We start from the raw sequence: 72,089 nt of genomic DNA, 5'->3' as shown, positions 1-72,089 counted from the left end.
GAGTCCATAAATGTTGCTAGATGTTCAACGTCAGAAAAACTAATGGACCTCTCAAAAGTCAAAAAATCAACAAGAGATAGGGGATTAAAGTGCATACTTTTAAATATGAAGGACTAAGTTATAACCATGTTCAAAACTTGGGGACTAAAGAATAATTTACTCAAAATTTTATCATCATATATGATAGGCCCAGGCCTCATAAAATAAAGCTAGATTCATGAAAATCTTCATAGGCCTATTCGGCCAGAACGACGAAAGTGGAAAAGGCCCGATCTTTTACCTGTCCTTGTCAGTTAAAACTTAAAACATACTAATTTTTAAAAATCAGTTACATTTCCCGGGTTCAAGCTCAACGGCACAAAAAACACCAGCCGAAAAACCCTCTCTGAAGCCCTAACAAGAAGTAGAGCTGGAAGAAGAAGGAAACAGAACGACTCGTTTCAAAGGGTCCAAAATGTTCCAACATGCGTATTCTCCAACAAATCCATTCCGCAGTCCTCACGCTGTTCCTCCCCATCCCCAGCATCTCTTCCTTGCTTTCCAAAATGCTTTCCTTTTCAGCTCTTTCTCCTATTGGAAGCATCGATTATGTGCGCAAAGTTTGCGCTCAAATCCCATACCCAAATGTATTTTCTTATAATTTAATTGCAAGGGGCTGCTTGTTGAGTTAAAGCCCGTCAAAGGAACCCTTTAATTAGTTCAAGAAGATGGTCAAAATAGGGTATCCAAGTGCTAATTCGTAGTTTTTGCACTTAAAGCGTGCTCCATTTTAATGGAATTTGAAGAAGTTAAACAGGTGAATGTCAAATCTTAAAATTCTTGCTGCATCCTCTGCATTTGGTAACCATGCAAGACTGAAGCTTTGACATGTATCATAGGAAGGCTGTACTCTGGAAGGACAAGAACAGAGATATATACAATCGAGGAAACCAGAGCTTTTATCCAACAATTCTTTTTACTATTTTTTGTTTGGTACTCCTGATCTTTGAAATTCCTTTGGTATATGGAAAATCAGGCAACCGCTCTGTTCAGGGTGTGAACCACATCAATTACCTTGTCCATATATTTGAGCTCTAAAGAATCCAAGTATGGCCCAGAAAACAAGCACTGTTATAATTATGTGATCTTTATCATTTTTGTTAGTTCATTTTTAATTATATTCAGCACATTGCAAATCTGTAAACATGAATCTGTTCAAGCTTGGAGTTATCTTTCGCTGCTAATCGGCCTTTATCTCCTCTATGAAGCATATGATGTCCTGGGCTTCGGATCTTTGGTGTTTCAGGCAAGCAACTCTATGGATGTGAGTCAAGGGATATATAGTGATTACTAGACTGATGTTCTCTGAAACCTCGCTATTCATAACTGATTCGTATGCGCAGGCAGAAAATAGCATACAGGGAAATCAGTCCAAGCAATGAATCTGTCTGCTCGCATTTGAGATCCTCAGAAGGTGAGATCAAATAACACCAGGAACCTATCTTCCCTTTCTGCTATTGACAATATTATTTTTTTCCTCTATACTGTAAGAAAAGCTACCTAAAACAGCGAGACGCAAAAACGCCATTGGATGGATGTCAAAGCTCTGCTGTTTCAGAGCCCTACCAGTTCTATATTTTATAGCATTGGATTGTTAATTTTCTTAATGCACATTCACGTGGCCTCTGTTCTATCACATTTTTTGAGCAACTAATGGGCCTAGCAGCAATTTAATCTGGCAACTGATATAACAAAAAGGAAGCACAGTAGAATTATAAAAAGAAAGTAACTTTTATTGCTGATAAATGAAATACAACAGCATCGCTGGCCATTGGTTATTCAATGTGAGGGCTCTCTCTCACTTCATGTTATGCAATACAAATCCATCACCTGATACTTGCAGGAAACCCTCCTAACAATGGTGACATTCCACTTGATATTAGTAACATGACATTACTTAAATCTGCCTAAACCTGTATCTCCACAGGCCATCTGTACATTTCCTCTACTGGTACAGGCAGAGTCAGGGTAACTAGCCCAGTGGCAGAGTCATAATTGAAGTCGGTGAAAACATTGCCCACAGTGCATTTCAGAGGTCTTTGGGAAGAGTAAGCACCAAACCTTCCACACCCCCTGACTTTCAGCGCAATGGTTGCAGTTGGAGACCGGCTCTCACTGAGAGAAGTGGTCAGCTCTGAGGAGACTTCACCATCAAAGTGCTCCGGTGACTTGTCAGAAGCCATTTGAATTTCAACCTGCTCCACAGCACCTCCTGTGTTGAACATGTCAAGCAAGCCTATTGGTGCAAATGAAATGTTGGAAGTGATCTCCTGCACATGAATAGTTTGATCATTCAGTGAATCACAGATGTCTCATTAAACACAACAGCAGCAACAAAGAAAGAAACCAGCTTGAGAAAGACTCACATTGATAGGACAGAAATGGAAGAGTTCGTATTCAAGAACTTTCAATGTCACTGGCATTGAAGCACCTTTAGGCAACCGAACCAAATCCCCTGTAATCCAACAAAGATAGGATCATGTTAACATGATATAAATCCAGAAGCTCAAAAGGCATTATTTGCCAACACTGAAGAAAACTTTGCTTTAATCTACCGGAAATTGAAGATATTTAATGCACGACTTGAGAAGTTCACATTAAGGCTCAATTTCCTGCCATATAGAGAGGGCCAGGGCTAGTATATTAATGCACCACTGACATTTAGACTCTCTCTTCCCTTCTCGTCATCTTTTTTTTTTTTTTTCCAGAGCAAATTTAGTATATTCATATTTTACAGGAAGGACTGGAAAGTTAATTACCTGATTTGTAGGCATACACCACGGTCTCCCCATCCCAATTTGCACCAGCAACTTGAGCAATGCAGTCAACGTCGCTGGCACGAACAGAAGCAGTGAGGGTCCCCGGAGTTGTGTCATGAATGCGGGTCTTCTTCTCAATCTTGCACCAACCCGCACCTTGGCAGTTGAAGACGCCAACCACACCAGTGCATTTGTTCACATTCCAGACCTTGAGTAAGCTGCAAAACATGATATTCAGAAAGAGAATTTTAAATGGAGCATGCTTAAAACAGAGAATCAGAGATGACTGGCATGCAAAGAGGGAAAAAGCAACACACCTCATTCCATCTCTTGCTGGATCAACAAAGAGGCTGTCACGTGTTGGCCTGCCTGGAAGTTGAGCACGAAGGACAGATCCATCAGGGAGGACCAGCTTCTTCAATAGATCAAAGTTGTGGTTGCCTGGCTTATCACTGCACAGGATGGAAAGATAGTACATTTAAATGTCAGAAATTTGTGATATGTTTCATACATTCATGTCAAGATTAATAGGATACAGAAATTAGTTTTAAAAAAGAAAAATACCTGACATAGATTGCACATCCACCAATAGCACGAGCTGCCCCATGATAATCTGCAGCCGGGTGTAAACTCTGCAGCCATGGATTACATGTTTTAAATATGAAAACTATGTTGAAACTTTAGTTTCAGCCTCCCTATGGGTTATATATAAACAAACAGGATAAAAAAAATATGGACTAACAGAAGGAGAATTAATTCATTTCCACTTACATGGAACATATCCCAGTCTGGTTGCATAAATTCTCCAAGGAATAGAGTGTTGTAAGCCACAGAGGAGATATGGATGGTGTGGGAAGCAGGATCCCGAGGATAGAAATCATCAGAAGCTCTCACTACAGCTGTCTGCTTGGTGCAATAGATTCCATCAGTGTTATGACACATGCAGGAAATACATCCATTGTCAGGGAAGTTTCGTGCAATTGAAGCCTCAAGTGCTTGTTGATAGCTACGAGTCAGAGAAACTCTTCCACCATGGCCAGCACCAAGGGTTTCAATAATGTTCTGAACATCGACTTTCACTCCATCAACTCCACACGATGCTAAGTAGGCATGGAGCTCATTGTAGAAGTTGAAGACCTTCTTTGGATGCACCAAACCAAGGCCATGAACTGCTAGGCTGTCCATAACAATATCAGGTTGGTTGCCTAACACGCCAGGAGATTGAACTGGATAAGCCAGGGCAGTGTCATAATGCTCCATACCAGCAGCTGCTGGTTTAACTCCACCCCAATAACCAGCCAAAGCATGCCATGCATAAACATACCTGCGATCAAAAAATAAAGCAAAGTGTGAAGAAAAAATACTACACTGTTTGCAGCTAATCCTCTTCCCTTACTTCATCTCACGTATGCATGATGCCAATTTCCCTAACACTAAAAGGAATCATGGACAAACCTTCTGTTTTAAGGTAAATATTTTCATGAAAATGCACCACTAGCACAGCAGCAAATAGTTAACGACGAAATAGAACTAAGATCACTCACTTCACATTGTGTTGTTGCTTGGCATTGTCCACAACAAGCTTCAGTCCTATGGCCTGCTCATTCTTTTTACCATTCTTCTGGAATTTAGAGTTCTCCTTAATTCCAGTAAGCCTACTTGCAAATCTGCAATAAATAAAATTGCAAGCACTCTGTCTTCAGATATTATCAACAAAAGTACAATAAAACGAAAATGGAGAAATATTAATCCAGAAAAGTATCCCAGCTAATGCCCATTATGTCTATGGACACTTGGGCGGTCTCCATGTGTGTGTGTGTGCGCGTGCCTGTGTGAGATAGAGAAAGAGAGTTCATACTGTGCTCCTTCTTGTACAACAGCATTAGCATCCTCCTTTGCTTTATTTTCAATCTGTTGCCAACCATCATCGATGATCAAAAATCGTGGAGGAGTCCCTCCCTCTGACAGACTGCATTTGCAATTGGAACACAATCCAGTCATTCAATCTCAGTATTTGGAGATCAGAGTCTACATTTCATTCACGATAGGATCTAATTGACTCTTCCATATTAATTCTGAATTACCTCTTAAGGCCTTCCTCAACACCCTCAGCGGTGACATCTGTGTAAAAGGCATCCCAAGTACACCAGCCAAACCAGTCAAGAAATGAGGGCATCTGCACAGCATCCAACAGAACACAAAAAAGATTGAAAAGCACTTCAAAATTTTCTGCACTCACGGTCAAATTTCTTGATTAAAAATTGAGGTAACATATGCAAAATGAAAGAAACATGTAACGTACCTTTTTCTTCTCCCGATGAAGAAAGGTTTGCAAATGTTTTTCCACAGCCCTGTTTTCATGAAAGTTGTTAGGAAAATTGTAATTGCAGGCTAAAATTGAAACTCAATGCAAGTGCAGATAAAGATAAAGTCGAGAACTCACTTTACAGCTTGGTTTATGACTTCAAAAGGATTGGTCCCAGCATGCATGTAGACCAGGTGAAGGCCTTGGTTGGTTTCAACAGCACTATCGCCTGCAAAACCAAATCAACCACAAAAAAACGCATCGTTTCGGTTTCTTTCAAACTCGATCCTCTCTATCTATTTCTTCCAAATGAAAGGAACTCCAAAAAAACGATTCATCTGGATGGTGGAGTCATTGATTTGTTCTCCAGCCTGATAGTGTTCACATCAATGACAGCCCCAACCCAGAATTCCAGAATTAAGTCTCCTTCACTAGTGACCGACAGGATGAGACTGAATTAACAGTAGTTTCGACCATATGAAGTAGGGTAACTAATGACAGGTACAGCCCATAAGTCTGTGATGTGGTCTCAATAATGAGAGATTAGGCTCATGGGTGGGTACATATTAGCGTTGCACCGGACACTTTAATTGCCATAATCTACTCACCGCTCTCAAGGCAAATCTCCATCTCATTCCTGTCGTTGCCTTGCAGTACAGCACGGAACTGGCCTTCAAGCAGGGGAAGGAAAACAGTGTAGATTGTCTGTGCATCATCTTGATCAACTTCTTCACCACCACCCTTGCTTTCCACTAGCATGAATTGAGTCTCCAGTGGAATATCTTTCCCACACTTCCCCATTCTCTGGGTCATCCACCATAACTTGAATCGGAAGCAACACATAAATCGAAGATCCCTGCCACAAAAATTGAAAGTGAGCATCTGCAAGAATGAAAAAGAAAGAAAAAAAACGCATGACCTAAGATCATCAGCAATGAAAGGAAAGGCATCAAAATGCTTACTCTAAACCCCCAACAGGAAAAACATGGAGACTTTTGCTATGAGAAGCAGTAGCACCAATAAAAGCACCAGCAACAAGTCCAACACCAGAGCCAGGAGTCAGAACAATGTTATCAGGAACTCCAGTTAAAATTGTCTTCCCATGAACCACAAGGTTCCCATCATTGATTGAAATCTTTGGTGTCACCGTCATTGTTGCTGCCTTGCACTTAGTTACTGCAAACCCAAAAAAAAAAAACACAGAACAAACATAATAAGAAAACAAACCTAGGGTATAAAATGGTTGACTACTAGATATGGACCTAAAGGGTTTGTGTGATTTTTGGATCGGAAGCTAATACGAGGAAAAAGGGTAATTCATGCGGATGCTAGTTTGATGGTTTCTACGACAAATGTTGTAACTTCTCCACTCCCTCCACTTCAACGAACTATTACAAGGTATCCACTTCAGTTGTTGTTGGCCTCTTAAAATCCTCAGCATTTATGTCTTTCTTCCTTTCTCTCACTTAAAAAAAAAAACAAACAAACTAGACACCAATTGTTCTTGCAGCCTTAATTTCCAAGAACTGGTTCAAAAATACAAAGAATAAAATATAATGGACTGTTAAGTATTTCCCAGAAAAATAAATGTTAAAATCAGTATTAGAAAAATGGATGAATGTATATGACACTGAAATAAATCTAAGTTTTTGGAGTTTTGGGTTAGTCAGCGTTTCAAGTTTCGTGTGCCTGTGAAAAAAGAACACTATCACACTCGGATTTTTGTGGGCATCTTGTTTCGGAAATTAGATAGAATTCAAGGAGTTCAGTGAAAACATAAAATAGATTTAAGGACTTGAAAAAAATAAAAAATAAATAGAAGTAGAGAGGGGGGGCTCCAATGTTCTCACACTTTCTGTTTGTTCATTTTTAGCTCTAAAGCAATTTTGTCTGTAGATTCAGAAAGATAAAATCCCACTTCCAAAGACCCAAAACAAAACTACAAAAAGAAAAGTTGATGGTAAAGATTTGAGAGCAAAAGGAGCTAAAAAAAAAAAGAAGCTTCAAACATTAAAAGATCTTATATAGCCGTGAAGCAACCATGTCTCCTCGATATTCTGCGCAAGACAAACTAATTAAACTAGCTAGAATGATCATAGAAACAACCGAGTTTCTCGTTGTTTCTCAATACACAGAAAAAGAACTCACCAAAAAATGTCTTGAGAAGACTTCTAAAAGTGCGTTGAAGAGCTTGGAGACTATGATTAACAAGCAGGGTTTTCCTTGCTTTTGCTTGCGGACTCAATAGAAGTGCATTCCAGGAGGAATGCTTGCTTCGTAGGGGGAGGAGCACCAACTTCTCGTAGCGATGGAGATGCGCTAATAATTATTGCGATATGCAGTGAGGGTAAGAGAGGGAAGGGAAGTGGGTTTTTATACCATGTCAGGTGTTAAAGGTCGAACAAGTTTGGTTTCCTAGATGGTTCAAGATCTTGACACGAGGAAGTTGATTGTCGTGTTTTTTTTTTTTGTCTCTTTAGTATTTTATGGAATTAAAATAATTGGGATATTTTTCTTTCATGCATGATGAACGAAACGAGAGGCCAAGCAGGGAGCCTCGAGTAATTTCCAGGGAAAATCGACAGGGTGGTGTGTTGGAGGTTCCAGCATGTCTTTGAGGGGCCCAATATTAAAATTATGTTTGGAAATGGGGTTGTGGTTATTTTTTAAAATATTTTTTATTTAAAAAAATATATTGATAATATTTTTTTAGTTTTTAAAAATTATTTTTAAGATTAATATATTAAAATGATTTGAAAATATCAAAAATATATAAATTCAACATAAAAAAAATTTAACTTTTTTTAAAATACTTTTAAAAAGCACTCCCAAACAATCATTAACCTTTGCTTAGTTTGTTAGTTAATGTTCTGTAGAATGCTTCAATACTATTTATTTAATACTGTAGTGTAGAATATTTTTAAAAAAATATATTTTTTTTATATTAGTATATTAAAATCATATAAAAACATCTAAAAATCCATTTAATATCTTTTTGAATAAAAAATAATTTAAAAAATAATTTAAAAGGCAAGATATAATGCAAAAATAAATATTCAATAAATCTTTTATTGTTGTTTAATTTATTTTTCAGAGTGTTTTTTTATATTAAAAGAATTAAAATGATGATTTTTAAATTATTTTCAATGATTTTAATATATTAATATAAAAAAATAAAAAAAATCATTTTCAATTAAAAAAACTCATACAAAAACAATCCATCGTTACCAGTACAGATTACATTTGCTGGCTGTCATGAATCAAATAATTAAATATTTGGATCCCACCGTCTTAATAGAAAATTGACAATAAACAGGTAAGCAACTGGAGCATATCGTTGACCCATGTCAAGAATTTTGACGCCGGAATCTGGATTTCTGAACCAGCAGTTGGTGATGATAGACTGGATATTTGGCATGATGTTGAACTTGTCGATAATGTATGTAATGGCATAGCTAAGCTTTTACCAAGGAGACTACCGTTAGCGTGTTTAGTATTGCATTTCGAAAGTGTATTTTTAAAAAGTTAATTTTTTTAAAAATTAATTTTTTTTAATTTTTTTATATTATTTTAATATTCTAATATCAAAATTTATTTTTAAAAAATAAAAAAAAATATTATTTTAAAATATTTTAAAATAAAAAACATTTTAAAAAACAATTACCACACCCGACAGAAAGCTTCTCTCTTTTCTAAAGGGCAAAACATGTATTATGATGTGATGTTTTTTTGCAGCTTTTGCCTTCTGTTGGTCAAAGTTGGTGGGTAGCAGCTCTCCAAGCTGGGAAAGAGCATCAATTTGAAGTAAGAGACGAGATGCATAAATTTGGAAATTTGCATGCTATCACGTTACAAATATGAAAGTGCAGAAAGAATAAATAAAAATATGAAAAGTGCAGAAAGAATAAAAAGACATTATTTGAAGCCAAATTCAATGCATAATATGCAATTCTCACTTCAAGCTCTAATTCTCAGTTACATTTTAAAGAAGTGCAGAAGGAATAAAAACATTTGAAGCCAAATTCAATGCATATGCAATTCTCACTTCAAGCTCTAATTCTTGGTTACCTGTTAAAAAATAATATACATATATATCATATATTATGTTGAAGAATAATATATCAATCTTCAAACTTTACTTAATAATTTAAGTTATTAGATTAAAATAGTGTTTTGATATGGTATTAAAACTTTAATAATTAAGCGATTACAAGTTTGAATCTTATTATTTTTATTTATTTAATAAAAATAAATAATTATAAATTTAAATTTTATTATTTTTATTTAAATTATTGAGTGAAATAATTTTATAACAATTTATCTGCACGCATTCGTAACTGATCGGTACAAACCCAGTCCTTTTGCAGGAGCAGGGCTGTCCAGGTTCGAAACCTAATTAAGGGCTCCTCACTCCTGTCAGCATTGAATTTACCAAGAAACTTTCCATTTTCTTAAAAATTGTTAGCATGAATTTCTCAATGCGTGTTTTATTTTAAGATTCGATAGGCGATTTCAAGCAGCCAGGTGATTAATTTGTTTCCTCCCTCCTCGTTGAATTTAACCTTTTCTCTACTTTTGTTTCTGGCATCAAGCATCTGCAGCTGTCTTCCTGTTTATTGCATTGAGTTGCAGAGTGTGCGATCGATGCAGTTTTTTATTTTCTCCAGCCATTCTCTCTCGATGGCTTCTATCTGTAATATTATTCCCTTTGATTTCTTCTTTTTTAAACATAAAAAATCGAAAAAAGTGGATTTAATCACAATACATGCAAATTATGGAAGACGAGTTCTAAAATGTAAAGATGAACCAGCAAGAATTTTACAGCAATATTATAGGGTTGCTGGAAATATATATATACACACAGAGAGAATCTTCATGAACGTCTACGTACGTACATTAAAGTTACGAGTATATATCTATCTATCTTCAGACATTTTATAGCATTACAAATCCATAATATTCAAAGTAATCACTAAGAATTAATCTTTGAAGTGATTATTTGGATCTTGAACATGAACTGAGAGTTGCACTGAATTCTAACAACTACGATCTTAGCTAGCATGGGATATTGGAATCACCACGTACGCACGCCATCGATCTTCTTCTTGTTGTTGTAATTCAAGTCAAAAATGCAAACTAGCTAGGGTTTATCTTATCGAAAAGTTATATGCCCATTGCTCAAATTCACTCGCTAACACCATCCAATTTGGGTTGTAAAGGAGATTCCCCTTAAATGTGTATGGATCAAAATGAACAGAGCTCTTATCGAGGCCTAGCATGAGATATCAATATCGTACACGAAAAGTGCTGCTAATATATATATGGAATTGTGTACTTGTCTGGAAGACTACTACCATCCATTTGTTTAAACTCAATTAAGCCTCTTTTTTTTTGTTTTAAAGAGTATATATATATTAAAATTTATTTTTAATATTCGTAAATTAAAAAAATCTAAAAAAATAATTTAAAACAAAAAAAATCAAATATCTTAAAAAATACAGTTACAGGGCACTCCTAAACAGACATTAATGGAAGAAGTTGGCTAGTCATTTGAGATCGATCATCACTTCGAATATAATTCGTAAGCAAAAGCAAAGTACTATTTTATGTGCTTAATTAATTAACACATCTCAAATAATGGGGTTTGGATGCTCAAGTCTTTTAACGAGAACATGCCAGCACAAATATTCCCATTAATTTATAAAGATGCACAGGCATGAGGCTTATCCATCTACGAGTAGCCAAAAATATATTAGAAAAAGCTTAAGCCGCTCAATAATTTTTAATTATATAATTATTAATATGATAATTACTAAAAATTTATATAGTTATTAACTTTAAAACTCATGAAATTAGTTGAGATATACACAAAATATTATAAATATTCATGTTAATCTAAAAAAAACAGAATCTTTTGTTTAACATTTGCATGCTTGAAATTATAAAATTCTATATCAAAGCATGTCTTAAATTAAAGGGTTTATCACTGTTATTAATACTGGTGTAAATTTATAAATTTCCAGTAATTTTGTCAACTTAACAATCAACTATACGGGTGAGTATTTGGATAATTTGGACAAAAACTTATCACGGATCTGAAATAATTTCTTGATTCTCGGAATTATAATTTGGGTAATTTTGTGCCCATTAATTACCCCATTCATTTTTCTTTTTACCCAAAATCTCTTTAAAAATATCCAATTAATTAACTCTAAGATTAGTCCACTTTGCAAAATTAGGTATAAGAACATTACAAGTCCATTAATATTTTTAGAAATTTATAAACAAATAAACAAAAGTAATAACATGGGTAATTCAGATAACCTTAATTTTTCTCTGTTTTACCCAAATTCTCGAAATTACCCATTCTCCAAAACATCGGATAACCTTAACTTTCCTCTGTTCAGATAATCCGAGTAATTCAGATTTTTTAAAATAATTTTAATTCACCCACGACCAGTTGCATATAATTATATCTTCAAGGACTTGTCAACGTTAATACCATTTTGCTTTCAAAATAATAACTACAACATGCATTATTAAAAGGCAACGGGAACCATCTAGGTGGTGGCTTAGTGGTAAGAGCTTGAGACTAAGGGGTTTGCTCCCTCTTAGGTCTCAGGTTCAAACCCTATGACTGCTCATATGATGGCCACTGGAGGCTTACATGGTCGTTAACTTCAGGGCCCGTGGGATTAGTCGAGGTGCGCGCAAGCTGGCCCGGACACCCACGATAATCAAAAAAAAAAAAAAAAAAAAAAAAAAAAAAGGCAACGGGCATCTCCATTGGGATAATATTGACCAAGTAGTTGTTTTCATTTGTTTTGAAATTTGAAAACGATATAAGCATCCAAAACTAAATGCTAGAAACATTTATGGAAAACAACTAGGAATATCCCCGCATATAAAATTTCAAGTTGATTTTAAATTAATAAAAGAATTTGTTAATGTTATGAATATATTTTAAAATATTATTTTTTTAATTTAAAAATGCAAATATATTATTTACGTTGCATATAAGATTTTAAGTTAATTTTTAATATAAAAATAAATAGCTACGTTATAAATGAGTTTTCGTGTATCATATTTTTTTAATTGAGAAATGAAAAGACATTGTTTATTCTTTATAAAATAAACTAAGAAATATATGAATTAATAAATAAAAAGGAGTTGTTAATGTTAACTAAATATTAAAGCATAAAGCTAATTTTCATATTAGAAATAAAATATAAATGCACATACAAATATTTTACATTGATTGTCTTTTTTATTTTAAATATTTTCATTCATTTTATCTTAGTGGCTAAATGTTGTTGCTAATAACAAATAATTTCTATTTTTATTAAAAAAATTCATACAAGTACAACTAATTCATGTAAAATATAAGAGGAAAAAAATTGATACAACTAATTCGAATTTCATGCAACTAAAAATATATATATAAAAAATAATCACTAATGTAAAAAAAAAATACTAATTCAACTTGTTTAAGAAATAAAAGAAATGATATAAATCAATATTTCAATAAAAAATTATTATTAAAAAAAAGTTAGGCGTTAATGCACCTCGCTGTCATAAAAAAACTCAAGTGCACCTTGCCAAATTTATTTATTTCATCAGGGAGGTAACATGTCATTTATTTTTTTTAATTTTTCTTTTAAAATCTAGTGGACAATTAGTTGTATTCACCAACATTCAAGGTTTTTGACCAAAGAAACCCAATTTAGAAATTGGTAAATATTGGAAATTGGTAACATTTGTTGTTACCTTTTCAGTTCAACAGAAATATTGTTAATTACAATATTTACAGCCTCTCTTTCATCAATTATTTATTTATTTTAATCAAAAAACATAAAACTAAAGCACCTTTACATGGTCAACAACTCTACCTAGCTTTATAAAGTTATACCTATTTCCCTTCTCCCAAAAAAGGAGTGTTAATTTTGAAGGCACAAGTATTGGAATATCATTATAAATAAATAAATAAATAAGGGTGGAATCATCTGCTTTAAACGTTTTACCGGTGCAAGGCGAGCCAACGGAGGTGGAAGGGTCCTACCTTGCGGCTCTTGATATCGAGACCAGATTTCGAAAGAAGGTTATCTAGGCTTCATCTCACGAAGATGCTACGTTTTTTTAATTTTGCATGATGCATAATTGCCAAATCAAATTTGATTTTTTTTTTTTTTTGTCTGTGGTAAATGTGGTGTCTAGTTTGATGATTAATCCCCTGTTTTCTATGTCTCTCCATACTTCGAATCAATTGGCTGATCATATTTATATTTGTTTGATTCTTTCTGTCGTCATCTTCTTGGGACAGACCAAGATTCTGAAGGAATAAGATGACTTAATCAGCCTAGGTGGGTGATTGGCATTTCCATCAAAACATTCTTTGTTTAAAATTTAAAATTATTTTTTTTGGAATTATTTTTTTTTTGAAGTATTTTAAGAATGTTTTGATATGTTCATATTAAAATATTATTTTAATATATATTTAAATAAAAACTAGTTTAAAAAGTAACTATTATCACAATATTAAATAAACAATAAATATTTGTTTGGAAACATAGTTTCGCGATTGAATGCAGCTTGTGATTTCATTGTGAAAAGCATCATTTTAAATATTAGGTTGTGTTTAAGAATTGTGTTTTTTTGTTTTTTTTTGTTTTTTTTTTTTTATGTTATATATTAGTTTCATAAATTTAGTTTTTTTTTTCGATTTTAACATTCAACACTATATCGTTTCCAATGAAGTTTTATATTTTTTATTTTATTTCTATAAATTTATCTTAATTTCATGATCCATGTTGCGGGTTTAATAGGTTGATCTGGGTGGGGTTTTTTTCCTACTTCTTCTGATTGATTTTTTTATTTCATCCTTTAACATTGAATTAGTTGGAAATCAATCTTTATAAAAAAAAATTTATTTACTTTCTATGAGAGTATCTCAATTTCATGAATTAGGTTACAAGTTTAGCAGGTTGACTTTGTTTATTTTTCTTGAGCCCTTTTTTAATTGAAGATTTTTTTTAATTAGACTTCATATTTATTTTTTAATTTGTTTTCCATGAGGTTATCCCGATCTCATGACTTAAATCATGAGTTTAGCAGATTGACCTGAGTCGACAAGGTTTTTTTTTCGTCTTGTTTTAATTGTATTTTTTTTTTAATTTCACCCTTAAACAACTCAATTTTATATTTTTTTCAATTTCATCTTATTTCAATCTTAAGTTGTTTGGGAATTAGATTTTGTGATTTTTTTTTGTGGAGTTATCCCAATCTCATAGATTTATTTTTTTTCTCGATTCAATGTTCAAAAATCGATATGTTGAAAATGGAGCTTCATATTTTTATTTATTTGATTTTTATAAAGTTATCTCGGTCTCATGTCTCAGTTCACAAGCTTAATAGATTAGCCTAGGTTAATTTGAGTTTTTTTTTATCATTCTTTTAATTGATTTTTTTTATTATGCTTCAACATTTGATTGGTAGAAAATTGGGTTTGAAATGTTATATAACCCGGGCTGACTTGAGTAATTTTTTTATCCTTTTTAATTTAATATTTTATTTCAATTTCATTTTATAATATTGAGTTAATAAAAATTGATATTTATAATTTATTTTGATTTATTTTTTTATAGAGTTATCAAAGTCTCATAACACGAGTTAATCATTACAAGATTTAATAGTTGTACCAACGGAATTTTTCCGTTGGTGTAAGACACATATTCTATCGGTAATTAATTTACCAACAAAATCACTGACAGAAATGCTTCATTAGTGAATCTTTCATCGGTAATTTTTTGTCCATCGGTAAATCCATTGGTAATAAAAAAATATTATTATCGACGGATTAACTGATAGAACAGACCCGTAAAAAAAATTACCCGCTTAATTTCATCGGTATATCCCTCAAAAAATACCATCGGTAATTATTTAAAAACATTTAAAAAATCCATTTTATAAAATTATAAAATAATTAAATTAACATAAATCAACACTCTATAATATATACTCAAAATGCTTGGAAAAAAGAATAAGAAAATCAACTCAAACAAATTTGCAACAAATAAATAAAATGAAAAAAAATAAATTCAACTAAAAAAATTTATATGAAAAAAATGAAGTTGCAATTGCTAAAGATTTAAAAATCATATAAATAAATCAACTAAAAATTGATCTCATATGAAAAACAAATCTCACAACAATATTTATACAATTATTAAGAACAAAAACAATTAAAAATAAAATAAAAAACAAATATAGTGAAAAAAATCATGAAAAAAGAAGAAAAAAGAAAAATATCACTTTAATGTAGTTGCAAAAAAAACTAAGGAGAGAGAAAAAATTTCATAAAACATATTAATAAAAAAAAACTAATATTATAAAAGAAGAAAGAAGAAGAACACATAGCCGAGCATGGAGGAGAAAAGAAGTAGATGATATAGAAGAGAAGAGAAAGAAATAGATATTGATGTTTTTTACATATAATGAAGAAGAAGAAGAAGAAATGAGTTTGTTTCCTGTGAAATAAAGGGATTCAGACTTTTTATTGGGGCGCATTAGCGACGGAATTACCGATGGACAATTAAATATTAATATTTTTTAATATTATTCCGTAGGTAATTCCGTCTGTAATGTTTAATTTAAATTTTTAATTTCATACAAATTTTTTAGAAAACCGCCAACAATCACCAACGATTTTTCAATCCGTCGGTAATATTTAAATGAAAATTTTAAATTAATTAATTTTTTTCAGAAAATTGCCAAATAACATCGATGACTTTTCAATCCATCGGTGATTTTGTCCGTAAAGAACAACAATTAACAATGTAATTGAAAAGTGAACAGTTCTGGAGCTCTCTAGAAAATACCGACGGAAATTCCGTTGGTAAAAATGACACGTCATTATTTTTTTAGTGTTGTTTTAATTTTTTTTCTGCTTTGTTTTAATTATTTTTTCCCACTGTAATTCTCTCGGTATATACCGAGAGAATATTTCCGTTGGTAAAATCCCTTGGAAAGTTACCAATGGAAATATTTTGTCGGTATTTCTGTTTGTATTTATCAATTTTCTGATAATAAATCCAATATATTATAATAAAAAAATTATTTAATATATCATCATATCATTTTTAAAAAAATATATCTAATATGCATTATAATTTGGGTTTATAGTTAAGTTTTTTTATTAAAAAATAATTTAGTTTGGATAATTTTTTATTTTAAAAAGATTTGCGTAGTTCACGCTAATAATCTAAAAAGAAGCTAGACAAACAAGAATCACATGAGCAAAGAAAATTAAACAAATTGCTGGCACATGAATATGACAGGTGGGGCCCATTTACAATCGTGGCCTCCTCATAACCCAATACGTACAAATTCCACGTCAGGAACACGAAGATATCGTTGCCTGGCTGAGTTCGCCACATCAGCTGCGCGTCTGCACATGGAATTGAGGTCCACCAACGTGGTATTGTTTCTTAAGTTAAGTTTTCCTGTCTTGTAGTTGTCGCTAGAGTGGGGCCCATGGCACGTAAGCTTTGAGTGTGCTTGGATTGACGATGGATCTCCTCTGTTGGCATATTCTATCCTCCCCTCCTTGCGTCATTTCCTTAATTTATTTTTATTTCGTCTCTAATTAATTTCCTGACGTTTCTTAAGCTTCTCTATCAACACATTCATATATATATATATATATATATATATATATATATATATATATATAAACATTCATGTTGATATTGAAATTTGAAGGAATTCAACGGTGATTGTAATGTAGGGTATAGAAAAAAAATAGAAAATTAATGAGGATTCTCAAATCCTAGGTTATAACCATAAATTGTATGAATTTTGAATAAAATAATTTTTTTTTATTAAAAATAACACATGAAGTTATTTAAATAGGAACTAATAAAATCGATTTTAGTAATGAAATAATATTCTAAAATTTAAGCAGAAAATTAAAAGAACATTCTCGAACATCTTTTTATCCTAATTTAGATACAAAAATGATCTCAACTAAATATAACGAAATGACATACCCACGCGCTGTCGCGGTCTTATAAAACAAATGTACTTGATGGTATTATAATTCTGAATTACCAGCGCTAGATAAGTAATAGAAATTAAAGGTATGATGGAGCAAATATTTCATAACGGAAAATTAAAAAGTTGTGTTGGTGATCAAAAACTTAGAGACTGAACAAAATGATTTGTAGCTTTTCAGTTAATAAAAAGGAAAAAAAATACAAAGCTAAATTCTCTACCAACTTAATATTAAAAAAAAACCAACAAAGATAATTTTGGAAGAAAAAAAACCCATGAAAAAAAATATTGTAGCAATTGACAATATTTTGTGAGGAAAACTATAGCTTTTTTTCCAATAAAATAAAATAAAAAAGCATTTAGAGAAATATTATAGCAATCCACAGTGTTTTGTGAGAAAAACTACAACGCTTTCCTCATATGATTTAGTTTTATTGTAATTATAATTCTTAACCAACTCAATATTTGAAAACAAATTGACAAAGATAACTTTGAAAAAAATCATAAAAAAATCACATGGAAAAACACTACAACAATTCACAGTGTTTTAAAGAAAAAAAATTACAAAGCTAAATTTTTAATCAGCTCAATATTAAAAAAAAATTGATGGAGACAATTTAAAAAAAAATTAACAAAACAAACACCAAAAAAAGGAAAAAAAAATCATGTTGGAAACACTATAGCAATTCACAGTGTTTTGTGATGAAAACTCCAGTGCTTCCCCACATGATTTAGCCTTATTTGTAATGACTTGTAATTGTAATTCACAAACAACTCAATATTAAAAAATAAAATTAAAAAAGAGAATTTGAAAAAAATTATAACAAAAAAAACCATACGGAGAGACACTGTAGCAATCCACAATGTTTTATGAGCAAATTACAATGCTTTCCCCACATGATTAAGCTTTATTACAAAGTTAAATTCTAACCAACTCAATATTAAAAAAAAATCGATGAAGATAATTTTGAAAAAAAAATCACAAAAAAGAAAACACAAAAGAAACTGGAAAAAAAACCATGTGAGGAAAAACTGTATCAATGCATAGTGTTTTGTGAGGAAAAACTTGTATTTACTTGTAATTGCAATTCTTAACCAGCTTAATATTTAAAAAATAAAATTGACAAAGATAAAGGAAAAACATAACAAAAACAGAAAAAAAACCATGTGGAAAAAAGCACTGTAGCAATCAACAGTAATTTTTGAGGAAAGTTATAATGCTTTCCTCACATATAGTAACTGTAATTTTTAACCAACTCAATATTAAAAAATAAAATAAAATAAGATAATTTCAGAGAAAATTATAAAAAAAACCATGTAGAGAAACACTGTAGCAATCAACAATGTTTTAAAGAAAAAAATTACATAACTAAATTCTCAATCAGCTGAATATTAAAAAAAATCAACAAATATAATTTTGAAAAATAAAGAAATAAAATAGAAAAACTATATGGAAAAACATCGCAACAATCCATAATATTTTAAAGAAAAAAATTACAAAGCAAAAATTTTAACCAGGTCAATATTTAAAAAGTAAAATCAATAAAAATAATTTTGAAAAAAAATAAAAAATAAATGAAAAAAAGGAAAAATAGGAAAGTTGAAAAAAAAAAGTAATTTTGAAAAAAAAAGGGAAAAGGGAAAAGTTAGCAAAAAAAGGGAGGGAGAATCACTGTAAATTACTGTTATAATTCACAGTGATTTAGGTGTGGGGGATCAGTGATTCCCCTACACCATTTAAAGTATTGTATAATGAGTTATTAAATTTTAAGGGAAATTTTGTTTTATTATAACATTTTGAAAAAAAATTAGTTTATTGGACTATAAAATATATGTATTTTTTTTTTAGAAATGTCGTTTGACGTGTTAGACATTTTCTTGCCAATTCTAAATAGTATTAAACATTAAGTCATCTAGAAGATGAATATATATATATATATATATATATATATATATATTGCTAGAAAATAATATAAATCATATCTTGGGACCTTATCTAAACTGTTACATGGACCTGTTGGGCCTAGTTTAGTAGGTCTATTACCCTAATGTTGTATAATTTATTAATCTCTTGGATATAATAACCTAGTCTATTTTTTCTAGTTAAGGTTGGCAGTAACTGGTAGCTTATACCCAGTGCTTTTTAAGTCAAGGTAGTTAGTGGTTGATACCTCCAAAAGATTTATTTTTGTAGATTCGTGAACTCTCATTACTTAAATAAATATAAAATATAATGATATTTTATAAAAATAAACTTTAAAAGTATATATGCTAAAAATATTAAGAACAAATAAATTATCAATATTTTACCTGGATGGTTTGTTTCTAACTTTTTAATCTTGTTTTTTTACTAGAGTGGAAGGGATGAAGAATCATTTTACCTTTATAAATTAATTTTTTATTGTGAGTTGTGTTTAACTTATTTTATTCAGCTAAGAGATAAAGACATAATAAGTCATGAGAGACTTTAATATATCTAATGATATTGGTGGAGTGTATACTTGTTTAATTAAGTTTACTTGTTGAGAAATAATTCATTTAAGATTCATGTAAAAATTTTGTGGACGTGTGACATTTCCACTGGGCATTATGTTTGAATTCATGACTGTAATGGATTCGGACACACGTTAGGCTTCGGAGAACATAGAGTACCTGACCATACTTGGGGTGCGATTGCCAAAAATCCTTTGGTTTGATGCCCTTGAAAGACACGCCTCAAAACAAGCTGTTGGGCCTAACAGCACCTACTAAACTAGGCCCAACAGATCTATGTTAGGGCATGTTTGGGGTTGGTGCGTGCTAACCTAATATATCTAAAATTTCAAGAAATTATATTTTTTTTTATCCAGTAACTTTTAAAAAAATATGTACAAAAAATTATTGGTGTGTGTATTTGAATAAATAATAGTCAGTGATGAGACTCTCGTTATCATTCTCGGTTTCACATTTTGCACAAACAAAGCGACATTTACGAGCAATTATGACTGGAAATGCTTTCCTCATTAATTTGACAATAAAAAAAAAATGAAACCCGAAAGTTGCCCTGCCCCATTGAAAATGACTCTGTGAAAGGAGTCACATTAAGTTGCTATCACTGCCATCTAATATTTACCTAGGTAAGGAGATTAATCATAGTCACGTTAAGTTGCTATCACTGCCCTCTAACCTAGCTAGTGGTCTCGCATCACATCGCTTTAAATAAGGAAACAACTGGATCGAGTCACAAAAGCAAAAGGAATTCAATTATTCAAAGCATCATATAAAAATTCAAATCAAAACTCCATTAATTTGTGACTTGCAATCCAGCACCAATCGAAAATGCGTATGCAAGTGATTTGTAAGTTGTTTACAAGTCATTACATGATGTGTCCTTGGGCTGTGCATTAAACAAAGAAAAAACACAGGCTGCTCATATGATTTCGTGTAAGAAAGCACTATATATAAACAGAACGAGAGTAGTTCACGTACCTTGAACTTTTTTCTTGTTTAGACTTTAGAGTAAAGCAATTGACTTCTGTATAATATATATTTTTGAAGACACAAACAAAAGCAGCACAACGTTACACGAGCGAAGGCGGTTAATAGGACAATTAATGATTTGGAGATTACAATTATATATATATATTTAGCGGTTGATATGATCATATGATATCATGATACCCACTATAATATCTTCACTAGCTATATATATATGTTGTTTATTATGTTTACTATATAGTTCAGTGCTTACCAGTTATTCCACGATCAGAAAAGGACCGGTCATGGGTGGTCTCCACCATGATGGCAAACCCATTTGAATTTAGTTTTAAAAAACCACTTTGGAATTTGGATGGCTAGCTAAACCCTAGATTTTGGCTGTTAATTGACCTCAGACTTCAAACTAGTTGCTGACCCCCCTGTTATGTGAAGTTATTGCAATGGTGATTCGAGCACTTTCACCTAAAATCTTATTCGGATGCTTCCACAATGAGTATAGTATGGTTAAATGTATAGCAGACATTCATCAAAACCAGTTATTTCTTGGGACCATCCGAGATTATACGCAGATTGAAAGCCCACACAGAAACAAAGGTTTAGAAGTTGTCCACGGCGCTCAGATCCTAGTCAGCGCCTGACGAACCAGGCCACGTGTTGTCGTGTTCTTGTAGCGGGCGGCACATGGTAAGATTTGTGAGTTTTTTTAAAAAACATTGAACAGTAAAATAAAACTATTAGCAGAATAACCTGGTTTTTTTAAAAAATAGCGAAATAACCTGGTATCAGTCTGTCGTAATATTCATAGATCCTGTAGTTTTGAAGCGCGATAATTTACATTGTTGCGCCGACTTACTGCAAAATTAAATTTTTTTTGCCAGTATTTTAATAGATGTCTCGGTTTCAAAATATGATATTTAATATTATATTTTTCAATCATCACTTTTTATATATCGTGTTTTGGAACTACAACACGTATAAACAACGCTATTTTTTTTTAAAAAAATTGCTGTTATATTATTTTATTAATATTTTAAATGTTCTGCGCTAAAAGTACAAAATAGCCAAGTTTTGTTTGTTTAAGAGTCAAGCGGTAAGGAATATAAAGGACGACTCCTCAAATCAAGCTCAAGATCACAAGACCTAATTAATCTATAGGCTGAAAATATGCTTGTAACAGCAAATAAATATTCTGTAACAGCTACAAGAATAAGACCAATGTAAATGTGCTGTAATTGTTAGGCTTAATTTTAGCTTTCTTCCCTGGAATAGAGTTTGTACACTTGTATATATTTTGATACAATCAATTGTAGTTGTGCGTGGAAAATTTGAGTAGTTTGCCGTTGCCACCAGCTGTGGCGTATCTTGTAGATCGTGCAGTTCTTCAAACGTGAGGGAGTATTCTCGTGCCCGGATTGGTGCTGCAATTTCACGGAAGTCAGGTCCCAAACCATGAAGAACGTAGAGAGTGAGATCATCATCAGAGATAGGATGATTGATTTGTGCAATCTCGTCTGCAAGAGATTTAACTTTGTGGAGATACTCCTGAATGGATTGGTTTTCTCGTTTAAGGAATGTGAGCTCTTCTTTAAGGTGCATGTATAGCTCTGGTGCGAGACTTGCTTGCATGCAAAGTATTTAATTTCTGCCATGCTTCCTTTGAAGTTTCGGAGGTTGAAATGAAAGGAGTGATTGTGGAAGCTGAGATGGCACTTGGGATTAGTTTATCCTGCCTCGCCCAATGATTTTTTGAAGGCGTGATTTAGGGATCATCCGTTTGTGGACAAGGATCGATGGCTACCAGGATATAATCTAGAAGATCATATCCAATTGGTCTCAAACTTTGCACGCCACTGTGGAAAAGTGGAAAGGGTGAGCTTGTCGTTTATTTGGGCTTAAATATCGAGAGCAATCAATGGAGTATCGATCGGGGATGGTGGAGTGGAGATCGGAATATTCTTGTTGGAGTGACGCTCTGATACTATGATGAAGATATTGAAAATGTATTATTAAAATGTTCCTATTACAATTCCACTACTCATACGAACAGTAATTACTTTAATTACGTATAAACTATTCCGAATATCTATATTAATAAAAAAAAATCATATGGTTTGTTCTTTTCTACAGGGGAGCGCACAGCAACCTGTACTTTCTTGGCTTCTGCGCACTCTTAAAACATCAAATCTTACCAAATGGAGATAATCATAAAGAGGAAATACAAGAGAAAATGGAGATAATCATAAGGAGGTAATACGAGAGAGAAAAATAGGCAGCGACATTGCATTGTAGAATTCCCCCCCCCCCCCTTTTTTTTAATTATCTTGGTTCAAAATTTATGCCTCGGCATGTGCAATAGGGAACAATGGGATTCATCTAGACGATGGTAGCCTCCATGGATAGCATGAAATGCAGCCGCAAGTTTTTCCAGGGAGATTGGATTCGGATTTGAGACCATTTGCAGTGCATTAGCCATTTGGCCTCTATCCTTCCACCCTTAGTAATTAATTGGGAGAAAATAATGTATCAAAGTCTGTCTTCATGTATGACTTTGCAACTCTCTTAGGATGTTTTCAAAATTATCTTGCTTTGAAAACGACACCGATGTTTGTAAATGATTTGGATCTACCACACCACCATATTTATCATCGTGCTGTCTTTGAAATTCACCTGCATCAATCAATCTCATGCCCATTTTTTTCTTGATGTCCATGTTTTTAAATTTGGAGGTAATAGCACAAAAAAATTCCAACGAGGAATTCAATCAACTCCGCGATTCATTCTTAATTACTAAAATTCAGAAAGCTTAGGATATATTTAGCAAAAGAAAACTATTTTTTCTTTGTTTTCAGTTTTTTTCTTAGTTTTTCATGTTCATTTATCAAAAACGAACAAGAATCTTTTTCAAAAAAAATGCCATACTATATAATTATCTAAATATTTATATTTCCTCTAATTTAATTATAAAATATTGATTTTATTTTATTCAAATAAAGAATTATCATAAAAAGTCATGCTTATTAACTAAAAAAACTAAATTCATGACACAAACAAGATATAAAAATTTAAATGGAAAAAAATTTCAATGTTTTACATTCCTCTAAATATATATATTATTTATTTGAGAAAAAACCCTGAATAATCTTGAAAATGTGTTTTTCAAACTCATATAAATTTGAAAAAACTAGTTTTTTTTAAAAAAAAATTTTCTTAAAATGAAAGAAATATCGTATTAATTTGAACAACGAGTTTTAATTGTTCTGTTTCTAACTTCAGTTTTTCAAAAATGAAAACATGACTACGTTATTTAATAACTCGTCAATATTCTTTATTCTCGAATCTTTGAGCTTTTCGAAGCATCAATAATACCAGATAAATCATATAGATTTATCAATAATTGAATTTGAAATAACCCTTTTATTCGTCCATTAATAGGGTCCAAACATCTAGGACGCTTTCAGACAAGTGACCGACCACTTAGTACGAGACACAAGTTCATACCTGCTCGTGTCTTACAATTTGTGACTCGTCTCAAGGTGGACCGACCACCTTAAATATTGATCAAAGAGATTGATCTAGAAGGAAAGAAGATAAAAATCCATAAATCATAGGTCACCATCAAACAATCAAAGCCAAGATCGTGTGGCAGGGAAGGGAGGACCAGTCCAAGCATGTGGTTGTACCATGATGAGAGGTATGAAAATGCAGGAAGGAACTTGCAAGATCACACATATTTTAATGGCGGTGGCGAACACGATGATGTAATGCTTTGAATTAGCTACACAATTATTTGTACAAACGTAATGTGCTAAGCCACATTGTTTTTAATACGACCAGACAAGTGGAAGAAGATGCAATTATGCTCCCAGGCAGCCTCGCCCAAATTCTAGCAGCTTCATTTTCAACTCGATTGCTAGATTTTTTATTTTCGGGATCATGGTTAATTACTTAATTGACCTCTTTGTGGGTCCAATTGGAAATTTGGCTCTTGCAAGTCCAATCATTAATTGCTTTTTTTTTTTTATCATATTCAAGATTTAATACAACTCAATAATTGAACAGTGAAAGTGCCATAATTGTGAAGTACTATATATTCCTAGATATTTTTTTGGATCATACTTGCCTCACCTCTTTGTGGGTCCAAATATAAATTTCAGTATCATAATAGTAGTATATGTGCGGGGCAATCATTTTTTTAGCTTGAGATTTTGAATGATGAGAGGAAGAACAAGACATTCTTAATTTTTATAAGTTAAAAAGAATTCAAATTTAGTATTTTTATCATTATAAATCTTAATTGGTTTTTCAAAGTCTTGTTAAGAGAATTAGTTGTATATAGAAAAGACAATATCATCCCAATACTAAAGTTTAACATGGTTTTTCAAAGTCTTCTTAATTTCTAATTATTGGTCTGTTTAATAGTCAAAGTTCATCCACTCTAATAGAGTAGACCGTAATTTTATGAGTTAAGCCTAGCCATTCTAAAGTTTAACATGCTTTTTGTATTTTTTTTTCTTTTAATATCGAAAATACATACTATATATAAGATCGCAATCTATGTTATCAAAACAAGATAATTGTTTGCTCTCTTGAGGGATATAGCTCAACTGGTCAGGCTCTAAATTTACTTCCTAGAAGTCATCAATTCAAGTCTTACAAATCTCAAGGTTACTAGAAGCTTACATGATTATTAACTTTGGGGTCCGTGGGATTAGTCGAGGTACACATAAGCTGGTCCGGACATCCACGCTAATAAAAAAACAAAATAATTTTTTTGATATTTTTAAAATTTACATTAAATTCCCTGTGAACTTAATAAACTTATTATTAAGTTTATGATTATGCAAAAAATATGAAACCATTTACAATTAATTAAAATTAGAATATGACCACGTTTAAAAAAACACTACAAAAAGTAGAAATACAAGGCTTGAGATTTTTCTTGAGGCGTGTTTTCCAAAAAAGCTTTAAGGACCTAAAAATTGCATTTTTCTTTTGACAAGTTCTGGCTTTGCCAAACGCAGCCTTAGGCATTAAAAGCTCAGCCCAGCTATGTGGACTGGGCTTCTTAACTTGGCCCAAAGCTAACGCAAGCCCTGTCATCCAAGCTTGAATTAAAACGATTAGACAGCCCAGGACTTTAAGCCTTTTAAGTTAAATGGTTTTGTATGGAACACAGGCCATGAACACTAATTAAAAAACGGCTCACCCCTAAGAAGATCAAAAACAGGTACTGTCAGAGCAAAATCCAGAATTCTTCAGGTGTTTTAGAAACCAAAAGCAACTTAGTTTCATTCTTCCTTGCCAATTAAAACCAATATTCCATAACTTTATTTGCTTACACAATATCACATGCATATGCTGACAGTGCAAAAACATCAGTGACTCTTTTAAAGAAAGGAATCAAACCTATTGCTGTATCATGCAAAGAGACGTTGGTTTTGTTTTTACTAATCATATTTTATGGGAAATGACTACTGTTTACCTTTTGTTCTTACTAATCATGTAACGCCACCTTCATTTTGCAATGGAATGGTCCTCCTGGTCTCTTGGCTTTCAACGCTTCCAGACCTTCTCCTTCCCTCCCGTTTCTCTATTCCTTGTTGCTTAAAGTGGTGGAAAAGCTAGTTTTTTTAAAAAAACTAGGGAGAATGATGATCCAAAGGTTGTCGGTCTGCTGGTGTTTAGCGGAGAAGGAACCATGAACGAAAGAAAGCAACAGCGGGGGGTTTTGGACGAGAGGGATTACAGTGATTTTTTTCTTAGTTCAGGGCTTGTTTCTTTGTGAGGTGCAAAGTTTTTAAGAGCTGGAAGCCAAAGCTTGAAGTATGAAATGCCGGTGTGGTTATGGCAGTCCCGGTGGTCTCTTCCTTGAACTAACAGGGCTGTTATTTGTAGGAGATGAGAGAGGTCTGTGAGGTCCTAACCCTTTAACCGTCTTGAATTTATCTTGCCATTGATAACAAGCCAATAACCTGTACTCTCGAACCAGATTGTCAAAGACTGGTTGAGTCAGTGACTTTAGACTGGTGTTGCAGCGGCTTATGGGGCGACCACTCGGTGAAAACCATGTTGGGAAGTAGTATAAGGCGTGAGAGGACATTAAATGGCTCTGCAAAAAGGTCTTCAGCCAGCTCCTTCACGGGAGAAATGAAGAAGAAAATGAACAGTGGTTTCAAAACGACACCGTTTTGTTCTTTTTAATTCATTCTCTCCTTTATTTGCAAAGTAGTCTCTCATCTCTCAATTTCATTAACTTGGGCCATTTTGGGTTGATTTCTCAAGGTTCATTTTGATTAAGTCCCTGATCACGTCAACTGTGACCCTCAAGTTTCGACGTCTTTTACAATATGGTATTTGATCTTAAATATTTTTAATTTTATTCTTAATTAACTTTTAAACATTGCAATTATTTCAATTAGACCCTTAATTGTATCAATTAGGTTATTCAGAGTTTCAATTGGGCCCCTGATCTTCCAGTGTTTTGCAAAATGATATACATTAGGCCTCCAAACTTAATGTTTCTTCAATTGAATTCTTCATTGAGTTAAAAAAAACCCTGTTAGAAATTTAATTAAGCCCTTAAAATTAATTAATTCTTTCAATTTTGATCAAATTGATTTTCATATTTAATTTTTTGTTTCAATTAAGTTCTTAATTAAGTCAATTAAAACTATTAAAATTTTAATTAAGTCATTAAATTTAATTAATTTTTCTAATTTTGATTAAGTTGGATTTCAATCTTAATTTTTTTTATTAAGTCTTTTTTTATCTCATTTAGTCAAAATATATCAATTTAACTATTCCTCTAATATTTTAATATGTTACAACTTCAGAGCTTATCTTTTCGTATCTTGAAATTTTTGGATTTTAGATTTCTAATAATTTTTTTAAATAATTATATATATATATGACAACAATTCTTGCTATTATAAGTCGAATCATACCCTTTGTATCATATTCATGATTTAATACCTTTTCTTTTGAGATTAGAAAAACTCTTAAAATGACTATAAATTATATAATAAAATCCATAATTTAAATACATTTAAATAAATGACTTAGCTTGATGGTTCTTCTTCTGATTATACATGACATGAGGGTGTGTATATATATATAATTCATCATTTTCTTTTTCTTTTTATGATTTTTATATTGGGACGAGGAGAATTTGGTATGTTGTTAGGTCAACTTAAAGGTTTCTTTTTACACAATAATATATAATGAAAATTCAGATCGTAAAATTATAAATAAAATTTTAACTAATCTTATATCAATAATTATAGCCAAGTAATAAATAACAATAAAATATAATTAAAACAAAAGTGGAATTTTAGTAGGTTTATAGCTGAAAATTGTTATCAACACTACTTTATGTAAATCAATTATTATTATTATTATTTTTTAAAATTTAATTAGAAAAAAAATTAATTTTAATTAAGGTTAATAAAATTTTATTTTTTTTAAAAAAAAACAACATAGTATAAAGCATATTTGAAGCGATTTGATGTACAGCATATTTTCTATTTTTGAGATACGTGGAAGCATGCCAACCATAATTTTTCCTTCCTTTCCCATTCACCTCTCCCCTTTCTTAAACATAACAAAGATGAGATTGGCGAGTGCCCAGCAAATAGAAAGAAAAATGTGCAAAATCGTAAACTCGGTTGTATTTTGCACAATTTTTATAGACTTTATCGATTTTATTCGAGATAAATTTAATTTTATTAATTTATTAATTTTTAATTTATAGTTATATTTTAAATACACGTTAATTTGTAAATTTTTACGGGTGAATTTCCAATTTTGACAACAATAATTAGCTCCATTAGCCTATCCTAATTTTGATGAATATTTGGTGATCCAATTCTAGTTCTTCTTCTGATTATACATGGTGGATAAGAATCATTATTTTTAGTTCGGTTTGGTTTTTATCAAAAAAATAACCAAATTGATTTTTTTTTTTAAAAACTGAAATCGATTCAAACCGGTCGATTTTGGTTCGATTCGGTTTTTTGAACAAAAACTTGTTCAAACCGGTTTGGCTCAATTTCGGTTCGGTTTTTTCAGTTTGGGTTCGGTTCGGTTTTTTCGGTTTCAGGCTTATAAAACTGAAACTGAACTGGTCGGTTTTTTTAAAATTTTAATTAGGTTTTTTTTACAGTTCAGTTTATTTGGTTATTTTTTTTCTAGTTTTTTCAGTTTAATCAATTTTTTAACTCACCCCAATGATACGGATATTAAGCTCGATCCTCCTTCTCTTGACACTTACAATTTAGCTATTAATGTATCTCGACTTGTTAACAAAAATATTGAAAATGAGCCAATTTTTACATGTAGAAAACCTTTTTTTCCCCCTTCAACAAAGCAAATCCTGAATTTAGTTTGGTTTGGGCCACAAGCCTTAATTTAGTTTCACTAACAAAACTATATTTCAAGGCTAGAAGGTTCAAGAAATGTAGGGCTTCATAAGCTACGTGCCACTACTTAGTTATTTTTTAAATTTTGTATTTAAATTAACTTAGCTTTTTTTAATATGGTTAGATAATCCATTGTAGATTAACTAAAAATTTGAATATAAAAAAATAATTAAATTTTACTATCATTTCCTTATGGATAAGTATTATGGTAATTTTTTTTTAATCATCTAGCACGTGACTTAGTGTTAAAAGCTCGAGACTAAGGGGTTTGTTTTTCCTGTGGTTTCAGGTTGATCTTAGACTTGAGTCATGCGGTTACTAATATGATGGTCACCAGAGACTTACATGATCATTAACTTTAGGGCCCGTGAAATTAATCGAGGTGCGCGTAAATTAGCCCGGACACCCATGTTGATAAAAAAAAAATTACAGTAATTTTTTCTAATTCCATAGCCCATGAAATTGTTCTAATACCATATAAATCCTCAATAATTTGTGAGGTTTATGGTGTTTGATTTGATTTTAATTGATTGATTTCTGATTAATTTGTTAACACATTGATGTTTAGTTTTATTCGTAGGCCTAGATGTTATTTTGGAATAGAGTAGAGAAAATAGCCCTGCATGTGCTCTGTAACATCCGAATGAAAGGTTCGATCAAGATACACCTAACAAAAGGTAGGCGATGCATTGATAATGGTATTAACAATTTAACCCCTATTTACAATACAACCCCAGCAGCCCTTCACCACTCAATTCTCCTATCACTCTCACAGCAAACAAATGGAAAAACCACTTCTTCAATTAGGGCAAAGGTCCCTGTTAACTGTAAAGATTTTAAAAAGAAACCAATTGTAATACTATAACATATGGGGGGAAAGCACCTTCTCTATAGTCAACTCTTGTTGAGTTATCTACCCTCACTGGCCAATTTTAATGACCCGTCCCTCATCAGTTTCAGGCTCAGACTGTTGAACCGCTCGCGCGAGTACTGTCTTGATGCTTTCCTCCAATCTGTTCCAGCCTTCATCATTGTGGTAAACTCCTCGTAACTTATTTTCCCATCCTGCAAGTTCAGATAAAGGGGCTCAGGTTTGATTCCATGCATGTCAAAGTTAATGGAAATGAGCACGTTATGAAAACACTATCAAGACACAGGCATTTCCAGGTGGGATTAGAAAGTTTCAGAAAAAAAGCACTTTGAATCTATGCTTACAGCCATTATATAAGGGGTTTTTCATGTATATAAAACAAGGAAAATATGCACCTGTGTGTGCAGAGGAGTCAATTTCCATACATAAAATATGCATGCCATTTTTAGATCCAGAAACAAACCAACTGACAAGAAAATAGGACTGACCTTGTCTGTGTCCACATCGTTAATAATAGCATTAATAACTTCTTCATTACTTCCATCAACTTCATCAGCCAAGGCACATCTTAGCTCATCAATTTCTATGTACCCACTTTGGTTTTGATCGAAGAATTTAAAGGCCTGGCGAAGGTGTTCATCGTTCCCCATCTTTTTCAGGTGAACAGTAATAGCCATAAACTCTCCATAGTCCAGATAACCATCTCGATCTATGTCACCCTGTTAAAGGAAACTTGTCAAGTTTATGGCAGAAAATAGCGGTTTTAGAGGGTTTTTTTTTTCCATCCAAGATCATTGTATAATAAAAAAAACAGTAAAAAAATCTAAATTTCATGACTCACCACTTCCATTAAAATTTGAAGGTCACTCTCAAGGACCTGTTGGCCAAGTTTTTGTAATCCAACTCTTAGCTCATCAATGTTAATCTTGCCTTTGTTGCCAGTATCCATCAGCTGGAATCCCTCCTTTATGCCAGCAGCTTCCTCCACTGACAAATGCTCAGCTATTACCTGTTAATTTGACAATATAAGCAATGGAAGATAAAATGTAAGGAAGACAGGTCTCAAACTAGAATCAACACCACATCCAAACAATATCAGTAAAGCAAAAACCAAGTTTTCTTCAACTGGAAAGATAAAAATCATTAGTTTACATATTCTATCCAGCAAATTCTAAAGACATTACCCTCATAGCTCTTTTCTTGAGTTTGTTCATAATAGAGAATTGCTTGAGCTTTGATCGTACTGTTTCACCTAAAGAAACATTAGGAGCCTTCTTTGCATTTTGCAACCAAGGGTGATCTGCATTTCAAGAACAAACAACTTAGAACACCTGTGTTTCCATGAATTTCAGTTTTGGGATTTTCCAAGCAATATCATCGTATTATCCAAACAATAAAAGATCCAAAAGCACGAGAAAACCATTTCATTAGAAATGAACATTACCTAGCACTTGTTGTGCTGTAAGCCGGCACTTCGGGTCAGGATCAAGCATCTTTCTCACTAGGTCTTTGGCATTATCAGAAACTTTGGGCCAAGGATCCCTCTTAAAGTCAACAACTGACCTAATAATTGCTTGTGCAACTCCCTGTTCAGTTTCTGCAGTGGAGGTAGAGTTTTATCAGTGAAAAATACCAACACCAGTGTCTAATGCATGTATAACTAAGAATTGTTCCTGAGCACCTAATGAAAACAATAGCTATGCATACAGTTGAAATTTCTTTAACCAAAAAAAAATACCAACCTGCCCAGAAGGGTGGAACACCACAAAGTAAGATGTAAAGTATTACACCAGCACTCCAGACATCTACTTCTTGGCCATAATTCCTCTTGAGCACTTCAGGAGCCATGTAGTATGGACTTCCAACTATCTCCGTAAATCTTTCACCTGCAGAAAGTAAAACCTTCAGCCAATGTACAAAAAAGGATGAAAGCTAAAAAGTAGAGCTATAAAATGGAATAGATTTGTTCATAAAAAAAATATGCAATAGGTGATGGGTAGACATTACCAGGTTTGAAAAACACTGACAATCCAAAATCAATTGCCTTCAAAGGGGCATTCTCCTTCTTGTTTCCAAACAAAAAGTTCTCAGGTTTTAGATCCCGATGCATCACGCCATGCTCGTGGCATATCTGGATCATGACAAAACATATCCCAAAAGCATTAGGACTCTGCTAACTGAATATAATGCGTGCAATTTGGAAGCAGTAATGTCAATTGAGAACATATGCTGTAAGTTAGAAAGGAAGGGAACCCTATTTGGCCCTTTAACTGATTTTGGACAGCATAGAAGTTATTACCAAAAGGTTATCACTGTGAAGCAAATCCCATTGTCAGCAAAAGAGTTTAAAAACAGCAGTGAGAAATCAAATGAAGAATAAAGGAAACCGATAAAACATTTCTATAGTAACGGCACAGTTACTCACGAAATTAAAAAAAAAATAGTTTACCAAGAGAGGAATCAAGATTTAATGAACAACAGAGGTTATTCAAAGCAAGCAGTACGCACAGGAAGCAAGGGCAAAAGGAGGAAATCAACATAAAGAGAATCCACAGTAAAAACTATAAGATTTTCAGATTGCTAGAATCAATATCTGCCACATCTACTCATCAAGACAAACTATCTCCTATTTTCTGCCGGATAATATTCACTAATCACTTGCAAGAGATTGCATTTTTATCAAGTGCTTACGGTCCTAGACCTCTAGACACCAAATAAAAAAACCCACCTACCAACCATGAATTCAAGATCCAAAAGCTAAATTTATGTACAAGCATTTAAAATTAAAACATAAAAAAAGCAACATCTACTCACAAAGATTCAATCATGAAAACTTCAAAAAAAAGATAAATAAATAATAACCACAAGAGTATCTCTTTACCTGAACAACCTCCACAATGGTCTTTGTAACACCTGCGGCAGCCCTCTCAGTGTAATGTCCTCTAGCCACAATCCGGTCAAACAACTCTCCTCCTTCACATAACTCCATCACCAAATGAACTGCATTATCATCCTCATAAGTACCCTTTAAGGTGACAAGATTAGGATGCTGAGGCATACGTTTCATGATCTCCACTTCTCTCCTTACATCCTCTATATCAATATCTGTCTTTAACTTCTTTTTAGAGATACATTTGCAAGCAAAATTCTCACCAGTCTCCTTATCGGTACACAAATATGTGATTCCAAATTCACCCCTGCCTAGTTCTGTACCAAGTTCATATCTTTGCTCAAGTTCTTTTCCTGTGGGGTCTTTTAACACAATCAGCTTGTGGCCTCCATCATGGAGCCCATAATCCAAGGCATATCGGTTATGTTTCTTCTTGTGCTTCGTTTTCTCAGGGTTTCCTGATGGTGTTACACAACAATTACCCATGAATGAAAAACAAAATAATAAAGAGAAATTTTCTGGCCTTTTGCAGGGCACTTGTCAAGAAAAAAAAATGGAATTGGATTATTAGGTCAATCAAAATCTGATTTTTAGACCAAAACAAAAGAGGGTATTGGAAATTAGCTTGAAAGATCCAAACTTAAGCTACAAATGATGAAATCTCAAAGTAGAAAACCCAATTCTCAACAGAATTTGATCCAACAAATAAAGGGTGATGCTTGATTCAAGAAAGAAAATTTTGATTTGCAAATAAGTTGTTGCCTTTCCAAGAAATATAGATCAAGAGAGAAAATTTACAAGGAATTCAAGACAAGAAATGAAAGGAGAAAGGAAGGTGGGATTTATGGGAAGGAAAGGGAAGGTAATGGGGTTCATAAGAGGAATTTACAAGGCAACTGCCACTGTTGTATTGTTTTATACAATCAAGAACTCATTCAACAAAACAACATAGGATGGATTTGGTTCAAAGAAAGAAAAAAAAAAGAGGTCAGACCTCTTTCCCATTTGACAACACATCCCTTCGCATTTCTTTCCTCCTCTTTTGTTACAGAATTTAGGGAATAATTAATTTAAAATAAAAATAAATTAATTTTCATTAAAAAAAAAAAACAAGTTGAATAGCAGGCAGCTCTAAATGGGTTACTATTACAAGTTTCCGAAATAAAGGGGAGGGTAGTCTCATGTTTTCCCGAAATATCCACAACAAAGTTCAGATTTGTAGTTTTTTTTGTTTGATAGTGTAATCAGAATTAATTAAGCTGATAAAGGTAAGTTGTTTTTTTTTTAAAAAAAAATAATCATTCTTTATAATGAATGAATCGGACGCGGATTCATTGCAACTCGCTTTGGTATCCATGCGAGATGCCGCGAGTTATTTTTTTATATAAAAAATAAAAATTTAAAAATTTTGAATTTTTTATAAAATTATACCCAAAAATTTTGAGTTTAGCTTCTATTCTAAGAGTAATATTTATAATATTAATAATAAAATTAAACTTGCATGACCCAAGTTTAAGTGAGTCTGACTGTAATACTGGACCCAAAAATACTAGATGTGGGTCTGGCTATAAGGTCGTGTCATAAAAGTGTGATAATTAAATAGATTAATTAAAAAAACAAAGAAAAAAAATCAACAGGAAGGAAAAAACTAATGAAGAAAAAAAACATTAAATTAATTGGGTCAACCTTTTAAACCAAGTTATCCCATAAAACCTAGAATTTGCGTCATGAAAGTTTGATAACTAAATAGAAAAAAAATGATGGGTTTACCTAGAATTAACCGGGTTAACCCATCAAACCAAGTTAACCCGTCAAGCCCAGAATACGTGCCAGGAAAGTATGAAAGTCTGATAATTAAATAAAAAGAAAATTAACTTTAACAAACTAAACTAAATGAAAAAAATAATTCGTCAAATCAGGTTAACCCATCAAACCCGAGATTCGTATCATGAAAATCTGATAACTAAATAAAAAAAATTTAATATTAACAAACTAAATCAAACAAAAAAATTCATTAAAAAAAATAAAAAAAACAGTTATATAATATAATACAATATAATAATAATTATAATTATAATCATAATGAAAAAACATGGGAAAATTTAAAAAAAATGAAAAAAAAGGGGAAAGCTAAAGCTAAAGCTAAATTCTTAACCAACTCAATATTGAAAAAATAAATTTAACAAGGATAATTTTAAAAAAAACATGTGGGGGAAATACTGTAGTCAAACAAAAACCATGTAAAGGAAACACTGTAGTAATTCATAGCATTTTTTTTTTAAAAAAAGCTACAAAGCTAATCTCTCAACCAGCTCAATATATAAAAAAAACTGACAAAAGCTATCTAAAAAAAAAAGAAGTCAATTTTGGGTAAAAGAAATGGAAAAAAATGTACAGAAATGGAAACAAAAGTGAAAAAAAAGCACAAGGGGAAGATACAGTGTTTTAAAGAAAAAGAAAAAGAAAACTAAATTTTTAACCAGTTCAATAGTAAAAAAATAAAATCAACAAAAATAATTTTGAAAAAAAACAAAACAAAAAAAAATATGTAAAAAATGACAATTTTGGAAAAAAAATAAAAAAAACATAGGGGAAAAGCTAAAGCTAGACTATCAGTCAGCTCAATATTAAAAAAATAAATTCGATAAAGATAATTTTTTAAAAAAATATATGAAAAACACTGCAGCAAAACAAAAATTATGTAGGGAAAACACTGTAGCAATCCATATTGTTTTTTTTTTTTTTAAAAAAAAAACTACAAAGCTAAATTCTCAACCAACTTAGTATAAAAAAATAAAATCTGCAAAAACCATTTTGAAAAAAAAATAAAGAAATCATAAAAAAAACAATGTATGAGAATATTATAATAATCCACAATGTTTTATAGAAAAAAAACAACATAGTTAAATTTTTAACCAGCTCAATATTTAAAAAAATTAGCAAAAATAATTTTGAAACCAAAATTTTTTTTTAAAAAAAGAAGAAATCAATTTTAGGTAAAAAAAAAAAAGCAAAAAAAAACATTTTTTTTTAAAAAAAACCTGCTATAGGGAATATCCCATTAAAATATTCTATAATGTGCCGCGTGCTTAATTCGTGATCTTGAAATGAAAAAAATATGGGATGAGGAATTAGAAAGAATTTTTTTATATTTTAATTTCGTTTTACAAAAACTTATACGAAGGCATTCCCTAAAATGAAAGTTTAAGAAAATAAAATTGATATCTCCCGAGCATACTTTAGTCATTTTCAATTGATATATCTTTAATATTTTTATTTTTCTAAAATTAATATTATTCTAAAACTTTATTCTCTTTATCTTTTAATTCCTGAGTTTACGATATTAAAAAAAATTATTGGATCTTGATTGGAAAAAAGAGAGAATTGTATGAAGTCATTATCTTCATATTTAAAAATTATATTATTTAACGTGTATTAAATTTTAAATTTATGATTGTTATTGTTTTTTAGAAAATATATTAGTAATATTTAAATATTTTTTATATTAAAAAATAACTTTACATGTAGTTGATTCTAAAAACACAATAAATTGTTTAAAAAATAATCTTAACAATTGACCCAAAAAATAGTTATAGAAAAAAAAACAGTATCCAATCAATCAACTATTGCCTTAAATGAAAAACCAAGTGAAAAAATTTCAGCAATTTCACTCCTAATTTTGCAATTCTACTGAGTATAATGGCGTATTATTTACTGTATTTTTTTCTTCGTATGCATTGTGATAGCATAGATTTTTATTTTTTTTATACATGCAAAGAAATAGCAATGTATTGTATTTTGACAACAAGACAACTATAATTTTTGAGTTATAATTAGGTCAAGTACTATACATCTCACTTTATGCACACCATCATCCTCAATGTTCTTCACTCATGATCCTCCTCAAGAATCAATGACACCGCTATCATCAACATTTTAGATATCATTTTACTTTGTGATTCATGAATTACATGAGTTTTCGAGTCAGAATAATTAATTTAAATAAATAAATTATTTGATATTATGATTATAGTTAATATTTAAAGTATTTTTTATTTAAAAATATATTAAAATAATATTTTTTAAAAATTTATTTTTCATATAAGCATGCTTTGAATATCAAAATTATTTGGAATGTACCTACCATTTATGGATACCAGTACTGCATTGCAAATGTAAAACAAAGACAAGTATGGGGACCATAATGTAAAAGTGCACAGTACTGTGGCTTTTGTCAACGTACCGACAAGTAGGTGCTTTTAAGTTGGCAAACTTGCTTGTTACGGTCCTCTCCTTTTAATTATGACATGGTCTTCTAGAAGCCAGCCAAAAGGACACGAATTTCTTCTGTATACCATATTTCCAAAAATAACCCCCGCATTCTCTTCTACTAAATTACTCCTCAGGCTCAGGGAATTAATTAGCTTCAATTTTCCTTTGATAAAATGTTCTCTCTCTTCATCCTATATAAAAGATTATTTTTGCTTCTACCGTGTAATGTTTATTATAGGATATAACTCTTCACATCAATAAATATATAAAAAAAATTATAAATTTATATTTTTGTTATTGTGTTTTTTGTTTTTAGTATATACCATTAAAAACACACGTAGCAGTAAAAACAATTTTGTTTTTACAATTTACATTTAAAAACCAAACATATCATTTTAAATCATTTTTTTTATTGTAATTAAATTTAATTATAATATTTGATTTAAATTTAATTAATAAATAAATTTAATTCACATGTTTAGATAAGATAAAATTTATTTTATTTTTTTACTATTTTATTCTCATTGCCTTCTTTTTATTTCTTAAAAAAAAAGATAAATGAAGATTTTTTGAAAGGTTAGTTTAAATATTAATTTTTTTTCTTTGGAATTGTAAAGTAAAGAGGTTCATACGTGATTTATTTTTATAATATTTTTAGAGATTAAATTTCATTTAAAATTTAATTCTTAACATTCAAAAAATGTTCAAACATGAAATTTTATTAAAATTTATAAATTGAATCCAATTTAGAGGGTTCCGAACATACTGATAGTAGTAATGTAACTTGAATAATATAATTATTATACAAGCAACTTAGAATCCAATGCTTTAAAATTAAATAAAAATAATCAAATATGTAACATTTATTAAAAAGATTTATTATCATTTGAAATAATTGAGTAAATTTAAACTTCAATCTTAATCCAACCATTTCATAAACTTATCTTGAAGTTTTATAATCTTTATAAGCTATACAAGCTTAAATTAAAAGATATGTGTTTTAATTATAAGATTTATCGGTGGATATTTAATTCATCTTTTTAATTTGATTAAAGATAAATCACACATTTTGAAATTAAATAATCTATAAAAAAACAATTTTTTAAAACACGATTGTCTATACATAAAAGCCCAGGAAAAAAAAGGATATGCATTCTAAATTTCTAATTCAAGCCTGAAATTAATTTCATTTTCTTAAATACACCGTCGCTCTCTTCTAGTCATGTTGGCACGGTGGCCAATGTAAAAAAAATAAATTCGAGTGTTCATTGTTGTTCTGTTGCGGGGGCTTTATGGGCAAGAAAAAAAAAGGCATTTTTGTCATTGAAATTGATAATAATAATTAAAAAAAAGCCACACCCACACGGCATCTACTTCCACGTGGGTCTAGAAGGGTATTTCTGTCGTATCAAATTTCAGGACGCCTTAGAAAAGGCATCAATCCCAGTTTTAGATTATCGGTCAAACTGGACAAGTTTGACTATGGAAAGTAACGTCTAGAATATGGATAATTCTCGTTTCTGGATGGATGCTTGTAAGGGTGGTTGATGTTGTCCTTTAAATTGTTTTTTTTTTAATATATTATAATAATATCTGTTTTTTATTTTAAAAAATATCATAAATATTTTTTTTTATAATTTCAATGTGTTGATATCAAAATTAAAATAAAATATAAAAAAATTATTTTAATATATTTTTACAAAATTCAAACTACATTAAAAAAATTAATTTAATTTTTTTTTTTACAAAGTTAAAAATTTTAAAAAGTATGAACTAGCCATACTTCCAAATAATCTTAATTTTATTTTATGGTGCTAAGAGAAGATAAATTTTAGTTAAAAATATTTTTATTATTTTTAATGCATCATGACCTCTCTTTTTTTATTTGTATACGTCTCATTTTTTCTCTACTTGTGTTTATTTTTTAATAGATTTTAAAAAATAATTAATAATATATTATTAATTATTCTCTTAACATCGAAATTTCTTTGCAAGTAACTTGTGTGATTACCAGCATGATCACCATGTTCATGTATGTTTTTTGTTCTTCGTATCGTGTATAGCATCACACTACATGTCTTCTTCCTCTTCTTTATTAAAAACAGTTCTGAAACTCACATTATTTAAAATACATAATATATTTTACTACATGACAAAAGAAATATTTACGAGTGATGCATCAAAATTATTAAACTTAGTACGGTCAAATATTCAAGTAATGAATTACATATATTAACTTGAATTGATACAAACCACTTTAAAGAATTGTTTTTTTGATTTTTTTAAGTTAAAATATTATTATTTTAATTTTAAAAAAATATCTAGACATGATTTTACTAAGTTGCCAATAAACATGTCGAATTGATCTAATCATATTAAATTAATTTTCATTTAATTTAATTTAAATTTCAACTCAAGCTAATTTCCAGTATAATAAATTACATCTTATAACTCAATAAATCATTTGAGTTAATTCCACAACCTAATAGCAAGTTTAATAACTCAATCATGATGAGTTATTAATAACATATTTTTGATGTTTTTAAAGTTTAAAAACTCCGGCTACTAAGAAGTTATTAACTCAAGCTAATTACATGATTTTAGTTCAAGAGTGTTTATTAATAATTTGTTTTTAATGTTTTTCAAAATTCTTTTTAATCGAGAATAAAAAATTGAATAATATATTATAGAATCAATTAGCATGTTAATTTTTTTTTTAGTTTAATATAAATGTTCGAATCAGCTTAAATTACGATCTTTTATGTCTATCATGTTATTATTTTGTATGCAAAATAAATCATCATAATATGATCATAATTATTCCTTAAACTTAATTACTAAAAGACAAATCATATATATTTCATCTGACATGGAACTGCAAGATATTTTCTCGATGAACTACTCAATTATAACGATCAAGCATTGAACGCAGACACCCATGATCACTTCCCCCTTGAGCTGCTGTTTCTTTGAAGACAATTCTGGGACATTCTTTCTACAACCAGCGCAGGAAACATAATTCTTGTCGGGTCACCATGCAAAAAGGAGTGAAAGCTCATATGAGCAAGGAAAGGGGGCTCAAGGCAGCATCATGCCTAGGAAGTGTACATGAACTTTTGAATTCTGGTTGGGGTACAGAGCAACAATGGTGATTCAGCATGTAAGGCGATAAAAAGTAGCATATTGCGTAAAAGAAACAACCCTAATTCTCCTTGCATATACATGCTTAGATGATAAATGAGTTTGTTAATTTTCATTTTATCATTTAACTTGATATATTTCAATTTCAGAGGAGATAGCAAGAAAAAGAATTATATAATAGAAACTTGAATGCTATTTTGCGAAAGCCTTTCACTTTGAAAAAATAAAAAAATAAAAATCCCAAGGTGGTCAAAGATCTGATTACATATTCTATGTGTTTTTCACTTTGAGGAATTAAAGTCAAAGTTGGAAGTAAAGCAAGACACTTCTTTTCGAGATTGCTCTCTCTAATTGCCTTTTTTTTAAGCGTTCGTGCTCTTACATTTAATTCACAAAAAAATAATATTTTAAGTTTAAGACTGATTACCAAGAAAATCGATAAGCAATGGAGTTAGTTATAACATTTAAGTTCAAGAAAAGTATTGTTTTATAGAATATTTTTAAAATAATGACACCAAATCCCTCAATTTGTTTTGACATCTGCCGTGGCTGCATCTAGTTTGACAATTAATTAACTAGGCCGAAGAAAGGATTCATGAACCCAGGTAATGAACGACGACGGTCTACCTGTATTGTTCTTCTAGAAACAAAAGAGAAGAAAAAAATAATAATCTTAGTGTTAGTTGAATCCGCTTCTTGACAGTAAAGTCTACGGCTGTCATCAATCACCTCGTACTAATTATACTAATCAAATCCCTAAGAACACGACCCTCCTCGATCCTGTTGGCTTAAATTATCACCAGCCAGGTCAAAGAATGGTATCCGAAGAAGCTTCCATTTTGTTTCTTCTCCCCTGTTCACCTAGGTAGCTCCACGTGGCAGGAGTGCTTGGGGCCTCATTCAAGACAAATGGCGTCCAAGAGAATCAGAGGGCCAGAGATGGCGATGAAGAGAAAGTCTGGTCAGGAGAATTATATGTTTTCTTTACTATTGTGATGGGAGTTGAGGGGGAAAAATTGAAATAGAAAGTAGCTAGATTGGCGGTCAATGCTGCGGCGCTTCTGGTTAGGATAAAATAATTTTTAATATTAAAAACTAGTAAGGCAGTGTTAGCGTGTATTTTAAAAGAAAACAAATATGCAATTTGAGTTCTGAATCAGAATGTGTTTGATGAGTTCGTTTTATTTAATTAAATGATAAAAAAGATAATTACTATTAATAAACCGAATTTAAAAAATAAAACAATCATGCTGATGTTCATCAAAAACACATAATAATATTTTAAAAAAGATTTTTATAACCCTAAGTAAACATGATACAAGTAAACAACTTGTCAAACACATGATCTAAATTATGGGATTATGATGTCTCAATTCCCAACCAAACAAATATTAAAGAATAAAATTAAAAAATCAGTTAAAAAATAAAAAAATTACTCGAACACCCTAGCTTGCTTGCCAAACCCATAACCCGGCTAGCGGGACCAAGATAACTCAATTAAAAGAAAATTAAAAAATAATGATACTTAAATCTCAACCAACACAATGTAAAACGATAAAATAGAAAAAAAAATTAATAAAAAGAAAAAATAAATAACCCAAATGATGAGCTCATTAAACATGTGACTCGAGCCGTAAGACCAGGATAACTCAATTCTTTACCAATGTAATATTAAAAAATAAAATTAAAAAAAATAATTTTTACTAAAAAATTAGTAGTTAAAATAATCATTGCTAAATTTGATATCAAAACAAATTAAATCTCCACTTGGAGAAAGAAGAGAAAAGAGAAAAGAAAAAAAATGGCTTGATTTAATTTGATTTAATCAAATTATAATAGATTAAATCAAATTAAATCTATTATAATTTGATTTAATAAAAAATAATTTTAATAAACAAATTCATTTAACATAACTAAATTAATAACCCGTGTTGCGAGTTTAAATATCTTAATCTACATTTATTTCTTAAATTTTTTTATTTTTATTTTTAATTTTATTTATCATTAATAATTTTAATTTTATTATTTAATTATATACATACATAAATTTTTAGATTTATATTTTGGAAATCTTTTCATGAAAAAAAAAATATGTTGAAAAGGCATATTCAATTTTTTTAGTAGTAAAAGATATATCTAGCCCGCGAACGGAGCTTGAATCAAATGACTAGCATTATGCTAAAACATGTATCATCTTCGACCCCTTCCAGAGAGGGAGAGACATGATCCAAATTACAATGTCAATGACAACCTTCACGTGCTCATTTCCTAGCAGTATAACTTACATCTAGAAATCTTCTAGACTAGAATAATGGGACGTCCCATGTAGTTATATACAACCATTTATCAGGAAACAAAATCTCTATAAAATTGCCATGCGAAGGGAGCTTTAAATACTTTTTACGAGAGAGCAGAAAAAAAATGGCATCAAAGGCTGAACTCAACTATGGAATTGTGCGGCTTCTATTGTATTCGCATTAGTTCACAAGGATGCTCTGCTGGCGGATCCACTTGATGTAAGTCTACACTGCTCACCTTGTCTTTTTTGCAAGCTTTGGATTTTTGCACATTCGAATGCTTGAGGGAGTAACCTCCACTAGTTCATCTTCTTGGATATACTCAATACAGTCATCCAGACTATAATCCAAAGGGGTATCAAGAACCACTGCATTAAAAAGATGAACACATGTCGTTTACTACAAGGCACTGCGGTAGATGTCTGCATGAATGCGAGTGTGTGTTTGTGCGAGCACGTGTGTAGAGAGAGAGAGAGAGAGGAGGGCCGGTTGGGTGGACATGACTTGCAGAATGAGTTCCAGCATGATTCTATCGCTATGTAAACATGGGGCAGGCAGATTGCAAGAAGGTAACGAGACAAAGATATTAATTCTTGACACCTTAATCACTTCCTGTGGTATTCAAGTTTACAACTTTAGCTTAGGCTATATGCAAGGGAATGCATGGGATCATCTAGAGTAGTTTCCTTCCTTTTTTATTTTGACTAAAAAATATTTCTTCTAATTTATCCCTTTCCCTGGTGTCTCTCCTAGTGATCAGCTCAATAAAAGATCCATTTTCTGGAGAATATATGATAATATCGCAACTCTCTATATACTGTTTAAATGGGAAATGGGGGATTTGTAAGGCAGTTAAAATTGCTATGATCTAAACCCCACAGCAATTTGTAGTGTGCATTCATTTAGTAATACCTAAAAGTGGTTATTAAAACAATATAATGGAGCTGTCTCTTACCTGTTTGTTCTTTATTTGAACGTACGTTAGTAGCAGCCTTTTTCTTACACACATTAAGCGACAGGTCCCCTGTTCGTTGATGGATGCCAACTATTTGACCTTTATAAACTCCTGCTCCAGGTCTAATGAACATTTGCCCTCTATCTTGTGAACTGGCAAGGGCATAAGAAGTAGATGTTCCATCCTCAAAGGCAACCTGAAAATCAATTTCTTGCCATATATAAAATGAAAATAGATATACAAATGTGTAAACATGCAGGCATTTTTGGTTGAGTCGCTGGACATAACTTTATCTTGAGATATTTTAGATATGTCAATTGTTTATCTAAAATATAATGAATAGTTTATATTCAAAAGTCTGATCTCTAAACAATCCTGAAAGTTGGTAATTACCAATGAACCCTGATCTCGTGTAATTATATCACCAGCCCAAGGTCCATAGCTATCAAATATTGTGTTGAGAATGGCAGTGCCACGAGAAGCTGTCAAAATTGCATTACGCAATCCAAGAAGGCCACGGGTGGGAATCTTATATTTAAGCAGGGTTGTTCCCTCCGACCTAAGCACAAAAGAAGGTCCATAACATCAATGTCAGATAACCAAAGTGCATATTAGTGAAACACAAAAACTGACTTTATAGCTTATTCACACACTGGTAATGTGAGAAAAATTGCATCATGCTAATTAAATGTAGAATACTTCCTAGGAAAGCGAGGGAAAAAAAACCAACACTGCAGAATTTCATTATTCAAGATACTTGAATTCAATAATCATGCTGACAACTTAAGAGAGAGATTTCCATGCTTGTGCTTGTCTTGATAAGTGATAGTGTATAAAATAGTTGTTGTGTATTAGTAGATCCTTAGGACCGGCAGGGTTGGTTAGTAGAAATACAGAAACACCAATATCATAAAGATATTGCTGGTCAAGGCATCTCTGCTTAATATCTTATTATATGAGCAGTTTCATCTTTTCTATATATGGTTAACAGGATGATTGAACACATGCAAACATATTTCTTCACAAGTTCCATGCCTCTTGCACCTCAAACTATCCAGTATTTGTGTTGTATAAAGATAGATATATAGTAAGTCTTACATAACAGCGCATTAAGATTTTGAAATACTTCAACTAGAACATTAAAAATAAAATTAAAGCAAAGAGAACATTTTACGCACCCAACCCCTTGCATATCAAACATCTGTCCACGCCTTCTACCAAGAAGTTCGACCACAGCCCCCATGTGCTCTTCTGGAACCTCCACAGTGGCAATCTGAAAGCATATCAATTGTTAGAAATAACTGATGTAATGCAATGGAAAGTATGATCTTTTATGCAAAATAGATGGGCACTGGCATCGGTTAAGAAATCAAGGACGTCATCATCAGTTAATAGCAAAACATGCACTCAAAATTCATACCAATTAAAATAGCATAACGCTAAAGCAAAATACACTGCATCATATGATTGTTTTATCATTCAGTTACAGTTTGCAATCATGTTGGGCTTTATGTTTTCTGTCTGTCAATACAAAACCCAAGCAGTGCAAACTGCTTTTGAATGAAATGATATGGAAGCTCGTGAAATTCAGCTATAGGGCATGCTTTCTTATGAAGCTGTAAGACTCTTTGGTCATTTTTTTTCAATCCAATGATTGGGATACACAATAGGAGCCAAGGGGTAACTACCTACCCTCTACTTTCATCTCTCCCGTACAGGGTGTGAGCGGAATTCAATAGTAGGTTTCTTAGAATGATAACTGGCGAGTTTACCAACTAAGGTAGCTAGACCAGGGGCATTCTATCAATACTTTGAGTCCTTTAAACTTCTTTTGACAGGTTGAGCTCTATCAGTTTATCTATTACCTAAAATAATCCACATGCATACACACACACACACCAAGAAAAAAAATATATGTACATAACATAGTATAATAAAATAAACCATGAGAATAAACAAAAAGAAGCACAAGTATGCTCATAAAAAGAACATCGGAGCATCCCACACCTTTTTCAATCAAGAAGCATTTACATGTATATCTCATGTTCTTTATAAAACCCTAAACAAAAAGAAAGGAAAATCGCAATCCGCAAATCACCTCATATGGTTCTAGCACTTTGTCATCGACCTTTTTGTTGATGACCTTTGGAGGTCCCACCATGAATTCGTATCCTTCTCGTCGCCTGAAATGAATGAATGTCACAACACACACAGACATGCCACATTGAAGACATGGAAGAAAGGAAAAAATAGGTTATACTTACATGTTCTCTATTAATATGGTGATATGTAAAGTACCACGCCCACTGACAACAAATGTATCAGCAGTCTCACCATCTTCAACTTTCATAGCTAAATTTCGTTCAAGCTCACGGTAGAGTCGATCTCGTAAATTCCTGCTGGTAACATATTTTCCCTGAAATGAAATGAAAAAACCCGAAGGCTTCAATGCCACCAAAATACTAGGAAGTTCACATTAACACAGTTATACATATGCTAATATCAGCTAAAGCCTCTTTATTGATGGCTTACATATAGAAGAAATTGCAAAACACATGGTAAACAAAATCCTTGCAAGGAGATCTCAGTGCCAGTCAATTAATGAGTCAACCACTCAGTCAAAACAATACTTGAGCTACTTTGCAAGGATAGATTCAAATACTCATAAGCAAAGGTGAAAGCTAGGGTTGTTGGGGGGATGCATACTGTTGCCACTTGCCTGACCAACGAAGTTGGGTGAAGGTTCACAAAGAAAGAAAAAGAAAAAAAGTACTCATTGAAAGAATGCGATTCTGACAGTTCTGGGTCATTGTTTAATAGACATACCTCTCGGCCAACAAAAGGAGATGTATTTATGGAAAAGGCCATTTTCACAGTTGGTTCTTCCACTCTGATAGATGGTAATGGCTTCCCGAATGCTTTATCAGCGATTGTCTCCCCAATCTGATCAATGAAATTAAATCAGTCGTGATAAATATAAGACAACTCTATTGCATGAATCAAATTTAGATCATATGATAAATAAGGTGACCTCAAAATAAGAATAACAGTTGATTCATGGAAACTGATGGTCCCTCTGTCCTATTTTGTTGGTACAATATTCCATTTAAATATTTTCCAGTTTATTTGTACAGTTTCTAAAAGTAACATTCAAAATCATGCACTTCCAGCATTACACTTGTTTTAAGAGAATAAAATTCATTAATCATGGTATAAGCAGTTCTTAAAACATATGCTTCAGACAAAATAGTTAAGAATGTCACCCTTCTGAAATTTAATTTACGAAGATGGAGCAAAATGAAGGAATGAAGAGAGTAAAGGCATACTTGAATGTCCTCAATTCCACAGACAGCACAAATGTCACCAGCTTCCACTTTTGTGGCTGGAACCCTAATGAACTTCTCATAAACAAAAAGCTCACTAACTTTTCCAAATCTACACGAATCTTCTGATGTGCATACCTACAAAAAACTCAACACAAAATTAAGAAAAAGGTTTGCTTGCTTCTTTCTCTGTTCAACTTCAACAATTGCTGTGAAACTGGTGTCTCTAACTTCAAATCATCATAGTTAAAAGAAGAAACACATCTATGCTTATACTTGATATGTGAAAACTACTACTAAGTGTTGCAGGCTTTCATCAAATAAATGATTATGATTGATCTCTCAACCATCTACAGCAATAAGCATATCTTATAAATGAATCTATTTTCCTGTATTTTTGTATAACTCTTGAATCGATTATCTTTGGAATAACTTCTTCAAGGAATTATATGGGCACCACTTTGCAGCACAACACTACAGCACCTACAATGTCTAAAAGCTGAAGTTCAGAAACAAATGGCATATGGAGATCATACCACGGTTATCTGTATGCAGCCCTATAGAATATATTTTTTTTCAGATTCTTTTAGCCTTTATCCATTCAAATGCAACTTAGATTGATCATTAATCATCGGAACAAAATCTTTACATCAGCAAACCACATCATGCAACAGAAATTGATTGAGAAAGTATGCAAGCATCACCAATTACAGTTCAAAACTGCCAATATCAGGACAGGACTATCCAACATGTATGCTGATGGAAAATAGAATGTTGAAGCCACAAGAAATGAAAGGACACTCACCCTCACATCCATTCCTTTCTGCAGAACCCCAGCATGCAACCGTCCAATAGCTATTCGTCCTTTATGTTCATCATACTCGATATTTGTGGCCTAAAATATGTCAATTTCAACTATAAACACACATCCAAGTTATAATAAGTTCATACAGGAAATGCAAACAAATCCAATCAAAGCTAAAACAAAAGGACGAGCTATGTATCAATATAATTTACAGAGTCAACTACCTAGATGACGATAATATATATGAATTAACTAAAGCTCATCTTTAAAATTGCCACTCATGGGATCTGCTTCATCTTCTTGACAAGGATTTTCAGCTTTCAATTTAATTCAAGCAACGAGACAAATTTCCTCTCAAATTTTGTAGTCATTAGTTAAAGACTTGTATTAGCAATGCATACGATGATAACTTGACAAATAATCCTTGCATTCAACCTGCAACATCATATTTAGCTAAGAAAAGGCCAAGACTGAAGATATGATGAATGGAAACTTTGGTCTAGAAAGCATTGGAAACTTTACTGCAGAATTATCAAAGGATCCTAGGCATTACCCAAAGATACTTGTTTATAAGAAATTCTTAGCTAGTATATCTGCCATAATATTTTTTTTATGCCCTGCCACCCTGCAATTTTAGGGACAGAAACTAGATGAAATTCACTCAAATGAAACAGCAGAGAGCAAGTGATTGCTAATGCTAAAGCCACTCCCCATCAATCAGTTATCCTTTTGACCCTGGTTAAAATATTGCACCGCATATCGAGCCTTCTCATCATAGGTCACAGCACAAAAAAGCCTATTCTAGTGATGCTATTTGCATGTAAAATCTTATTGGTTAGTGGTAAATGATCGACCCATATTGCTGGCATGTAGTTCTTCTAATGGTTTATGCCATAATGTCCTATCCAGTTCCGAGAGATTCAAAATCAAAAGCCGAACAATATAAAAGCAAAGCATAAGAACAAATTTGAAAAAAGCAATACAAGGAATGGCCACTAACAAGCATTTGCAGTGCACCGTCTTTGTCAATACATGGTCCAGGTATGCATCTCATTATAGCCTCAAAAAGTGGGCCAAGATCTTCAGCCAAATCATCAGGAGACAATCCTGCCTTCCCTTTTATACCACTCGCATATATTGATTGGAAATCACACTGCAACATAAATTAAAGATGCAATCAGACCATGCCTTAAACTGCTATCTTTTGATGATATTAAAGCATCCACTAAGCTAAAGAAAACCTTGAAACAACATAGTAAAAGTTTCAAACAGACTATGTCCAGAAGTACTTCTACTAATTATCATTCACCAAATTCTCGTTGAGGCTCGGTAAGTTTTCTATTATTGTCATTCTCCACAATGACTATATAAAATCACTACAGAACATCTCAATGTGAACCTTACACTCGCAAATCCTTACGAAATAACAATCGTCAAAATACCTGTTCATCCGTCGCATTGAGTTCAATAAACAATTCAAAAGTCGAATTGACAACAAAATCCGGACGTGCAGACGGTCTATCAATCTTATTAACAACAACAACAACAGCATGACCAAACTCCAAAGCCTTCTTCAAAACAAACCTCGTCTGTGGCATCGGCCCCTCAACAGAGTCCACCTACAAATATCAAGACCTCCATTAGTCATTACATAAATGCACTAACATTACACATTAGCATAAAAATAACAATATCAACAAAATCAAAGATTGAGAAAATGTACCACGAGTAGAACTCCTTCGACCATATTAAGAATCCTTTCAACTTCACCACCAAAATCAGAGTGACCTGGAGTATCAATTATATTGATTTTTGTATCCTTATAAGTAATTGAAGTATTTTTGCTCAAAATTGTAATTCCTCTTTCGCGTTCTATATCATTGGAGTCCATAATTCTCTCCTGTACAAATTGATTATCGCGAAACACCTACGCAGAAAAAAAAAATTAAACAATTATTAAAAACAAATTTTATCGATTAAGACAACGGTAAGTTAAGCAATAATAATTAATTAATTAAAATAAACAAATTACCTTAGATTGCTTTAACATGGCATCAACTAAGGTAGTTTTACCATGATCAACATGAGCTACTATTGCTATATTCCGTATGTCTCCTCTTCTCATCAACTGGCTCTTTTTCTCTACAAATTTGAATAATATCAAATAAAAATAAATAAATAGAGGAAAATAAAATAAAAATGAAATTCATTTCAACTTACCGGTGGTGGAGGCTTCGGTGGAAACGGAGCATTTTATCGGAGAGTGAAATGAAAAACGAGAACGGCGGCAGCGGAGTGATGAGGATGTCGTTTTGGAGGTGTTTGGGAAGGAAGATAAGGTGAAGGAGCTACCGAAGAGTTGTTTGGTAAGCAGAGGTGGTTTAGGGTTTATAAGAGAGAAGGAGGAGCTGCTGCTGCTGTGGATGTTAATTGCCATTTCCATTTCTCTCTCGCAGTGAGTGTGGAAGAGAAATGAATATGGCTAAGTGAGAGAGAGAGAGAGAGAGAGAGAGGTTATAACTTATAAGGCTGCTGTTAGTTTTGAAACGAACTAACGATAAATTTGAGAGGTCGGGATAGCATGGAGCTAAGAAGAAAGAAAGGGTGCCTTCCTTCGGCCCCTTTTTGGCCACGTCGACGATGGTTCCGTAAGGTAAAGTAGTTTGGGACCATGAGAGAAGCCCAACTCGGAAAATTAAGAGGTTTAATTTGAGCCTTAGGGCTGGATTATTTTTTTGGAGTAAAGTGAAGAGGTGGGGTTAGGGCTAGGAAGAGGAGTGTGCACTCTGCGTTAACCTTGTATAATTTATTTTATAATTTAGCTTAGAAAATCAAATTTGTGATTATTCATGGATGTAATTATTTAATTTATTTTTTATGCAACTCGCTTTTTATTATTTATTTGAATAATAAGTGATTCACATCTTTATTATTAAATTAGATTTGAAAACTTATCATAAATATATGAGTATCAACATAGATGATTTATCTAAGACCTCATTAAAAGTAATTTAGTTTTATTATAAATATAAAATAATTTGTTCTCATTCCCAATAATAATAATAATAATTTATTTGGAAGAGTTTCTTTATTAAAAAAATATGGTTTGCCTAATTTAAAGAATGGCAAAAGTGAGATACGAGAACGTCAATAATATTAAAAAATAAGAAAATATTCAATGTATCAAATAATTCTCCATGCAAAGATACTTTTAATTTTTCATTTTGTTTTATTTTATTTTTGCTTTTCGAGAAAGAGAAATTTAATTTCAAATGGGCCTTGAGTTGCATAGGACTGAAAGGGGAAGATAAAGGCTGTACAGAGAAACTAGAACCTCCATGCCCAACATTTCAAACATCAATTAATCCCATGAATGCCCTTCTCCCCGCCATTTCCCTTCCCTGTTTCTCAAAACCCCAACAACCTTTCCCGCCATTGAAACCAAAACCACCCAGCACCACCTTACCCTCCTCCTTTAAACCCCTAAAACACAGCAACAGCAACAAAACACAAACCCCAAAACTAAAAACAACTCAGAACTGCACTAATATCTCCTTTGCATCTCCTTCTGAAGAGACCCTTCTATCTAGTGACTGGCCTCAGCTCCTAAAAATCTCAATTGGGTCTAAAGATTTCCTGCTAGGCAAGGCAATCCATGCCTACTTAGTAAAACTAGCCTCCCAAAATGACCCATTTGAAGGCAATAATCTTATTAATCTGTATTCGAAATTTAACAGATTGGATCTGGCATGGAAGGTGTTTGATGAAATGCTTGTTAGAAACACTATTACTTGGACTTCACTAATAAAAGGGTGTCTAGAGAATGAAGATTTTGTGTCTGGGTTTAGTGTTGTTTGTGATATGTGTGAATTTGGAGAGAAGTTTAATGAGCATACTTGCGTGGTGATTTTACAGGCTTGTAGCGATATAGGGGATGTGGTATTAGGGGAACAAATTCATGGTTTTGTAATAAAAAGTGGGTTTGAGGAGAATGTTTTTGTTGGCACTTCATTGATTTCTATGTACTCGAGAAGCGGGAACTTTGATGAGGCAGAGAAAGTGTTTAATGGTGTGGGTTGTAAAGATCTTCGGTGTTTAAATTGTATGATTTTGGAATATGGGAAGGCTGGATATGAGAAGAGGGCTATTGGGGTTTTTATATATCTGATAAGTGTTGGTTTGGATCCTAATGATTATACTTTCACTAACATAATTAGTACTTGCAATGTAGAGGAGGGTAAGCAACTACATGGACTTGCTGTAAAGTATGGTGTTTTGCTTCAAACTTCGGTGGGAAATGCAGTTATTACTATGTATGGGGAAAATGGAATGGTTGAGGAGGCAGCGATAATGTTTTCTGTGATGAATAAGAAGAATTTGATTTCTTGGACTGCCTTAATATCAGGCTACACAAGGAATGGTTATGGTAAAAAGGCTGTTGATGGTTTTCTGGAATTGCGTGGTTGTGGTGTTGAATGTGATTCTGGTTTGTTAGCTACAATTCTTGATAGCTGCTCAGAATGCAAAAACTTGGAATTTGGAACTCAAATTCATGGATTAGTGATCAAGCTTGGTTATCCCTGTGATATTAATATTGGGACTGCTTTAATAGATTTATATGCCAAATGCAAGAACTTGCAGTCTGCAAGAACAGTTTTTAATGGTCTTTCCCCTAGGAGTACTGCTTCTTTCAACGCCATTCTAGTGGGATTTATTGAGAATGATAGCAACGAAGAAGATCCCATGGTTTTTCTTAGCCAGCTGAGACTGGCTGGTATTAAACCAGATTCAGTGAGTTTTTCACGGCTTCTAGGTTTATCTGCCAATCGAGCTTCTTTAGTAAAAGGGAGAGGTCTACATGCATATTCTATTAAAACAGGATTTGCAGGCCATATTTCAGTATCCAATGCTTTAATTACCATGTATGCCAAATGTGGAATCGTTGAGGACGCTTATCAAGCATTTAATTCAATGAGCGCTAATGATTGCATATCTTGGAATGCCATAATCTCGGCTTACTCTCTTCATGGTCAAGGTGAAAAGGCCTTATTGCTATATCAAGAGATGGAGGAGAAAGGGTTTACTCCTGATGAGATCACGATATTGGTCATCCTTCAAGCTTGCACTTATTCGGGTTTGTCGGAAGATGGATTACACCTATTCAACACAATGGAATCAAAATATGGGATTCAGCCATTGCTTGAGCACTATGCTTGTATGGTTGATCTTTTGGGCCGGGCTGGCTATTTATCACAAGCCATGGATATTATTAACAGGAGTCCCTTTTCAGAGTCAACTTTGCTTTGGAGAACTTTGGTCAATGTGTGTAAGTTGTGCGGGGATCTGAATCTTGGCAAGTTAGCTTCAAAACATTTACTTGATTTGTCACCTGATGAGGCAGGTTCTTATGTACTTGTTTCAAATATGTATGCTGGTGAAGGAATGATAGATGAGGCATCGAAGGTTAGAACAACTATGAAAGACTTGAAGTTGAGTAAAGAAGCAGGCAGTAGCTGGGTTGAGATTGATAACATGGTCCATTATTTCGTGGCAAGTGGCACAGACCATCCAGAAAGTATAGAAATTTATGCAAGATTGGACCTATTAAGGAATGAAATGAGAGGGATATATGATAGCAAAACTGATCTCAATCTAATTTAAGAATTCGTGTGACTACAAAAAAACAGAATCATCTCTCTTGCAGAGTTCTCTTTATTCGTTGGGGTCAGTATCAGTTTGGCATCTGCCCTTCAATTACTACATTGCATACATGAAGCAGTTACAGAATGCTGCACCTATAAATCAACAGTTCAAATTGTGGAGAAAGACAAGAACATGCTAGATGTTATCACCGATGGACCTCCCGGCTATAACCGTTGTCATTCTTGCCTCAGCTGGATTAAGAGATGCTGGATTTATTCTGACTCACATTTTGCTGCAATTTTCTTGGTAGAAAAAAACTTAATCCAGCGGTTCCAGTTTTTTTTACTGTAATTACACTGACATTTTAATTTAGGTGTAACGAAAGCAAATCTACTGGAATTTTCAGATGAATCACCTACAGTTCTACTGGTTACAGTCACCAAATTTCGGGTGTAACAGTTACAAATTGTAGTTCAATTAGTATGTGCTTAAAATACAGGAAGTTCTTCTTTGAACTAGTTATATGCGTGCATCAGAACGTTGTTGCTAGTTAGGGTGCTTGTGTCGCAATTGATTTGGATCTTGATTTCATCAGGCATGACATAATGGTACATGGCAGTTTAATTATTAGTTCATCTGGTATGTGGTTTACGATCGTTGGATTACCTATCAATTATATATATATATATATATATATATATATATATATATATAGCTAGACTAAATAAAGAAACACATTTCAAGCCGTCGATTCTGCCATCATCTCCCTCAAATTGATAGTATGCAGTTTAGAACTATCAATTTTGTCGATCATAAACTGATGGTGAAAATGTGCTACCCCATGCTCTTAGAAGACACAATTGCTCCCAAGACCAATAATCAGATGCAGAAGGTTTAAAATTGTTTTGAACTTTGTGTTCAACTAATCAAGTACTTAGTCCTGGAAAATTCAGTGATCTGAACCTGTAACTAACATCGATGTCTGATAATCAATCAATATCAACAACAGGTTGTAACACTTGGTTGGTTTTGTCAGAAAAGTCAGTTTCAGGGGTTCATTGATTAGTACACCTTTGGTGCTAATAAGGTCGGGATCATGGTCGTCCATCTTCGGTTTGTCAGTTGCTTCTTGGCCTGCAAGTTGGAGTACTTAATTGGAAGGTGTGGAAATAGTTCTTTTTTCGCTATGGTAAGCGCGACTCCTTAGCGCCTTCACCTATTCATTTCTCTTTCAGGGAGAAAAGAAGAGATCAACTTAAGTAGCTATAGTAACTATTTCGGTGGTAAAGGCCTCTTCGGGCAAGAGTTCGCAGCTTTCAATTTGTATCATCGTCAAGGCACCAAGTCTCGAACTCCTGTTTAGCGGTCTCACTCTACAAAGATTCATTCTTTTCCCTTGCTTTATTCTAATGGAAGTACAAGTCCCTGTCCTTTCAGACTGGACCAAGATGGAATGTCTTCCTCACGGGAGCTTGGTATGTTAATGAGCAGGGTCCCCTTCATTACAATAGTTGTGGCACCGAACTCGTAAATCATACAATTATTAATTAGAGAGAGCAGTACGATTATTAATTAGAGAGAACTTGGTGAAAACATTAGCGTTTTGGCATTCAAGGGAAATGTGTGGAAGCTAATGCTTCACGAACTGAATGAAAGTCCATTTCAATATACTTGGTATGCTCATGAAAAATATAAATTTGAATAGCAATGGTATTATCAGTATATATAAAAAATGAATAAGCTATGAAACATAAAGTTTATTTAATAGCCCGCAAAGCCATATAACTTCAGAACAAATCAATAATATATTCAAATATTCAAATTTGATGGATGCCTTTGAAAAATGAGTTTGTTTCTTACTTTTTTTTAATAAATTACAGCATTACTAAGAAACACACGTTAACCTATAACATCAAAGGGTCAGAGAAAAGATCATCATCTTTCTTATACAACTTTAAATTTACCTCTATAAAAGTATAATCGAATTACCGTATTCAAGGCTAGCTAAAGAAAGAAATTCTACAATAGTAGATTAGGCTTCTACCCAAAATCTAGAAAGAACAGAAGATTCAAGCATCAATGTATGAACATCTAAAAGATGATAATTTTCACGCTCAACGACACAATTCTATCGAAGGGTGTAAGGATATGAACTCTAAGAGAGCATACATTTTTATTGGAGAAAAGATTGAAAAGCAAGAGCCATGTATTCTCCCCACAATCACAATGTAAGACCTTAATATACATAGAAATTTGGGTTTCTACATAGGCAACATCACAATGTAAGACCTTAATACACATAGAAATTTGAGTTTCTATGTAGGCAATAAAAGTTTGGAAGATTGATAACACATAAGCTTTAGAACAAATGAAATAGATAAAAGTGAAACGACTATAATTATTAATAAATATCATAAAATACATGTATTAAGCATGAGAAAGAGTATGATTCATACCCCAAATATCAAAATGAATAATTTCAAAACATATAGAAGCATGACTGCCCTATAAAGAAAAGGATAATGATTTGCTTTTCTATTTACAAGAAGCACAAATGACAATGAGGAAAACTCATTTGAATTATTCAAATAGTCATCTTTCATAAGACATGTCAGAATTACATAGTTGGTGCGACCTAGTTTCTTATATCAAAATTGGCTATTATTATTAGCAATAGCAAAACAACCAATAGAAGTTGAATGAGGAAAGAAAAATGACTAATGAGAAAAAAGATGTCTCACTTGAGGCTCCTCATTATCTCTTGTCCAAATACTTAAGCTTGTACATTATAACCAAAACAATAAAAATAAAAATAATAATTTTCTTTTACTAATTGTCCAACTGAAAAGAAATTGGTAGATAAATCATGAGAGACAAATACATTAGTAAAGGAAGAACCCAGATTACCAATTACTGTAATAGAAAGAGTATTGTTGTCAACAATTTGAATATGTTATTTACCATCATACTTACGGACATCATGTAAAGCAATCAATCTACCATTCATATAATTGGAAACCGTAGAGTCAATTAATTAAGGAGAAGTAAGAAGATGTTTCTTACCTTAGAAACCAAGAGCATAAAAGGCAAAAATAATCATTTATTGAACTTGCTTGGGAGTAATATTGGAAGAAGAACCCGAAATAGCAGGTTATGTGGAAAGTATAGGTATAAAAATGGATTGAACAGTAGTATAAAGAGCAAAAACGAATTGATTTTAATGGTATGCATGACAATTCTTAATAATATGATTTTCTTTCCTGCAATAATTGCAGGATTTCTTGTTGAAATATTTTGCAATGTGATGACTTTTCTTGCAACTATAACATTGTGGTAGAGATCTAAATCATCCTATATCTTGAGCAGCGAAGGCCATATTAATTATCTCAGAACCATCAGCGCCTTGAGCAAGACCAAGATGTGAGGCAATATGTTTTTCTTCACACAAGAGTTCAGCCAAACAAACCTTAAAAGATACGACAGATTGGAGATTGATTAACTCAGCTCATGTACTTTCAAAGTTAGATCGGAGCTTCATCAAGAATTAATCTCGCTGGCTTTCAAAATGAACCGCTTGTAGTGCTACTATAGCTTATTTATGACCTGAAAATGTAATAACCTAGAATAATCATCCCATAATTTAAAAAATCCAGAATAAAATTTTTCAATAGAGAGATTACTCTAGTGATAGTTAGCAATGTCTAATTCCAATTAAAACTTTCAGATAAAATTATCTTGATAATAAACTCATCAAAAGTAATATCACATCATCTTAGCAGTAGTGAACCCCCGAAGATTCTTGATCATATAAGGTTCAACAGTGAGAAGCCAGGAAGCAATTTTGGCATCCCTTCCTTCCCATGAACAAAGTTTGGTGGGATCATTAGAAGCCATAGGACCCATTCAAATGACTTCATAACTCCTTCCTGGGATTCGTAGCTAGCATAATTATTTCCAGTAAGGTGTACCATACAATTTTCTTCAGATATAATATCCACAGAAAAAATCAACACACAATCAAGAAGCCAAAATATAATTGAGAACTCCACAACTGGAAACTGAACCTCCAATCTAGGAAACCACTTTTTACTGCTACTCACAGAAAAGTATCACAAAAAACAAGAGACCAAAAAATCCAGCCAAGTCAAGAGGAAATAATACCATGTCAACCAGGGCTTTGGTAAAATTTTTGGTTTCCATGGGAAACACAATAGGGGCAACACGCGCGCACCATACCACTACAGTTTAGTCTTGGTGACTTGGTTTGGACAAATGCCAGCATGTTAGACCATTGTTCTCTGTTCCATGATCGTTGGATTAAAAAACTATAGAACAATCTGTTGACTAGCTTTTAAATGCTTTTGATACCTCCCTCTACAAGGATTGATATGGTTGGATTTTCAAAGTGATATGATTGGATTATTATATTATCTATAGCTTTAGGTTTCCTATTCAAGATCCCATAACACAGCTTCCTAGCCCAATACCATCTTCCTCATGTGCGTTATTAATGGTCTTGGAGAGCAGGTGCTAAGATTTGAATTGATACTTGTCGGATAGATGATCCAAAAAAAGCAGGAACTTTTTGCTTTTGTACGTCTAGTTAGGTAGTTGGCCAAAAGAAACTTGTGATATATATGTATGCATAAATGCAGTTGAGACTCTTTTGTCAATCATATCCACTGTTATCTGCTATGCTTCAATCAAGGCCTTAAATAAAATGGCTTCACAACTAAACTCATAAGAGAATTCTCCTCAGCAGTGGCCAGACATAGACTCTCGACACCTGACCAAACCCTGTCATTGTCAAATCGCATCCTATCATGGATCAAAGTGTTTGTCATTTTGCATTGTTGTGCAGGGCTTCATGACCAGAATGGCATGTTTTCCAAGCAATCTCCTCTGAAATTTAGATTTTGAGCAACTTCTTTTTATTTCTTGAACATGAAGTTTAAATTCATACTCCTTATCAAGAAATGTGAAAAGGGAAAGTCGTTTAGTTTCTTGCTGATACAATTTTGACTTCTAACCGTTCTTTTCTGGGCAAAACAAGCATACCGTGTTTTTGACGTTGCACCCACAGACAAGGAATGTACTAGTTTATTATTGTTCTATTTGCTTTTTGAAATTTAGGCACTTTCTTACTAGAGAATAATGCTTCATGCTCTTCCAAAAAGGCTAATGCTTCCTTCCCTGTAGCATTCATTTGAGTGGCAAGGCTTTCAGTATCTTGACCCGTCTTTTTCTTGCAAGTCGAGACACAGTTAACGCAAATCACGGTTCGTAAGCACCGATAAAATTATTTTGAGTGGTTTTCATGTTTGTATTTTATTCAAGAAGATGACATTAGAGAAAGAAAGTGCTTTTTAATGCTTGTAAAGATACCAGTTATGCTAAATAAATCAAGATCGTGCTCTCCGGAATTTCTTTTATTTCCACTGGATATGTATGGGTGTCTAGCTATGCTTCTAACAAATTCCAAGCCTTTTGGCCTTAGTATAGCTGCATAAAACTTCCATTTTTCTGGTTTCTGGTGCATCATATTTCATAGTGTTACTGGTTTATAACTACACTAATTTCCATGAAACACTGAAGCTCTGTCACTTTGGATATTTTTCGGCACATGCCTCTGTTTTTCCCCTGAGATATCAGGTTAAAGGCTTCCGTGTCTGGTGTTATATTCCTAACTTAAGCAATTAGGGGAGGCTCGATCGCCAGAAGTAAAGACAACGGAATAAAGATTGAGAAAACACTGATTGTTCTCAAACTTTCAAGTGTGGTTTCTTCTAGGTATTGTTATCTTTCTCACAAAGAGTTGTTTTGAGCTTGCTGATACTTGATTTTGCAGAAAATGTTCCTTGAAGATTTCAAGAATCAAATCTGAATTGCTGAGCAAGATTGTTGAATCTGTTGTGTATGAAACATTAGAGACAATATCTCCACGTTGAAAAGACACATTCACACAAAGATATTGGTTCTTCTGTATAAATATCCAATCACACACTCTAGAGTACATGCACTAACCAAAACTTTACAATCATCTTTGAACAAGTATATCTATTAACTAAGCACCATTTTTTGTCAATAATATGAAGCAATACAACTGCACAAGATAAAAAGGTTGTTCCACCACTATTACCAACAGGCCCCTCAAAATTCTTAGCACACTTACAAAGTTCAAGCACTCAAAAAAGACACATAATAACCACCCAAATCAATACTTTTGCAGCTTCGAGTGCTACTCTTCACTGCCCCATTTTGGATAGGGTGCCCTGCTGTTCAAAAGATGCAGGGCCCTAACAGTTTGGAGCAATTATTGTGGACACTGTTTTTTGTTTGAAAATGTTTCAAGGAGTACTATTATGTGGTGCTATTAATTATGGCTCAAAAGAAGGATCGTTTGGCAGGAGCTCTGCCAACAGCTCTCATCAAATTGGCTACTTCAAGAACTCTAGCAACCTTGGTTCCTCTCTTAGCTTCAGCTGATGCCCTTCTCTCCTCTGCCTTTCTGTGTGCCTTTGCTACCTCATTTTGCATCTTCTCTAAGGCTCTTGCTCTTTTCTCCTCTAACTTCCTCTACACAGATTGAAGATTTGTTGTTAAATAATGAATGGCGTGTTAATTGTTTTACATCAGCTACTTTAAGCAAAAAAAAGATCATCCCCGTAATCAAATCAACTGAGAGTTGACTGAAAATCAACCAAAATAATGAATGAATGAACATAGTGATTTATGAGCTAATACAGAATTCCTCAGCACATGAGAACACATGTAAAAGTCACGCATGCTTATCCTTTACTTGGCGCTTGAAGCTTCAAAAACACTTTTCTTTGGAAAAAGGTTAGTTATTGTGCTTTTCTGGGGGCAATAATTGCAAAATATAGAAAGTTTTAATCCAGAAAAACCCCTCCTTTAGACCACAAACTAGATAGTGTCAGCAATTATTTAGACCACAATAATTGCTGAAAGATATATAAATCAAGAAATCCACCCGCTCATTTGACAACCAGTGGTTCATACATTGTAACTTGGTAAATACAGGCATTAGTGAAGTAAAAGACTATAAGAGGCACTTTGACCACATCATCAAGCCTTTGCATAGCCAATTATGTCTGAATTTCCTCTTTGATCTCTTAAATTAATGATCAATTAGTCTTCAGTATCATCATAATCATAAGCATCACAACAAGACTAATTGACTGCCTTTCTGCATGAAAATGTAAAATGTTTACAAGAAGCGAATTAACTAACAAACCACCATGCAAATAATCACAAATTAATCATTATTAATTTGTCCTATACGTACCTCAACCTTCTTCATCCAAGAAGTAGACTTTTGCACCTGCTCACTCTCCCACCCATTAATTATAGCATCTTCTCTCTTGAGCCTATTATTGATCTTTGCAATCTTTGCATTTTGCCATGCAGTTATCTTAGTCTCAACCTCCTCTTTTTTCACTCTTATCACCGACACTTCACCACCATGGCTACCACTACCCACACGACCGGACCCGAGCCTTCTCGAGCTTGGTTCGGGGTCTGAAGGGTTGTTGTCGGGCACAATAGCCAAAGGGTTAGTTTCTTCAGGCACGTCATGATCATCCTCTCCAATTCTAGACAACAAGGCGCTGCTTACAATATCGCTGTGATCAAAGATGCTATTGTTGGTGGTGTTACTAGTTCCTATAGCAGACCCTGCAACCACAAGAGCATTAAACTCTCTACTCATGGTAGTGAAGTTTTCACTGGAAGCACCTTCACCGCTCATGGACATAGAGTATGATCCATGATGACTGCTGCCTGTTTCCCAACGGTTTCGAGGCGGTGGATGAGGTGGGGTTAGAGCATGGATGTCACGGATTTGTTCATTTTCATTATCAGGGCCATGGTCTTGACTGGTTTGATCTCCGCTGGTTGTGGTGCTGGAGGAGGGTCTTTGAGCACTTAACATTGAAGGGTTTTTTTAAGTTTGTTTGTGTAAAAGTGGATTAGGTGAAACAAAGCGTACTTAAGGATCGGAACATGGTAGTATTACGGTTGGTATTGTTTTCAAAGGTGTTAAACAACATAAACCACACACATAATTGAAAGAAAATTCTCAATAGTGCTTGAAAGTTGAGGTGTTATCCCCTTCTCAGCATAAAAGTACGTGAGGGAGTGAGGGGGGAAAGGAGGTGGTGCTTCTTTTTTAATTTTTTTAATGACTTTTCAAAGTGCAAATACTCGTACCCTTCTAGTTTTCTTAATTAGCTTTTCCCCCATAGTTTATGTTTACATTGTATTATTAAGGGCCTAACTATATGATAAGAGTGACAAGCAACACCATGCATCATTGCATCTGTTTACCAGAGGATGAATTATTAGGTCATTTATCAAAATGTGGTAGAATGGTAGAATTTAAGATTGTAGGCAAGTGGTAGCTTTTGTTTTAAAAAACTAATTCATTTATAATATTTACCGGAGGATGAATTATTAGGTCATTTATCAAAATATGGTAGAATTTAAGATTGTAGGTACGTGGTAGCTCTTGTTTTGAAAAACTAATTCTTTTATAATATTTGACTTAACTTAGCTTGTTAAAGTTAAATAAAATGAATAATACATATGAAAAAAGATAGAAACTTAAAAATTAGATATTATAAGTCAAGTGATGGGTTGAGATTTTTAAAATTCAATCAACCCGGCTCAATCTGTATACCACATGTATAGCCAAGTTAGTATAAATACTCTTATTTTTTCTCTCTCTCTCTTCATTTTTTTTATCTCTCACTGCTCAGCCAATTATTCTCTTATTTCACTCTCAACTCGTGTACCTTAAACCGAAACAATAACCTCTTTCAGCCACTATTTTAACAAAATAAAATCACCAATCCCTTCCTCTTATTCATGTACCTAAAAGCTCAAACTTGATTTTGACAAACCTTCATTATAGCCCTAACAATCGAGCGTTCTAAAAAAATTAAAATCCTAACTATAAACTCTCTCTCATGTTAAATCTCTACCTCTCCCTTTTAATTTTTTATTTTAACACAACATCTAAATCCTTCATTGTTCTCTTTTTAATTGTATGCTACTTTATTTGTTTTTAACTTTCTTTTATGTTCGATTATTGATTTTTAAGCTATGCTCTTCGGGGTTTTGTTTTATTTTCTTCATCCATCGCTTCTTATTATCAAATTATTTTATTATTATTATTATTATTATTATTATTATTATTATTATTTTGTGTTAGGTTAAAGTTGCATATAAAAATAAAGTATGTGAATCAGATCCTAACCCCTTTTCTCTTCATGGAAAGCCTAGTGTTAAGTCAAAGTTCAAAGTCTTTAGGTTGTGCATATCATGCCAAGTAATCTTTGTTATTAATTCTCTTCATATTTTTTACTGCTTTTTTTGCGTTTACTATAAATTTTAGAAGCTCACACTTAATTGTAGAATAGTAATTCTTGCATCTTTTTGTATAGGTATTAAACTAAAATTGATTAACTTTTGTTGTTTTAGATGAAGTATACAAAACCTTCTATTCAAGAAATAAATATTGATCCATCAAGAGCTCCTCCGACAAATGATGATGTTCCTTTTTTAGTGAATGATGTGGTTGCTCTAGCAAAGACCAAACGTGTTTTAGTTACTTTTACAAATTCTATTTGCAACAAAGGTAACAAGAAAAGGAATGTGACTTTTAAAACTATATCTAAAGTTTGGCATTATTTTAATATAATAGAGGGTTTTGATCCATCATTGAGAAGAGTTGCATGTAAGTACTATCAATAAGATTATACATGTACTTCAAAAACTTATGACATTAGTAATTTATGCACACATTTAAATAACTGGTGTAAATAGTTTCCTGGTAAGTTTGAGTTTGATAACATAGAACAAAAGATATTGGAATAGATTTTTTAGAGGGTTAAAAATGTAAATGAGAGTATTCTTAAGGTTGTTAATTTGAAGTTTGTAGAAAGCACTTGGTATGATGATTATTTATAATGAGTTTTTTTTTTTAGGATTGTAGAAGGTTTATGATTTAAACAGTTTTGTCATGTTATGCAACCTAGATTTTTATCTCCTCGTAAATCATTATCACAAGGAATTACCTAATCCTTTATATTGAAAAGAAAAGAAAAAGTTAAAGAGAGCCATTAAAAACAAGTGTGTGTGTCTTTCAAGTGACACTTGAATTTTTTTCCAAAATATCAATCACATGTGTGTCATAACTCATTAAATGGATAGTGATTGAAACTTGTGTAAAAATATTTTAAATTTTTATCAAGTTTTTAATCACAAGAATGAGACCATTCGAAAAGCATTGGAGAGTTGCTTGACTAATTGAGGTATTGATAGAGTTTTGACAATCATATTTGATAATGCAAGTTCTAATGACAGTGTCATTACTTATTTGAAATGAATGACTAAGGATTAGAGTTCAAGGTTTTAGATAATGAATTTATTTATGTTAAGTGTTCTGTTAACATTTTTAATTTTATTGTGAATGAAGGGTTAAATGAAGTGGATGAGTCAATTATTAAAATTAGAAATATTGTTAAATTTGTAAGATCTTCTCCTGATAGGGTTATGTATTTTAAGAAATGTATGGATAAATTAAAGGTTGAAAGTAAGATTAGAGTGTTTGTTTAGATGTCCCAACTTATTAGAATTCAACTTATTTCATGTTAGATTTAACTACAATATTGAAGAAAGTGTTTGATAGATTAGATGAGGATGATCATATGCATTTGATGTTCTTTTCAAAGGTAAATTCAAAGGGTAAGAAGAAACACATAGGGCCTCTCGATATCTAGCTTGGCAAAATACAAGAATTCTTATGAAATTGTTCTATACAGTGACTTTAGAGTTTTCGAGATCTTTGCATATCATATGAAATTCTTTCTTTCATGAACTAGTCTCTATGAAAATATAAATTTCTAAGTTTTTCAAAAGTGGAGATTTCTTAACATGTAGAATGACAATTAATATGATATTCAAGTTTGATAAATATTAGGGAAAGTTTTAATATATAAATTTTCTTTTGTTGGTATTAGTTGTTTTAAATCTTCGTTATAAGTTAAAATGTGTAAAGTTTTATTTAAATCAAGTGTATGAGTCTGCTACCATGGTGAAAAAGCTGGTGAAAAAGATAAAAGATAAATTTGTGATGGTTTTTTACAACTATTATAGCCAAGATGTTAAGTTTGTCACAAAATTTATGTTATAAACAATCCTTCTCAAGATTTAAGTGCTAATGAGATGGAGGAAGATGCATGTCAAGCATTAGCCTTCCAAACCAATAAGCATTTAATGGAGAAGATAATAAGTATAGTAAATTTAAGTTGAAGAAATATTTGGCAAATGAATATGAAGATTCAAGTAATATTTATTTCGCTATATTAGCTTGGTGGGAAGCTAATAACTCTAAATATCCAATATTCTTTATAGTTGCAAGAGATGTCCCAGCTATTTCTATATCTACAGTTACCTCTGAATTAGGCTTTAGCATGGGGCTTATGTATTATGTCTTATTAGAAGTTCATTGAATCTAGTAACTGTTAAAGCTCTTGTTTATTGCTAAAATTGAACCTCTCTCAACTCGATTAGAAAAACTAAATTTTTTAAAATGCATGAAGTTTAAAACTTAGAGGGCAATTGATGATAAAAAAATAATAATAACAATTAATCCATTTTCCCCACCTAAACATCTTCTACACACTCCATTAATCCACCTTCTCCACTTATCCATCTCCTACTCACAATGCATTAATGTTAGTGCAAGTGTTATATAGAGCATTTATCTACTTTCATCTCATAACTCATAAATAGGTTACGTGAATGACTTAAGCATAGAGGCTAGAGCAATAAAGAAGGAGGGGGAGAAGATCCTTAGCTTTGCTCTTTCTAGCATATTTGTGATAGACAAGAGAACATGTGTTCTCTTTATTCACTCTTGCCTTTGTTCTTTCTAGCATCTAATGATATTTTTACAAACAACATATAATATATACATTGTCTAAATAAGCTCTAAAACATTTATACATTATATTTATCTCTGTGCTTGTATTGATTTAAGTATCAGAGAGTTCACTATACACACAATGAACTTGTCTTGCATAAAAACACTGATCAAGTCTAAAACCTAAATTATATTTTCAAACTCACTTGTCAATCAAGAAAAACTCAAATGTAACTGAGGTTTTTTTCTGACCTCATCAATAAGTGATTGTAATTAGCAAATGCATGCAACCATAATTGTTCATGATAAAATTAAAGCATAAATAGTTTTACAATACATATTCATTCGATAATAATACTTTATACTTATTACATAATAATACTTTCAACTAATAGCATTAACATCTTTTCAATTAATAGAGATGCAAAAATTATTGCATAAAATGGTAAGTTAAGTTCATAAATAGGATACTATGTAGGGTTAAAACTTGGACAAAAATTATTTTTGGCGGCTAAAAGTGAAAATAAGTAAAACAGAGAGGGCGTCATGTGCAAAAGCTCTCTTTAATTAACTTTTCTATTTTAGTAATTTAATGTCGGCCGAAGGATTTCGGAGTTAACCCCACCATTGTTAGGTAGCGGTCCCACAAACAACACGCGTCGCAGGGTATCAATCACAAGTCCTGTAGATAGGCAACACGTGGCGCAATGAAACTCCAATAAGACCCATCATGGGAGCTTCGTTTGTCCCTTCCACGGGCTGGAATAATAGCAGCAGATTGCTGCCACGTGTATAGTGCCACTTTTGTGATTCACAGGTTTTCAAGATACTCACGTCTCACGTGATAAATTAATGTTATCTTAATGAGTCAATTAATCAAATTATTAAACTATTACTATTCTTACGTCTTCAAGTATTTGGTCACATCTAAGAAAAGATCGACAATGATTACGACCTAAGAACCGAAATTAAATTTAAAAAAAAAGGTAAAAAAGAAATGTTTCGGTTAATATATTGATTCAGATATTAATGTTTTAGGTTTTAAAAAGAGATTTTATAAATAAAAATATCATAACTATCAAAACAGAAAAATAATGTAAAAAGAGCAGTTTTATTTGCAATGTTATGCTAGTATTATTATTATTATAATTATTATTTTATTAAAGTGGGTGTTCAAGTCAGCTTTTGCGTACCTCGACTAATCTCACAGGTCCTAAAGTTAACGATTATATAAACCTCCAGTAGTCCTGAACTAGTATTATTAAACATGGCGGTCATGAGTTGAGTTAATTATTTTAAATTAAAAAATAATAATTGAAAATACTTAAATTATTAAGAAAAATATTTTCAAATATTTGTTTCAATACAATAAAAAAATACTTAATTTTCTAGCATAATTAAAAAGTATTTTCTTGGTAGGTAGTGTGTGATATATTAAGAAAAATATTTTCCTACATAATTATAAGAATCAAAAGAAAAGAAAAGAAAACTTAGACAAAGAACTCATCAGAGGGCCGAAACATGTGTTCTTAATCTGTTCTATAATTAAGCTGGCTTTGGGGATATTATTGCTCTTTACAGTACATGAATAATTAAAATAAATCGTCTTGTCTGAATCATCATCCTGTTGTTATTTGGTCTTTGATTTCGAAAAATGTCGGTGTCCATTTTTCTAAAGATGGGGCAATTCAGTGTTTCCGAATGACTGAACAAAAAAGAAGAGGATTTTGGCATGATCATGCAAAAGAGGAAACACTGATAAGATTGTGGCAGCTGCGGTTTATGTGCTGAGTGCTATCGCAAATCATGATGAAACACGTAAATCCGCTTGTTCATGTGTGTGTTCGTTCTGCACATTCTGAGAAGTCTTCGAGCTACTAAAACTCTCTCTTTTTTTTAATTAGAAATTAATTAGCTAGGTTTATTGTTTATTTAATTTTAAAAGTTGTTATGAAATGACAAATCAAATTTCTTCTCAAAATTGATTAGTTTTGTTTTTAAAATTAAGGAAAGGAAAACGAGATGAAAACATGAAAAATATTATTTGTTTTGTTTTGTTTTTTTAAAAGTATTTTTCAATTGAAAATACATTAAAGTGGTGTTTTTTTTTAAAAAAAATAATTTTTAAAAATCACATAAAAATTAATTTTATTTTTTTAAGATGAAATAAAAATTAAAAAAACATAAGCTATCAAAATGCTCAACGCATACCAGGTTGCAGAAGTTTCCATCTCTCTTCCTTGAAAAATGCACTTGAAAACCAGTTGAATCCACGAAAAATTCAACGTTAAAGAAAAGGACAATTAATATTGTTATAATCTAATTTTAAATTTTCCTTCAAAATTATCTTTTTTAAAAAAAAATCAGAAAAATTCAAATAAAAAAAAAATGCAACCGGCAATTTAACAAGAGTGGACTGATAAATGTTTGAGAAACCAAACTAGAATTTTGGATAAAATTAGGAATCTAATTGTATACTATTATACTCGAAATTAAACAACAATACAGATTTAATAACAAATTCAATAATTATTAGATGAATTTACACAAACATTAAGTTTAAAGATTTAATTAGACATTTAATGGGCCAATTTGATTTAATCATGAACCCAATTAAAAGATTAATTAAGTTTAAGAATTAATTTGGATCAGATTAAAAGATTTAATTAAGTATAAGAACTTAATTGAATTTTTAATTAATCAAATTAATTTTATTAGGGACTTAATTGGTGAACAATTAAGTTTGGAAGCCTAATTTGAGTTTAATTGAGAAAATTAGAATTTTAAAAAACCAAATTTAATTTTTATAAGTTAATTAGATGAAATAAGTGACAAAACAGCAAGAAAATCAAAATATAATGATCAATTAAGAGTCAAATTAAAAAAAGTTAAAACTTTAAAAATCAATTAGAAATTAAATTGCAAATATCCAAGAAAGAACAAGGATCACTTTTAAAGAAATAAAAGAACTTGAAGGGTCTAATTAAAAAAATTCAGTAGTGAAATTACAGGGAATCCAAGAATCAGAGCTGAAAGAAAGCTTTATTATAAAATGTCAAGGGATCAGAGACCAAATTAAATAAAAAAATTCTATGATTTCAAAATTCATTTGTCTCTTCTTTGAACTTGAAAAGTTATCTATAAAACCTCCTTCCAGAGAACTATTTAATACGTCACTCCTGCCTCAAATAGAATGCAAAAGATATCCTCTGATAAAGCTTAACCTTCACCAGCTTATTTTTTTGCTGGTTTTCCATATACAAAATTGTCACAAAAATAATTTAAAGAGACTGACCCCATAATCTTTGCAGCCTAATTTTACAGCTTTTAATAATAATTTTTAACCAATGTTTGAGATCGTTCTCATTTGAATCAAGGCTAATATTTATTAAAAATAAAGATCATATGTCCTTCTTTCATCCCCTTAAAATGGAGGTGAATTCCGTGTAAGGAGTAGAAATCGGGTGGAAAATGAGTAAAAAAATCAGCCTCTACACCCTTTTTTCAGTTGCCCAACCAGCCTTAATTGTTTCCTTTCAACCTCCTCCTCGCCCATGACCAGCTCCTCCACACCAGCCATCTCCCCCTTCCATAGCAACACCAGCTCCCTCCACCTCGTGACCCAGCCTCCTCTCAATAGAAACCCCAACAGCAGCCACACTTCGTCTCCTTCAACCTCGCTACAAAAACCAGCTTCTCCTTCCAGAAGGCTTCAGCAACGGCAACATCCAGCCATCGTCGCCTCCACACACCAGCAGCGTCTCTCAGCTTCTCTTGAAGACATAGGTGGAAGCTTGATCTCTTCTCTCCTTCCAGAAGGCTTCAGCAACGGCAACATCCAGCCATCGTCGCCTCCACACACCAGCAGCGTCTCTCAGCTTCTCTTGAAGACATAGGTGGAAGCTTCTCTTCTCAGCCTCAGCTCCCCCACATGTGACCAGGCCAGCAGCGACACCAGCCAAGGCAGACCAGTGCACAGCCCATTTCCTCCTTGCAGCAGCGCTTCTCCTCCCACGGTAGTTTTTCAGCCAACGCCAGCTACCTCTTCAAACCAGCACCGTGAGCAGCCACAGACGACAGCTCCAGTCAGCGACGCTCCCTAATCTTCCTTCCTCGGTGACCTGCGATTTATTTTTCTTTTCTTTTGATGAGGCATGCAGGACGTGAATTTAATTCACGTCCTGCTGCCTCCCTTTCATAGCAAAGAGAGGCGGGCTGACCCTCAACCCAACTCAACCCAATCCAACCTAGCCTATCCCATATGGATAGACTGGTCCAGCCCATCTTAAAGAAAATTATTGAGTCTTCCGTTGGTCCAACCAGCTGAACTGAGCTTTATCCTCAGGCCCAACTAGCTCAGCCCTTGGGATAAGAATATGTTCTCCAAACACATCCTAATGTATTTTTTTTAATTTTTAATTTGTTTTTATTTTTATATTTAATCAAATAAGTCTAATAAAAAGCTAAAAAATTATAAAACAATTAAAATTACCATTTTGAAATTTTTGTGGGATCCTTGTACATTTTTTCACTAATTTTGTTTAATATTAGGTTATAAACTTACACTTTAAGATATGAATATGATATTAAAATTATATGATTTTTCTCAAAAATCACGAAAAAAATTCAAAAATCCAAAAAAAAAATTCTTATTTCGTAAAATACAAAATATGTTTTTTTTAAGAATTTCATTTAATATAGAACCAAGACTTACACTACCAGATTTTTTTCTAAAATTTTGAAAAATCCAAAAAACAAATTCCCTCATTTTAAAAACACAAAAAATATTTTATTTTTACGCACACAGTCAAATCATAAAGGTTTCATGTATATTATTTTTTAAAAAAGATAGAATCATATTTTTATCATATTTTAAAAATAAAAATTGAATATCATAATCAATTTATGATTATTCATTAGAGTTCGACTAAAAATACCAAAAATTTTACAACAATTAATTTGTTATTCAGAGTATTATGATTTAGATGTAAACTTTGATATTTGGAGGTATAAAATTACATTGTAAAGTATACCCTTAGATATTAAAGATATAAAAATTATAAATAAATACAGTGCTAAAATCTGGATCCTAAAACGACTAGGATTTAACCTAATAAGATATAGATGTTCTGAAAAAAAGAAGATATATCTTGAATCTCTAATGAGACTAACAAATAAAAGCATATCTTAGATTAATAATCAATCAACGATACAATTTACTATAAGTAAGATGTACTGAGAATTATATGTTTTTTTTTATATAACTAGTTTCTTTACCCAAGTTCTCGTAAATTATTAATTTTTTTAGTGATTATAATATCCGGTGGCATTTCTTGAACCCTATACTTTATAATTAAATTTAAATACCTTTTGTGTCCATGAGGCAACTTTGTCATTAGACACTATACACCTCAGGACAAATACTACAAGTAACAAAATTCTCTCAGCATCAATGATTTCACACTTTACAGGTAGCAGAATTCGAAACGATCTCTAAGAGCTTGTTTAACAGTGTGGTTGTAGGTGCTTTTTAAATAATTTTTCGTGCTAAAATATATATCAATGATGTTTTTTTATTTTTAAAAAAATTATTTTTGATACTAGCACATTAAAATAATTCAAAACATACAAACTATATTAAATTTTAACAAAAAAAAATTTTAATTTTTTAAAAACACAGGTTAAAATGTGTTTCCGCTCAAAGAATTCTATCTAGCAAGGGTTGCCCTAGCACAATGGACCGTGTATGATTCCTCAGCACTCGGCAGTTAGGGCCCTTTTTATCTCAAACTTGTCACATATGTCTAGTCCATGTCATACTCTTCGTACCATCTGGGATGGTGAATGGGCTTTAGTTTTCAAATCGATTGTGTTTTATCTTCTACGTGTGAAATGGTTTTGCTACCTTTCTTTTGTCAAAAAATAAAATAAAAAAAATCCAACAGAAGAATCTGCTCTCGTGATGAATTATTATATTATATTATATTATAAAAATACCGAAAAAATCAGTGATTTACTGTAGCCAATGTGGATTACCATCGTGTATTTACTCTTTTTGCTCTTCTTTACATAAACTAATCGTCTTGCTAACAGAGATAAAATCTTCAATTTTCACCGGATCCACAAGTCATTTGTCAATTGACAGGATTTCTTTTTTACAATTAAAATTACTTTGTTGTTTTAAAATAAAAAATTAAACTTTTTGTATAGGAATTTTTATGTCTTTCTCATTGCATAATAAAATATTCAAAGTGTTTTTCATTAATATCAAAATAATAGTTTTTAAAATATTATTTTTAATATCAAAATATAAAAAAATATAAAAAAATTAAAATTAAAATTAAAAAATAAAATAAAATATATTTTTTTTCAAAAATACTTTTAAAATAAAAAACAAAGGAGATCTAAATATAAAATTTATACTAAAAAATAGAAATGATAAAACTTAGAAACCAATTTTGTAATTAATATCAATTTGACTATAAAAAAATCAAGGATAATCAACAAGGTCAAATGTGATAGACAATTTTTAGTTTAATGTTTGCTTCTTCTTTTTTTTAAGGTTTCTAAATATTTATTTTTAATTATCTTTAAATCTCATTCTAACAAAAACATAAAAATTATGTGGATTCAATTTAAAGAAATTTTGTCCTAATAAAAAATAACAAAATAAACGTGCACTCCTTCCAAAATCTCTATTCTCTTGTACCATCACGTGAGAGTCACATGATTCAGTCAACATGTGGCAGAACCTGATTGCACATTGACACAGCAATCTCCATGTCTCCGTAGTTCTAAACTTTCCACGCCCTTCAACAAGTCAAATCCCAGATTTCTTCAAGCAGCCAGAAAGGAATCAAAGGCAAAAGAAAAAAAAATCCGCAGTCTTTCTTTACCATC

At 32.2% G+C, this 72,089-nt stretch overlaps 6 protein-coding genes across 7 annotated transcripts in view; 2 read left to right on the top strand and 4 right to left on the bottom strand.

Moving 5' to 3' along the window:
- Positions 1-1,751: 1,751 nt before the first annotated feature.
- LOC133689223 (probable galactinol--sucrose galactosyltransferase 2) lies at positions 1,752-7,462 on the bottom strand. The gene is made up of 14 exons (XM_062109011.1): positions 7,252-7,462; positions 6,066-6,279; positions 5,712-5,959; positions 5,242-5,332; positions 5,101-5,149; positions 4,883-4,974; positions 4,657-4,767; positions 4,343-4,465; positions 3,570-4,122; positions 3,363-3,430; positions 3,116-3,250; positions 2,799-3,016; positions 2,406-2,494; positions 1,752-2,309 (listed from the first exon to the last, which is right to left on the bottom strand). Exons 2-14 carry the CDS (start codon positions 6,254-6,256, stop codon positions 1,947-1,949), a joined length of 2,331 nt encoding a protein of 776 aa, XP_061964995.1. The 5' UTR covers positions 6,257-6,279; positions 7,252-7,462; the 3' UTR covers positions 1,752-1,946.
- Positions 7,463-29,707: 22,245 nt separating this feature from the next.
- LOC133688048 (calcium-dependent protein kinase 32-like) lies at positions 29,708-33,813 on the bottom strand. Of its 2 annotated transcripts, none has more exons than XM_062107431.1 (8): positions 32,798-33,813; positions 31,924-32,047; positions 31,659-31,802; positions 31,361-31,513; positions 31,101-31,216; positions 30,758-30,925; positions 30,405-30,635; positions 29,708-30,110 (listed from the first exon to the last, which is right to left on the bottom strand). In XM_062107431.1, the coding sequence occupies exons 1-8, from the start codon at positions 33,290-33,292 to the stop codon at positions 29,955-29,957; spliced, it is 1,587 nt and encodes a 528-aa protein (XP_061963415.1). In that variant the 5' UTR covers positions 33,293-33,813; the 3' UTR covers positions 29,708-29,954. The 2 variants fall into 2 exon arrangements, with proteins under 2 accessions (XP_061963415.1, XP_061963416.1); XM_062107432.1 differs by lacking the exon at positions 32,798-33,813 and adding an exon at positions 32,366-32,385.
- An 8,539-nt stretch (positions 33,814-42,352) lies between these two features.
- Positions 42,353-50,153, bottom strand: LOC133689738 (putative elongation factor TypA-like SVR3, chloroplastic). The gene is made up of 14 exons (XM_062109740.1): positions 49,820-50,153; positions 49,632-49,741; positions 49,323-49,526; positions 49,042-49,218; positions 48,600-48,752; positions 47,600-47,689; positions 46,798-46,932; positions 46,298-46,414; positions 45,736-45,887; positions 45,570-45,654; positions 44,650-44,744; positions 43,865-44,030; positions 43,472-43,667; positions 42,353-42,884 (listed from the first exon to the last, which is right to left on the bottom strand). The coding sequence occupies exons 1-14, from the start codon at positions 50,040-50,042 to the stop codon at positions 42,751-42,753; spliced, it is 2,037 nt and encodes a 678-aa protein (XP_061965724.1). The 5' UTR covers positions 50,043-50,153; the 3' UTR covers positions 42,353-42,750.
- Positions 50,154-50,921: 768 nt separating this feature from the next.
- Positions 50,922-53,760, top strand: LOC133689112 (pentatricopeptide repeat-containing protein At2g33680-like). The gene has a single exon (XM_062108858.1). It carries the CDS (start codon positions 50,969-50,971, stop codon positions 53,258-53,260), a length of 2,292 nt encoding a protein of 763 aa, XP_061964842.1. The 5' UTR covers positions 50,922-50,968; the 3' UTR covers positions 53,261-53,760.
- A 5,439-nt stretch (positions 53,761-59,199) lies between these two features.
- LOC133688973 (remorin 4.1-like) lies at positions 59,200-61,414 on the bottom strand. The gene is made up of 2 exons (XM_062108654.1): positions 60,549-61,414; positions 59,200-59,818 (listed from the first exon to the last, which is right to left on the bottom strand). The coding sequence occupies exons 1-2, from the start codon at positions 61,191-61,193 to the stop codon at positions 59,627-59,629; spliced, it is 837 nt and encodes a 278-aa protein (XP_061964638.1). The 5' UTR covers positions 61,194-61,414; the 3' UTR covers positions 59,200-59,626.
- A 10,553-nt stretch (positions 61,415-71,967) lies between these two features.
- The window catches only part of LOC133688291 (uncharacterized), a 3,463-nt gene continuing 3,341 nt past the window's right edge, over positions 71,968-72,089 (top strand). The window contains exon 1 of the mRNA XM_062107724.1: positions 71,968-72,089. This exon is cut by the window's right edge and continues 64 nt beyond it. The gene's annotated coding sequence lies outside the window, so the exon portion shown is untranslated.

This window comes from Populus nigra, chromosome 3 (genome assembly GCF_951802175.1).
Source record: "Populus nigra chromosome 3, ddPopNigr1.1, whole genome shotgun sequence".
NCBI classification, from domain to species: Eukaryota; Viridiplantae; Streptophyta; class Magnoliopsida; order Malpighiales; family Salicaceae; genus Populus; species Populus nigra.
This window is presented reverse-complemented; position numbering and strand designations above follow the sequence as displayed.

What these genes read in the sequence shown, in the direction of transcription:
- LOC133689223 (XM_062109011.1), bottom strand. Translation starts at nt 6,256, where the DNA reads ATGACGGTGACACCAAAGATTTCAATCAATGATGGGAACCTTGTGGTT. An exon ending in GTTGAGGAAGGCCTTAAGAG is followed by an intron (nt 4,768 to 4,882) that starts GTAATTCAGAAT and finishes TTGCAAATGCAG; the next exon opens with TCTGTCAGAGGGAGGGACTC. An exon ending in CAGACTGGGATATGTTCCAT is followed by an intron (nt 3,431 to 3,569) that starts GTAAGTGGAAAT and finishes CCATGGCTGCAG; the next exon opens with AGTTTACACCCGGCTGCAGA.
- LOC133688048 (XM_062107431.1), bottom strand. Translation starts at nt 33,292, where the DNA reads ATGGGTAATTGTTGTGTAACACCATCAGGAAACCCTGAGAAAACGAAG. An exon ending in TGTTCCACCCTTCTGGGCAG is followed by an intron (nt 31,514 to 31,658) that starts GTTGGTATTTTT and finishes CCTCCACTGCAG; the next exon opens with AAACTGAACAGGGAGTTGCA. An exon ending in TTCAAATTTTAATGGAAGTG is followed by an intron (nt 30,636 to 30,757) that starts GTGAGTCATGAA and finishes TTCCTTTAACAG; the next exon opens with GGTGACATAGATCGAGATGG.
- LOC133689738 (XM_062109740.1), bottom strand. Translation starts at nt 50,042, where the DNA reads ATGGAAATGGCAATTAACATCCACAGCAGCAGCAGCTCCTCCTTCTCT. An exon ending in GTGGAATTGAGGACATTCAA is followed by an intron (nt 46,415 to 46,797) that starts GTATGCCTTTAC and finishes TTCATTGATCAG; the next exon opens with ATTGGGGAGACAATCGCTGA. An exon ending in ACCATATTAATAGAGAACAT is followed by an intron (nt 45,655 to 45,735) that starts GTAAGTATAACC and finishes CATTCATTTCAG; the next exon opens with GCGACGAGAAGGATACGAAT.
- LOC133689112 (XM_062108858.1), top strand. Translation starts at nt 50,969, where the DNA reads ATGAATGCCCTTCTCCCCGCCATTTCCCTTCCCTGTTTCTCAAAACCC.
- LOC133688973 (XM_062108654.1), bottom strand. Translation starts at nt 61,193, where the DNA reads ATGTTAAGTGCTCAAAGACCCTCCTCCAGCACCACAACCAGCGGAGAT. An exon ending in CTTGGATGAAGAAGGTTGAG is followed by an intron (nt 59,819 to 60,548) that starts GTACGTATAGGA and finishes CAATCTGTGTAG; the next exon opens with AGGAAGTTAGAGGAGAAAAG.